The sequence below is a fragment of the Triticum aestivum genome, chromosome 7B (genome assembly GCF_018294505.1).
Source record: "Triticum aestivum cultivar Chinese Spring chromosome 7B, IWGSC CS RefSeq v2.1, whole genome shotgun sequence".
NCBI lineage: Eukaryota > Viridiplantae > Streptophyta > Magnoliopsida > Poales > Poaceae > Triticum > Triticum aestivum.
The window spans coordinates 762,014,856-762,086,944 of record NC_057813.1 but is presented as its reverse complement, the minus strand read 5'-3'; the positions used below and the strand labels follow the sequence as shown (position 1 = coordinate 762,086,944).

The following is a 72,089-nucleotide window of genomic DNA, read 5'->3' as shown; positions in this document are numbered from 1 at the left end:
GGCCCGGACGGCAATCCAGTACAAGGCTACAGAACCTTCCACAAGACGACCGTCGGCGAACCAGCAGACTACGAAACGTCCGGACTCTTCGGCGCAACGGACCTGGAGCAATCGGCTTACCTCAAGGACGATGCCTTCACCGTCCGGTGCAAATTCACCGTGCCAATGATCGTTACGGAGACCATCGTCCAGCTGCCGCGAAACGAGCCAAGCAGTCCGACTCCGACTCAAGTACCCGCCGACGTGCACGAGACTCTAGTCCACGTCTTCTCGGACGAGGTGCCCACTGATGTGGCCCTGGAGGTCGGCGATGAGACCTTCCGGGCACACAGGCGTTTCCTCGCCGCTCAGTCGCCGGTGTGCGCTGCCTTGTTCACGGGGTCTATGAGGGAGAACACCGCCCCTTCAGTTCGGATCCACGACATGGAGCCCCGGGTGTTGGAGGCCATGCTCGGCTTCATCTACAGAGGCAACCTGCTGCCACCTCATGTCGTTGACGAGAGTGACAGAATCGACATGACTCAACATCTGCTTGTGGCCGCGGACAGGTATCACCTCCAGAGGCTCAAGTCCATCTGCGAGGAGAAGCTACGCAGACATATCAACACAACCACAGTGGCCACTACGATGGAGCTGGCTCACCGGCATGGCTGTCATACGCTCAAGGACGCATGCTACGATTTCCTTGCTCCTCCTAGAGGCAATCTCAAAGCAATTCTCAAGAGCGAGGGCTTTGAGCAACTCATCATCGATTACCCGTCCGTTGTAGTGGAGCTATTAGCCAGGGTTGCTCCCTCACCCCATTGACTTCAAACTTAATTATACATAGGCGATGCCAGGGTTTAGATATAGGGGGGGCCAAGACCATGGTAAAGCCAAAAATATTTTGCTTCACAAACTACCTAATAGTTTTATATCCAAGTATCATAAACATTTTATTTTGTCTAGATACACAGAATTTTATTTTATTTTTCAGCTCGAATCGTGTCTAGCTATAGCTAATATAGGTCAATAATTCCACATACGCGCCAAGAAGTTGATATTCAAACTACTCCAAAATATGACTTGACATGCCTTGCTACAAAACATTGTCATATAGAAATTTATGATATACTGAAAACAACAATTATTGTATACATGTCTGAATGAAAAACCATCACTAGTATTATAAATTTTGGTTGTTGTTTTAGGAAAAGTTGATCTGTGTTGTCAAATTACATACCTAGAGGATAAAACCTAGACCCTCACCGTCCCCTCTGCGCTAGGTCAAAGTAGATCGGCTGGTTGTCGTTGGCAGTCACGTAATAACCATCACCGCTTACCAATGCAGCCGTGCTAAGGAAGCATTGATCGGTCCGAGCTTTCAAACGGTTTGTGGGTGCCTATGACCTAGCCTGGCAATGCATCACAAATCACACAGCCAAAATAAATAAAATATGATTTATTACACTACAAGATGTCGCTGCTTCAGCTTCATCATTCGGCACTCCTCAAGTTTGAGGTACGCGACGACGCGCTGGAAAGTGGGCTGCGGCAGCAGGGTGAGGTTGGACGCCGCGTTGCCGAAGTCCTCGTTAAGACCGGCGGTGAGGGTGCTCATCATGAGGTCGTTAGAGACCTTAGCACCGATGTCGCGAAGCTCGTCGGCGAGCATCTTGAGCCTCATGCTGTACTCGTCGATGGTGGAGTTGTCCTGGTGACAACCGAAGAACTCCTGCCGCAAGGAAACAAGGCGCTGAAGTTTGTTGTCGCTGAAGAGCGCGTTGATCTTGGCCCACAGGTTACAGGCGTTGTCGTCCTTGGCGACAACAGTGTCGAAGATGTCCATTGAAACCGTCTGGTAGAACAACCGGATGATCGTGACCTCGATGGCGGACCACTCCGGATCGCCGAGCATGTACGTGTTGTCCACGGAGCCATCAATATGCTCGGTGAGATAGTACTCGCAGAAGATGAGGTTAAAGTAGGTCTTCCGCGCGTAGTATGACATGCTGGAGTTTTCGAGACGGATAGGGACCCGGGCCTCAGTGTTGAGGTCACGGATAGCGGCAGCAGAGGGCTCGAGGCCGGCGAACGGGTTGGACGAGTGAGTCGTGGACGAACCGGGCGAAGATGGCCAGGGCGGCGGCGGTGGAGTGCGGCGTGGGAGGGTTAGCACGGCGGCGCGGGTAGGGTTAGGGTTTGGGAGGGGGAAGGCAGCGGCGCAGGGGGGTTGCGGCGGCTGCGGGAGCGTGCAGCGAAAGGGGGGCACCAGCGAGGGGCGGCGCAACGGGCGGTGGCGGCGTAAGTGGGAGGTGTGCGGCGGCGGCGATCGGTGCGGCGGGAGGCGGAAGTGAGCGGCACGGGCGGCGGCGGCGCGACGGAAGGGAAGGGAGGGCGCGGCGGCAGTGTGGTGCGGCGGTGGTGGGGGCGGCGGTGGCAAGCCCTAGGGAAGGAACGACCAATATGATATCATGTAGATGGGATAGTTTGCAATACAATTGACGTTGTATTGATGGGGTGTTGGTGCACGTATATATAATTATAGGGTAAGCCTCTACCTCAACTATACAAGACTCGAAGGTGGGCCATAACTCCAATATACATGCAACACAAAATACATCCTCAACAAGGAGAGATGGGAGAGATTTTACCAGATAATCAAACCTTACTTTCCTCGACCTATTTCAGGAATCTTTTCCTGCCTCACGAGTTGACAGTCATTCGTCAGGGTTTTTCAGTACATGGGGGTGTTTAGGTAGTGAAGGCATAGGTATATCCCTCATGTTTGGGGACAGTGGACACTTTCTTTATTGACTTGTAGCCTTTCCTCAAAACAAAAGCAAAAACATGATGTCAAGTTACTTCTTTACGGACAGCTAAAAGACCAGGTATAGCACGATTGTGTAATATGTATGGCATATAACATATCAGAAAAAGGAATTTGTAGGTAGCCCGCCGGTTCCGGCTGTGCTCACCGCACCAGGGCCCCTGCCTGGTCTACTCCGCGGCAGACCGTGACGACAGCACGGCCACACTGCACCACCTGACCACAGACATGCTCTGCCACGTCACCATCCCGGGCCCTGCCTTTCGCTCCTGCTATGTCATGGGCTCGTCCCACGGCTGGCTCATCACAGCAGACGACCGCTCCCATCTCATCCTTGTCAACCCCATAACTGGCGCTCAGGTCGCCATGCCGGCACCAGAAACCATGCACAACGTCGATCTCCGTTATGGCGAGGAAGGCCACAAACTGGACGGCTACGATCTTGTTTACATGGACACGGTGCCGCACCGAAAAAAAAGCCATATGGACTTTCACTGGAGCAAGGTCGCTTTTGCTTCTACATGATTGTAGCCATGTCGTGCGACCGTCCAGTAAAAATTGCGTCGTGGTACGTGTACACAAGCCTCAAAACCTGCTCTCCTGTGCTAGGGTTGAGGACACCAAGTGGACTTGGGTTGATACACACGAAGAATGCAAGAGCTACGTTGATGTTTGTTACAGTAACGGCGATGGTTTGTTCTATGCTCTTCGAGGTTGTGGTGATGTGCATACCATTCATCTCCATGGACCATCTCCACTGGTGAATATTGTCTACAAGCACAAGGCGGATTACCATACGGACAGTAAGTATATTGTACAAGCACCATGGGGCGATTTCTTTCAGATATGGAGATGGGATCGATATCTTGAGGATGATGAGGAGGTGGTGGAGGAGGACGATGATAACGATGTCGATGAGGGTGTGGAAGAGTTAGTGGAAAGGGAGGAGGATGAGGATCAGGAGGAGGAGGTGGCGCAGAATGCTGACGTGTTAGTGGAGGTGGACAATGCAGATGTTCTTGTGGAGGAGCCGACCATGGAGGACGATGACGAGAAAGAGCGTGTGATAGCCCGCTTTGTTGTCTACAAAATCGACTTTGTCGAACAAAAGTTCACCAAGTACACAATCTCAAAGGTCACACACTGTTCACGGGTTTCAACACTTCATTTTTAGTTCCGGCGAAGGACTTCCCCACATTAATACTCAATAGCATCTACCATACAGATGACTTGAATCATAATACTTTCTCCAAGAGATTTTCACATAGACGGGCTTTGATTGACAAGGGCCTTCGGCAGGTTTTCATCTTCTATATGGAAGATTGTAGTTTCACGAATATACTGGCTCCCCATTCTTCAAGATTGAATTGGCCCCCACCGGTTTGGAACCTGCTATTATTTTCTTGTGTTTAGATACATTTATGTACCTAAGGCAAAGACGTTCTAAAGTTTGGTGTTCCATCAATTAGGAATATTCTAAAGCTATTAATCAGACCTTGATGAAATGTACATTTCCCCTCCCCGTTCATACCTACCTGCAGTTTCATCACATAGTTGGTATTACTTAATATTGTGCAGTATGGTTATAGTTATTTAAGTTATCTCTATTATTATGAACAATATTTGTGATACATAACCTTTGATCCAGTACGTTAGGAATTAACGCTCGACAAATATTTTGTATTCTAATTTTTTAAGCCAACGCACTTCACCCATAAATGTTCAATTTTTTTTGGGTAACGATTCTAATGGGCCAACTAGCTGAGTCGCGCGCGGGATCCACCAGCTGCACTGCCGCACTTCGGCCAGAATCACTGGATAGTGGAGAGTGGGATCTTGCGGGTGTAGTGGATGGATAAGGAACCGCTCGCGCTTGTGAAGTTGATGAGAAAATGAGTGGGTGAGAGCGAGGAGCCAGGAAGAAAGGTTGCGCCATTCGCTCAGTTGGTCACGTAGAGTGAACGACTGCAGAAGATGACATGGCAGCAACATAGCTACGAGATTCGTTTTGATATGCCAAAAATCTGATGCCAGCTTTTTATCTGTTCCATATCCTTTTGATGTAAGGTACTCCTCTGGCTCAACTCCTGACAGCTAGTCTCTAAATCCTGAGATGCACTCTTGACGATTAGACAGCTAACTCATGATATAATTGTTTAATAGATTCAAAATATTCTTCTTCTCTCTGAAAAGGAATCAAGATGTGTTCTTATGAGAGCTCTCATCGCGTATTGCAGGTTTTATCTAAGTTGCAATCAAAATTATGCAGTTGTCACTAACATACTCAGGAACTTCAGAGTAAGTTGATGATTGACCAAAATTTTCAACAATGACACACATTGGTGAAGATGTTACTTTAGCTTGCAGATGATCCATCGGGCAGCCACATGAGAATGGTACTACCCAGTGGATGCAACTAAATATGTTCAGACCTGAGGCTATCAACAAAAGGTTCATCCAATATGTTCCCCAATTGGATATGTATTGAAGGTGGTTGTGTAATTGTTTGGCGTTTATGCAAAAAAGTAGGACTATTCGATTGACTTACGGTTCCAAAGCTTCAGAATGATCAAAGACTATACGGTTCCTTGATAGCTATCCTTAACCCGTGAACACTACACATAAATTACATTTGTTAGGTTGTCCTTAAGGTTGAGCAAAGACTGTCTTTGACTGCCTATTGGCAAAAAGAAAAAACCCAATCAAGAGCACACATGCACATGCACGTCCAAGTCGACCGTGTGCCAACATTGCCTCAACGGCCACGCCACCCCGCCGTTTAGCTAACAAACTAATGCGTGCATGCATACTAACTGATCAAGCCAAATCGCTTGGCTTCAACTAATTGCCTAGCCGCTCAGGCTCCAACCGCCCACGCACTTGCCGCCTCGCACAGCACCGCAGCCTCACGCCGCCTTCGGCATCTCATCATACTCGCAGTATCACACGACGGCCTGGCATCTCGCCTTCACTCAATGTCTCCGTTGAAACTTCAATGGCTCACGGCTACGCGGGATTACAACACATGTACTAGTAGTAACCTAGGAGCACGATTAATCAACAACAGTAATCAAAACACTGCTACGCGGGATGGAGGTGCTGCCCGGTAAAGTGGACTGCTCGATCGACTATGCATCAGCACTTCTGATCAGTACCCGACCTTCCGAATGCCAGCCAACGTTCAGGCATGCTTTAATTTCGCCGCAGAGCTAACAAGGAACACAGTCCTACTTATGCATCTAGCAATCATTTTCTATATCAATGGGTACAGTGCAAACAAGGAAATTAGAGTATATGTTGATGCAGTCCTCCGCTCGAGTAAGGCTTATTTTCATCTTCTCCTTACCCTACCATGTTTTCTGTGGCATCATTTCCTCGAAACAACTACTGTTTCTTCAGAAAATAATATCACGAAAAACAGAGTATCTTCAAAGTAATATACTATTGTGCCACCGGATTTATTTACCCAAAACCACCACACTTGAGGCTAGGGTAACGACTTGGTACCACATTCAAGCCAGGGCACAAGAAACCATCAAAAATGCCCCTAATACGTAACACGGAGCAGTGATTGTCTTATTTGCCCGCGAAAACAGCAAAACTGACAACTTGGTCCCAACTGTCGGGCTGACATGGCCTGCCTATGTGGATAATTCACTGAGCTGGCCCAAGGCCCCATCTGTCGGATGCATCTCTTCTTCCCCTCTTTCTTCCTCTAAAGAAGAAACGACCATAGCCTCCTGCGCCGCCGCCGGAGCCCAATTCCGGGGGGCCATCCCACCACCAGCGAGGCACCTGGCTGCCACAACCACCTACCGTCCATGCTGAGTCACCCCGGCCGGACCTCGATCTACCTCCATCAAGGCGGATGCAGTGTCGGGCCCCAGCAACTGGCGGCCGACCGGGCAGCGACCAGGGGCGGGCGGCCGACCGGCGGCGCGACCAGTGGCTGGCGGTGGAAGAAGTATCGGGTCTCGCCCTGAGTCATCTCCTAAGCGGGTCATCCTGCTCAAGCTAATGGCGGAAGATGCGCGTCGGGCACCATGGGCGCCCAGTGGAGCACGAATGGGCGGCGCCGAAGTTGTTTTACAGCGTTCGGCGGCACCGCGGGGGTGTGCAGATAGGCCTTGGCCACGCCTGTGCTAGAGCGCGATGCGGAGGACATCTCCGGCCGCGGCCGCGAGTCCACCATCGGCTTCTTGGTACCACATAAACGTCCTCTGAGCCCGAGCTCACCGTCGCTTTGCCAGCCATAGAAGACCACCATGGGCACCACGAAGAGCGTCTCATTGCCACGGCTGCATCGGCCGGCTCCCCGGTGCGCCGCCGCGCGGCCTCGCCTGGTCATGGTGCCACCGACGACAAGCCGATAGGCTGTTTGATGAAATGCCCATGATAAAATGGAGAGAGAAATAAAAAGAAAAAGTGAAAAAGGTAAACACTTAAGTCATTGACAGGTGGGGCCCTCGTCCAACTCAGCAAATTGTCCACATATGCACGCCACATCAGACCGAGAGGCGGGCCCCACCTGTCGGTTTCGTTGTTTTCACGACCAAATTCCAGCATCAGTGCTCCTGTTACGCATTAGGCATATTTCTGATGGGTTTTTATGCCCTGACTTGAATGTGGTACCAAGTTGTTACCCTGACCTCAAATATAGTGATTTTGGGTAAATAACTTGTGCCACCGTCAGTTCCTGCTTGCAATATGAATAGTCAAGACTCTACGATCCATATGTTTTGAAACACCACACTGCAAAGGCACACAATTTCCTGAAAAATCAAGATGGTAGAGGAACAGCACGGCTCATACGTGGTCACACAATGTTTATTCTGAAATTTCTGATAACAGTTATGGTCCTGAATCATAGAGTTGAGTTAAGTTAACCAGTTGCAACAGGCGTCTAACCATCTTCTTTGATTATGGAGATTATGGATTCCGTGGGTGCAATATATAGTGAAATTTGGAAAATGGTTACTATTGAAGCAGAAATTCGTACTTCTGTGGCAGCTCTTTTCTGTACGTTCTACATGCACAGTAGCAAAGAATGAGAACTGCACCACGTTTCATTTTAAATATCAAAAATAATCCTGAGAACATGTATATTTCCCAAGCACATGTATCAGCAAGAGATTCTGATGTGGGCTGTATATAGTGGAAGTAGGAAAATAACTAGTGTGCGGATAGTTCTCTTTCACAAATAAACTTATGCTTTTGATGTTGCAATTATTTTATGCACATCCCGTGTAATATCATGAGTGAAAAGCACATTCCATTCATGTTCGACGAGACGTAGCTCGCGATCCGGTCGTGTACTTTCCGCTTCCGGCCGTCCACAAACTATACGTAGCTGGAGACGAAGGTGCGCACACAAGTACTCCCTCCGTTCCTAAATATAAGTCTTTCTAGTGATTCCACTAGATGGACTACATATATATAGTAAAATGAATGAATCTATACTTAAAATGCATATATATAAATCCGTATGTGGTTTATAGTGAAATCTCTACAAAGACTTATATTTAGGAACGGAGGCCCATTGGAGACATGTGACCCCGCGTCGCCTCCCTGGTGGCTCAGGACGAGAATCCTAGCCACCGCAGTGTCCTCCCTCCCCCCCTATTCCTCATCGCGCCGTCACCGGAGAGCATCCATGGGAAGCTCAGGCCGGCCCAAGGAAGCCGCAGGGCGGGCACTTTTTTAGGTCGGTGCTGCACGGTCAACTTGCAGAGAGCGATTTGGCTTGCGCTGCTAGGCATGTTGTGCGGGTGTGGCCGGCCATTATGTGGTGCTGCGCCTGCAAGCGACACAGTGCCGCTAGGCTGCGCAGATGACGCCTAGTCAGGACTTGTGTGGCCCCGAGTGGGTGCGGGCGGCCATGCCCTTGCACCCAACACACTGGGTTGCACGCGTGGCTGGGCACTGGCTAAGAGGCGTCGCAGCTTCGCTTGGAGGCAACATCCAGCTCCGGCGGCGAGATCTAGCAGGCTCTCTGCCAAGATATCTGCTCTTTGTTGGGAAGTGGACCGCGATGACATGATGCGGGCCTTTCGGACTGGCGGTGCTACGGTCCACGGCTTGGTGGTGGTGATCTAGATCCGGCCGGCCGGCTGGGATGTCTGCAGACTTTGTTGCGGCGACCTCCTATGGCTTCACCGTGGCAGTGGTCATCGAAAAGAATTCTGGAGTGCCTTTCTCTCAAGATCTAGCTGTTGACTATGGCGGTGAGATGCAAATTATGGATCGGGATTTGAATCGAAGGGATGGTTGTGCAGCAGTGAAGGTCGTATCACATATAGCTGTTGGGATCGTGCAAAAGTGATGGTGACAACACTTGTGACTTTGACGATGGTGCTACCCGAGCACCTGGTCTCGAGCTCAGGGCAAAAGCCTAGGTCTAACTGAAGATGGTTATACCTAACAATGACAATGTTTTTTAGGTCATTATCTTGTTGAAGTCATTGTTCGAATACACTTGGATTGATTCTTTAGGGTGAAAACCTAGATTCTGACCTAGGTTTTTGAATCCAGTGATGACGAAGCTTGAATGTCACTCCCTTCCTATAGACGTCACTATTGAAGAATCTCACCATCAGTCTAGTGCCATGATATGGTTGGTGCGGATATGTTCATAGATCTAGTGGCTGATTGTGTATCTAGTCGCTTTAGGTTTTTGCCCACGGCTACGCAAAGCTTTGGTCTTATATGATTTTACTTAGTTGCCGGCGAGTTTTCGTGTGTGTGTGTTATAGGTTGGGTGCATTTTAATTATGCAGAGGCAGGATATGTGCTCATTTTGTTATGTACCAGGCAGGCACACTGACAGCAGGATGGATTGGCAGCTAGCTAGCTATGCACGTATAGCTAACGATCAGCCGCCGGGAGATTGATCGACTATAACAAGACAACACGGCGGAACACACGCAACACATAATTGATGGAAAATAGGGTCGTGCCGGTCCTATGTTTCGTATTGCTTTGATCTGGTGATTACATTAACAGGGGAAGCTATGTACATATATATAGTATCTATAGTCTACCTAATACATAGCCGACTCGGCCAGGGCTACAAATGCGTTCGGACTCTAATGGTCTAATGGTATCCGTGTTTACCGCGGCCGCACCATTGTCATGAGGAAAAAAAATAAGTTCACAAAGTGGATGAAACCAACTTATTGAGTAAACCAAGCACCACTATATCAAGGTGGTAAATACTGTACATTGGTAACCTGCCCAACTCACTTGGCTAGGTAAATAGTTACGAAAACACTTTCATACTTTGTAGGTGAGATGGCAGGTCGATCTCCAGCAACGTGGAGCACCACATATGCCTATGTATCTCCATCGTCTCAAAATCAAGAACTACGGTACCTCGACCGTGTACCCGCAACAGGACCACGTCACTGCCCTTCTTCCCGGATGCCTTAAACTCGACTGGAACATCATGACAACCACTAACGGGGAGGTTTGGGTACAATGACTGCAGCTTCTTCTCTATGTCAATCACAGTTTCCAGTGCCCAGCCACCACCACCGGCCAGGACTGTAGGGAGCTGTAGCCACACGGATATCTTGAACCCATCTATGGCGAGGAGTTTTACTAGTTTCCCGTCCAGCGATGTCGTCAAGTGGAGTTGGCTTGCATTGCAGTTGGTAGGTGGGAGCTTCACCCGTCCTGACATCCCCGTTCTCACGTCATAGGCAAGGATTTGGTTGCCCTGGTCCACTAGCCAGTGAACAATGCCACCATGGAGGATGGCAGGATCACTGTAGCGACCGACCGACCTCCATGGGGAGCTAGAATGGCTTGCACAAGTGATGGTCCTCCAACCTCCAGAGGAGGATGTGATGGTGTGTACTTTGATGCTCCACATGCTAATATAGATGATAAGCAGCATGAAAGAGTAGTCGATGCCATCAGCGGCTGTGAGCAAGACATACTCGTGGGTGTAGGAACCGCTAGTTAGGACATCATGTGATTTTGAGAGGAAGGTCGGGTGACCTGTCATGGTATTGTACACACACAGGTCAAAATAGTGCATCTGTTTGGGTCGCATTACTTCTACATGTAGACGGCAGAGGACGATGAAGCTACCGCTTGATGTCATTGGACTGTACTGACGAAAGAGGTCGCCGATGCGGCGTGACATGAAGGGTGAGAGGTGCTCATGGCAGAAGGATTCGGCTGCGGGTGTGACCGGGTGGACCAGGGTCAAGGGCCGCTCTTCAAAGATGGAGAGGTAGGTAAGAATGCGGGGGTTTACCAGTCCGAGTCTGGTGACGCAACGGAGGAACGGCTGGCTTAGGATGTCACGGCGAAGGTGTTTACATGCCGCGGCACAACGGATAAGGGTGACAAGGTCGGTGCGTGCCGTGATCTCGAGCATGAGATCAGCCGGGAGCGACAATGGTGCCAAGGTCCCTCGCGCTGGGGTCGCCGCACATATGGTATTTCGATGGTGATTCTGTGGCACCCTCGATCCTGTGTATTTTGAGTTGGAGGCCTTGGGTTGGTATAACTAGCTAGCTAGGAGCGCTTTTAATATTCAAGATAGAAACCTCGGCGTTGATATTGAGAGAGACGCAGCGAACCGACTTGATGTGGACAAGGGAATCCGCTAGCAGCTGTGATCGGACACGGGAATCCATATCAGCATGATCGTGCTGCATGACTTGAACACGCAAAGAAGGAACCAAATCCAGTTCGAGTTTTTGTTTGCCTGAGAAACGATACAAAATCGATTCCGTTTGATGCATCGTGCAGTGCATGTACGGTCGACTAAGCTGAAGCAAAGATGCATGCATTGGTAAGCAACACTACACAGCTAATAATGCATGCAAGTGCTCAGATATGCACACATAGACTTATCCCTATGAATACACACATGCACATCCTATCCTTATGAGTACATCCGAGAGACTGTTCCGGCATATCATCATGAAATTTTACGAAGTCACCGTAGACCTCGTAGTTGACGGGAGTCTCAGGTCCGCATCGCCCCCTGCCCGGGCGACTCGGGTCGCTCCCCAACCCTAGCCGCCGCCGGGGCCTAGCCCATCTTCCTCCCCGCCTCCCGCCGCCGCCGGAGGACGCCGCCGGCTTGCACCCGGAGGCCGATGGCGGTGGCGGGGGCTCTTCCTCCCTCCCGCGTCTCAGGGGTGGCGGGGCCCCAACATGCGTGGAAGTGCGGCCGATCTAGAAGCGACGGCGTTGGCTTCGACGGCGGCGGCGGTCGGCCCTGCCTCGGGTCACGGGCGGCTGCTGCGACGGATGGCCTGGATCGGGCGGCGGTGCAATGCGGTCTTCGGCGGCATGTCATCTGGCTTTAGATCGGTGGCGGCGTCGAGGGCCTGGTGGACTTCTTGGCGGCACCCATGGCAGATCTGTTCTGGCCGGTGTAGCCATTGGTGGTCGTCATCTTCTTCGTCGGCGGTGGCGGGCCAGAAGCTAGGTGCTCGGATCTCGAGATCCATCATCTAGTCCCGGCTGCAAGTTGGGGAAACATGGTTGCCAGTGAAAACCGAGCCGACGGCAGGCGATGGCTGCGTTCTACGCCGTTACCTTGATGAAGGCATCGTCGTGTAACTACTGTCAACCCACTCGTGCTGCTCCGGGGGAAACCCTAGGATCTGGTGTTCCAGATCGGACGATGGCGGCACTGCGGTGTCGTTTCTCTCTTGGGAGCATCGTTTGGGGAGCAGCGCTGGAAGTCATAGGCAGGAGGTGGAGTGGCTTCGTCTTGCACGGAGCTTCGGTGGAGATGTCAAGTCATGCCTGACCGACAGGTGCTACACTTTGTCATGCCTGGTCGGCAGGTGCTACGCACGACAGATCTTCCAAGGACTTCAAGCTGTGTCGGCTGGTGGTACTTGGCAGTATGGCGCTGAGGTGTATCAATGGCGACCGCGATGTGCTCAGCTATTTGCGTGCAGGGAGGAGGTGCCGTTGGGCGCCGTGGTGGCGTCGACGATAGCTAGACCGAGGAAGGTTAATGCATCAGTACAGTTCTGAAGATGGAGCGGCGGCAGTTGGCGGCGGCGGCCTCTGAGAGCACGCCAGACCAGTGTGTGCCCCATACCCGGCAAGTGTCTAGGTTGTGGTCTCAACTCTTAGATGTTAGGCTTGGCTGCGATGTCTGTTTGGTATTAGGCTCAGGCTATCTGCGCCCCTTCATCAACTGGATAGGTGTAGCGACAGTTTGTTGCTTTGACGGCGGCTTTAGTCTCACTGTTGTATGACTTTTTAAGGCATTGTGAGAATAATTAATAAAGTGTCCGTATGCATCGGCCAGATGCAGAGGCCGGGGGTCATCCTCCTTTTCTAAAAAAAAAGTTGACCGGAGTCTCCTCCCACTGAACGCGGACCACCGGAATTCCTGAAATAAATCCAGGATAAATGTGAGTATCAAGACTCGAATCCTAGTAGGCTGAGGATACCACTGTCCACCTAACAATTCAATCATAAGTTGGTTCGCCTGATCAAACATGTGTCCAAGTCGAGCAAGGCACTGCATCAACGTATAAATTATTGCACTATATCTGTTGCCCAAGAAAATGATTGCTAGATGCATAACTAGGACCATGTCGTCCGTGCAAGCTAGACAAGGGAATGAATGAAGAAGATAAACAACGGAGCCACGGGCAAGTTTAACGGCGTGTTGTCCTTCTGGAAAGTAAGGGTGAAAAGAGCGATCGTCAAAAATGAACCCTACTCTAAGTTTGTTAAGTAAAACACAACAATTACAGAAGAGCAGTTTGAAATATTCAAGGCGGCTTGCGCTGTCCAAACTGCCAAGGAAAAGTCGGAGTACTAGAAGGGGCTTTAGCAAAGGATCATGGGGAACCACCGCATCGCCGGCAAGAGGCACATATGGGCCAAGGAGGATGCAGAACGTGGAAGTCTGGGGATCCCAGACCCCTTGATGGAGTTCACTGTCTGCAGGAGCCCGTTACACTTGCGACCCAGTAAATAAGGTTTTCGTAACGGACATGCCCACGAGGGAGTTCATGAGACTGCTGATAATTATTGTTTTACCACCTTATTATATTTTCTGATCAATTCGACTACACGTTTAGTCACATTTATAAACGATCCACATTCCTTTTGCAGAAAGAGCAGCACAGGCTTGCGGCTGAAGGCGACATGTCGTCCGAGTTGTCGGCAAGGTCCAAGTGGGACACCCCTTTCAACCGAGTGTTGAACATAATGAAAGGACTCCCGTTCGACACACGGCTGTCGTATGGATGTGCATGCTATGGGAGGCTGCACCACGCGGAAGTACTACTACCATGAGGACGCCGAGGAGAGAAGGCAGAGATGGAAGTTAAATGAAGTGAACATCAACAAGAATGTTGTGATTGCGGCCAAGAAGAAAGCAGCTGAGACGAGAGAAGCGATACAACCTGATTTAGTCCGCGACGCAGTCAACGTAGTCAATGCAGATATTCCCCCCCCCCCCCCCCCCCCGTGCCCCCCGCGTCGCCCTCCCCGAGCGAGGCGACCGGGGCGGCTCCCCACCCCTCCCCCTCCCCGCGAGTCCCCGCCCCCCTTCCCCCTCGCCGCTGCCGCCGGCGGGCGCGGCCGGGCGTTGCCCGCGCGGCGCCCCGCAGTCCGGCGGTGGCGGCCCTCCTTCTTCACCCGTCGCTGGACCCCGGCTCGGGTGAGCGGTCCTGGCGGCGGAGCCCTTCGGCCGGCGGCGTTCCGGCGCGGATCTGGACGGCGGCGATGCGGAGGCGTTGCCCCTTGGCGGCGGTGACGGCCCATGGCCTGCGGCGGCCGGCGGCGCTCGGCTGGCCCAGATCTAGGCCCTACGGGCCCGATCTGGGTCGGGGCGGGCCTGCTGGTGGCCGCAGTGGGCTGTTCTCCGGTGGTTTCCGGCGAGCTCCTCGCGACAGGGACGGCGGCTGCTGTGCCGCGACTGCTGCAGCACGGCGGCGAAGCTTCACGGGCCCACGCAGGGCCTGGCCGGACAGGGGGTCTGGTGTGCCTCTGCTGCTATGCCCGGTCTGCTACCGCCTAAGCCGGTGGAGGTTGTTCCCTCCCTCGTGGCTGCGGTGCTGCCGGTCCTTGTCTTCGGGTGTCTCGTTTGGATCCGGCCGGCCTCGCTTCGTTGGCCGTGGTGAGACGACGGCGGTGTCCTCGTGACTGTTGGGGCATGTTGGTGGGCGGCGGGTGTGGTGGAGCCGAAGGTTGGTCCTGGGTGGTGGGCGCGAGAGGTCGGGAGAAATCCATGTCGGGTCTTGCCGGCACCAACGCGGTGACGCCTGCGGGCGCCACCATCCTTCTTGAAGGGCGTCGGGTGACCCTCTCCCCCCTCTACCCTCCGTGTACCGGGAGAAATCCTAGGACTCGTCCGGGCAGCAGCGTCATCATCGTCGCATTCCTTCTTGAAGGTGGTGCTTGGTACACGGCAACTCGGTGGCTTTGGAGCGTGGTGGTTATCTTCGGTGGGCGCAACGATCGCGATGTGCCGTAGCTTTCGTCGATCCGGCGTTGTTGGCATTTCTTCTCTTATTTTCTCTTGTTATTTCTTTTGGGCGTGCTTGTGCTGTTTGCCCCAGCGTGGATCGGATTGTTGTATCGGGTGGTTGCTATATCAATATAGCGGGGCGTAAGCCTATTTCGGTAGATGCACGCAGAATTAAATTTGGAGCATCGATTTCTGCCTTGATTCCGAATATTATCAATTGGACGAAGGTAAATCCAAATAAAGGGGCAGCGGACTATCCCCTTCCCAGCTTCGTTGGGAGCAACTCGGTGCTCATTGCACCAGCACCTGCTAACGCAACTGCACCTGCTCCCGTGCTTGCTCGAAGAAGCCCGTTCTTCGTCTCTGGCATGCTCGGCAGGGCTTCGTCTTTGGCTGAGCTCAACGCCCTCACGATAACTACCTGTCACATCGGCCCTCTTCAACATATATATAACCTTTCGTTTTGATTGCCTTTCAAATGTCTGACGTCACAGACATGTCTTCACAGGCTGACGAAACCTCGTGCACCGTACTGTACATCATCAGCGGCCAGAAGGTGGACGTGGGAATGCAACGATAGTGAAGCCAATAGAACGCTCTTTCCACAGCCATCTGATGCTCCCTAGCGTCTTCACGGTTTTCGTGGGCAGTGTCAAAGCGGGCCACGAGAATTTGGTTCCTCCGGTATCACTAGGGGGAGATGACGACGAGACACTACTGTAGCTTGGCGATTGCAAGAGTTGGGTCCTGTTGTGGCCGAAGAGTCTCTTTCGTCTAGAGACAGCCGGGAGCACACCAACGACAATGATGCTTCGGCAAGGTATGAAAATCACCCCCCACCTACCCAATTAGCGCCGCTTGTTGTGCAAGGTGATAGGGGATGACTTAAGGAAGTGGCTGCATTATTGGTTGATGACATCGCCGCCGTTGAAGAAGCAAAGGATGATGTCATGGATGAGGAGGATGACCCTCTATGGTTTCTCAATACTGGCGCCTATGACAATGGAGGATTGATGGCTCAGCAGTATGACTGAAACTTTAAGCGTGATGAGTTAATTCCTAAACGGCCTGAGGAGTAATGTCTTAATACTGATTGCAAGAAGTATCTCTTCATGCTATCCTCGCAGGACACGCCACCAGATGCCGCCTCAACCTAGCAAGAACAACGTGAGGTTCGTGCAATTCTATGCCCGACAACACTGGGAGTGGTGGCCTGTCACGGTACATTAGGCTCACTTTCGGTACACAAGAAGCACAGGAGGAGACCAAGGTAAGGACCTACTGGCACCAGAGGTGCTTCTAGCAGCCAGCCGCTTCCGCAGCCTAGGTTGCAGACAATATACCCCTCAAAGGTTCACCGCAATTCCATATCTCTGGCCATCCGACCTTACCCAAGGCAGCGCTAGAGGGCATAGACATGGATATAAGGAGACTTCATGACAATGTCCTGTCGACAGAGAACAGCCTTCGTGCCATGAAAGATCCAGGATACCCGCTCCACTCGACTAACATGCCACACGAAAGGTCGTACGTCCACACATTCCCCGCGGGTAAGTTCTTCCTTCAACATGTTTCACATTACAAAGCTGGATTTTACGTTCGTCTGCCTTTATGCCCTCCACATGAACTACATCATCTGACATGAGAAAGTATCTCTTATCTCAGTCGTAGACCCGTACTTTATGCACGAGGACTTTTTGGCAGTCTGTCCAGAGCACCGTGAATATGCGAGGAACCACATCGCCGACTTCGTGGTCGTCAATAAGGACAAAGAGACGATTCTCCTGCCTTATTATTATCCCATGTAAGTCATTTGCGGATATCCTCTGTGGCACATGTATACATCCTTTCATGAATTTAAATCATTACTTTGCGCACATTGATGGTAATTTGAGGTGTACTTATTTTGCGCAGGGAGGTGCGCATTGTCGTCATCATTCTTTACCCCCAATACTCCCACGCTCTTTATTTGAACTCGTCGAAGAACATGAAAAAAGGAAAGACACATAAAGAGTATTCTCGACAGTGCTATCATAACCTACGCCCAATGGGGTGAAGATATCAAGCTCAAGAAGACAATGAACCGTGCACCTAGTTTCGGCCATAAGACCGACTTCTGCTACATCCAGCAACCGAATGATAGTCTCATTGACGGATTCAACCACATCCACCAAATGCTGGAGTACAGAAGGGATCGGCAACAACTTCACATGTCACCTACTTCCGGCGATGCCCATATTGTGCAATGGGCCAAGAAACTAGGAAACATACCGGATCATCGACTCCGAGCTAAGTTCTATCACATCAAGCATGAACTTTCCCAAATCATCATGAAGAAGGTCGTCGAAAAAACAGGGATGTTCTACGAAGAAGAGCCAATGTCGTGGGCTGACGTCTGAACACGCGTAGCCGCTCAACGTATGGACATGAAGCCATTCACGCAGCTCGGTGACATCTTCCCTGATTTGGATGGATGCCTCGACATGTTGGAGTGATTGACGATGACAATGTGTCTGTTTAGTTAGTATCTACTTTCTCTATGACGAAACTTTAAATTATGCACGACGAAGCTTTGAACATGGCGTAGATCACTCTAGTAAATTATCTTCAGTATGATGATTTTTGTTAGTTATGTTTATGATATGTTGCTTGTATTTGTTAATTCTGTCTCTTTGTGTTGCTAACTATATATTATGTTGCATATTATCGACGAATTCATCATGTAACGATGCAGGTATATAGTTCATTGATGGCGAGGAAGTACTACGCCGTGTACACAGGGAAGGTTACAGGAGTGCACGACGAGTGGCCAGAGTGTCGGGCCCAGGTGTATCGATTCCCGGGCGGCAACCAGAGAGGTTTCGATAGCAGAGCCGAAGCGGAAGATAGTTACTTGAGGTTCATGCTAGTACGAGAGAGGGATCAAAACCGGCGCCTCAAGAACTACTACATAATCACGGTCTTGCTCATAGTGATCCCTCCTCTCTTCTATATTATAGTTTAGATATAGATGACGAAATATGTGTATGTGATCGCTTTTTCAGACATGTCACATAAGTTGTATCGCTCTATCAAGATGATGATGAGACATCATTTGTGTTGGATGATGTGATGATATGATAAGACTATTATGTGTATGATATAATGAGACTATTATGTGTATGATATCATGAGAATACACTATGTTTATGATATGATCAGACTACCGTGTAAAACATGTACAAATACAGCGGAAACACGTACCAGAAAAAAATACAGATGTGTTTAGCAGTATCATTAGTTAGACAAAAGAATCAGCGCGGGTATAAAAGTAACGCTACTACTAGATAGCAGTAGCGCGGGGCCAACCCACACTACTAGGTACGGATAGCAGTATGACTGTTTCAACCAACACTACTGCTACAAGTAAGCTGTAGCTGCGTAGGAGTAGCAAGGACACCCGCTACTACTAGGTGTTTACCCCACGCTACTACTAGGCTTTTCCGTAGTAGTGTAGGTGCTGAACTGCAGTAAATCGCGCCATGCAAGGTTCCATGGTGCTGAATTTTTTTTTTCCGAACAGCGTGATAATCCACGGCCTGTGCATCATGTTATGCACACAGCCATTTTTATTAAACAAAGTAGCAACAAACTGAGTGGAGAAATAAGATTATGATAAACTGAGATTTTCAGCTATACAATTTCTCTTTGATATATAGAATTTTTTTCGAAAGGAAAAACAATAATTTTCTTCAACTTTTTAAAGTCTGGTGAACCCAACGAGACAACAAAAGCAGTCATAGCTCAGTCATGGGTATGTTCCGGCCCCCTGATGCTGCTCCGGTGAAGATTAGTGCTAACAAGAGAGCAACCAAAGCAAGTCCACCTGCTCTTTCAACGGGAGTCGATGATGAACCAAAGAAATGCACCCACCAGCGTTGAGAAGTTTCAACAACATGAGACTGGCGACCTGAGTCGTTGGTCCCAACATCCAGCAATTCCTGCTCTTGTGTTTCAGCCCATTCTTCTGCGTCAGAATGCTCTGCTTTGGCTTGACTTTGCAGCACTTGAGCTCGCATTGCCAGCACCCGGGCGTGTTGCTTCTCCCGGCGGCGTTGCTCTGCTTCAGCTTTTCTGCGCTCCACTTCAGCTCGCTTTGCTAGCACGCGGGCATGTTTCTTCTCCTGTCGGCGTTGTGCTCGGGGCTTTACAATCGTGGGTTGCAACTCTTGCTGCTCCTCCACTTCATCTAGTTCCTCTGTTTCGCTGTCCTCTGCTTTGTCTTGAATGCGCTCCGCTTCAGATCCTTGCTGCTCTTGCATTTCAACCAGTTCCTGTGTTTCGCTGTCCTCTGCTCTGTCTTGATTGCGCTCCGCTTCAGCTCCCTTCGTCGCCGTACTTTCGGGTCCCAACGCTTCCTCATCGGTGATTTCCATGTTAGTTATTGTGTTCTTTTGCCTAATCACAATCCTGCCACAAAGGTCATAAGTTGGGTGCCATATGCAATTGGAATAGCAACGTAAAAAACTATGACATGCCATTAAAAAAATTTGGACCTGGCAGTCCAGAACAAATTACATACATATGCTTGTATGAACAAAAAAAAAGCATGATAAACTAGCATATGTGTCAAAGCTATATCATTCTTTAACAGCGGAAATGAAATAAAAATAGCAAAAACAAGTACCTTCGTAAAGCCATCAAATATCCAAGAGAGACAATAGGTCCACCACCACCTAAGTTAATTGTTCTCTTTAGCCTGATGGATATTGAGCAATCAGTTACATATTTATCATGAGTTACAGCAAAATTTCGCCATATGAGAGCAAAAAGTTGACATATACAACACAAGGACCTACGTGTTATATACTTGGCACTACACTGCATGATAGCATTACTTGAGGTTTACGTGCAATAACATATACTCCCTCCGTTCCTAAATATTTGTCCTTTTACACATTTCAAATGGAGTACCACATACGGACGTATGTAGACATATTTTAGAGTGTAGATTCACTCATTTTGCTCCGTATGTAGTCAATTGTTGAAATCTCTACAAAGAAGTTCGGAAGGGCATTCATAGTGTCATCATAAAAATATGATGATTACCTGAAATCTGTAGAGCTCCACACGTAAATGAGGCTGGTCATAGTGGGAGTAACATAAGTAGTAACATAGATGCCACATAAGCAAAAATGGTGATGTGGCAAGTAGTTAATGAGGAGAGAGGCAAATAGAGTAACATAATATGTTACCATCACATAGCGGTTTCCAATGCATAATGAGTCTACAAAGTAATAAATGAAGGCAACTATGTTACCACACCTATGACACTACCCACTATGAAGGTAGTAACATAGACTAGTAACATATGTATGTTAGTAGTCTAAGTTATTCCCCACTATGACCAGCCTGATGCCATGTGATGTCCCTGTAATTAATAGCGGGAGGTTTGGATGGGCAAGGACAGAAAGAACTGGAGCCCTAACTTCGATCGTACAAATGCCCTCCCTTTTCTGCAAGTCCCAGATCTGATTTCAAAGAAACACAGCGAATATTCTTTAGTATTGTTTCTTTTTCAAAAAGGTGGATCTTCCCGACCTCTACAACTACCATTTTTAGAACAAGCCTACTATATAAATTAGCTAGTGGGCGGTTTGATCATAATGGTACATGTACATACCATGATAGTGCCATCCTCAGAGCAACTGACAAAATAGTGTTGACCTCGATGTGGGATAAAATCAACGCAGTTCACAGTACCGGAATGCCCACAGAAAGAATATTTAGGGTAGCTAGAACCAAGCAGCCAAACCTGGATATCACCAAGCATATACAAGGAGGACTGAAGGTCTAGCAGTAAAAGTTATCTTCATAACTTTAAAGTTTAACTAGGAAAAAAAGGAGAAGTCTGGCCAGACAAACCTGTACTTTGCCACTCTTACACCCAGTCGCAAAACATTCGGCATCTCCAGGGTTAAATGCGGTCGCCTCTGGTACATCAGACCAACCAGTCCAAAATCTTTGTTTGGGCTTCCAGCCCTGCTCCCAGTCTAAAACCACTGCCTGTGATAACAACACATACGGTAGGATTGGATGAACGGCTAGTATTGGACTGGAGGACACATAATGCGGAGGTATGACTCTCCTAATCTTTTCGATTTTCGATACACACGCACAATCATACACATGGAGGTGATTATCACGTGTCACAGCTACAATGCATTCCCTTGCAATAAATTTCATGGAGCAAACTGCAATGGGAGTGATCAATTTAATTAGTACTCTATGGTACTCTATATTTATATGACATATATAAGCTTAATTACTACTCATAGATACGAGTCAGAAAGAATACCTTCATCGGCTGAGACTTTAAACGAGTTCAGTGGGTGCTACATGTCGTACAAAATAACTTTGTCAGCTCAACAGAAAAGGCCAAGGTGTAAATTTACCAGCATATAAACATACTAATCATTTTTTTGTTATGATCACCCTTAACATTTAGGTGCGGTACATATATTCGAAGAATAATGTAACTATATAAGAGAATGAATTAGCTTGCCTTCATCTCATGGTTCCATACGTGAGCAGATCCACTATAATGGCCAGTTAAAATCCTGTGTGACAACAAGAAATTTATTGTCTGTTATAATGAAATCCACATTGATTTAAACAAAGAAACAGGGATAGAATGAAATATGTCACCCACCATTGTTCTGTTGGATGTGTATCCAGGGAACATATACTGTCAGGATTATACTTCACTGATATATGCTGACCAAACAAAACGCCAGTCAACACGAGAAACAATAGCTGAAATTAAGTTGGAGGACACATGTATGCAAGTCGACTACATTTGGCAGGTCGTTGTTGTCCAATTTCCCGCAGGAAAGCAAATGCATTGAATTCAATACATAGAGAAACAGAAGTGTTGATCGAGTTTGGTTGTGTGTAATAAAATTTTGTGAAAAATGACTTAAATAGGGTGCCGTGAGAGGCCCGTGTTAACAATTCCACTAACAGGCCACCCTCCAGTTGTCACCAGAACACCTACCAGGTAACAGCACTGAAGGTTGATCATGGTCGTTGTCTGTGATCGCACAGCAATAGTCGATGTAGGGGCCACAATCCAAACAGCCCACACCACTATTGATGCAAAGTCATATGTCCTTTTTTCAATTAAAACATCAATTTCATTATTGTCAAGAATATCCCATATTATGGAATCATAGACAGGGACTGATCATAGACATCAACGTTACTTGAAACTGAAAAGAACTTACTAAAGCACCCCTTGCGATACAATAAATTGATTAGCCCATTTTCAAATTTTTTTCATTCGACAAATGCTTCTTAGCAACAATATAACACCTAAATTGTGAAGAAAAGTAAATGCCTAGATTTTTCAAAATAAATTTATAACCCTAACATCTAAAATGCTTCAGTAAATTGGTTGTAGTCATAAAGAGAAGAAGGTAAATCATACATGCAGCGGTTGGAAATGCCTAAAGCAGAAGGTAACGACGCGTTTGGTTCCGCAAAAAAGGCGCGGCTTCCGATTACACCGACTTCCAAAACCGTAGCTGGCGTTTGTTTCGCGCACGACGTTTTCCGTAGCAGCGCCTCCTGATACATCGCTTCAGAAAAGCTAAACCGCCCGATCGGAGGGGATTAGAAAAACGGGACTCGGCCGCACCAACGAAACAATGGACGTATTGCGTAAAATTAATCGGAAGCGGCGCTTCCTGATACAGCAAAGCGAATGCGTTACCGGGGCCGAACCAAACGCATCGTAAATGTTTAACACCGGCGCGCTGGCCGAATCTTTGGCCGGTCCCGCGCGTGTCGTGGGATTAGAAGAAAAATTCAGCGCCTCTGTTCGCTCCTGTAGCATGGGCCAACACACCGCTTTTTGATCCATCCATCTTATATCTTTCACAGGCCCACGCACCGCCTTTTGCTCCATCCATATTATCTCTTTCACAGGAGGTGCTCTCAGCCACTCCTTTTCCCCAGCACAGGGCATCACTTTTCCTCTCGCATCCTCTCTTCCATCTCCTTATTCAGCTCACCACCGGAGTGCTGCGAGACCACCACCGGTGCCGGCAACGGCGACCACCGATATGCGAGCAGAAGCTGGCCTAGCGGAGTTGCAACCGCGGCGATGGGAAGCTACAACCCCTGGTTGACGGAGCTACAACCGACTGCTATTGGAGCTGCAGCCGTTAACGGCGGAGCTGCAACCGTCGTCTGGCCAAGCTGCATCCAGCGGGGCAAAGCTGCACCCCGCGGGTTCGCCGGTGCTGGAACCGTTAGCCGTCGTTTGCTTCCGAGGTGTTTTTGGCTGGAACCGGCATATTATTTTGCTGGAACTAGCTTGTTTTTTTTGCCACAATCGACCTTGGAGCTCTTTCTTGATAAATATTTTTTTTGCTGGAACCGGCTCATATTTTTGCTGGAAGCTGGTAATTTTTTTGCTACAACCACTGGAGCTTTCTTCCTACCAAATTTATTTTGCTGGAACTGGAGTTTTTTTTGCTGGAACCTAGTAATATTTTGCTTCAACCGACCACTCGAGGATTTTGCTTGTTTTTCATAATTTTCTTGTTGGACACCAAGATGCAAGCCAATGGTCGCGGCAAGCTAGCGACGGTGACGTCGGGGCCTGCTGCAACCATGGGGAACCGCGAGCTGGAACCAGCCGGGGGGATTCGGGCTGCAATCCATCGTTGACCGCGCATTGGGGGGGCCCACTGGCGTCAATGATGCAATCCGGACGGCCACATGTAGGGACCGCGCCAGAGCTCGTCGGCCACAGCCCCGATGGCGGCAAGTCAGGGGAAGGGGAGGGGGCGATGCTCTTTGTGCGGGAGCATGGGGAACGGGGGAAGAAGATGACTGTAGGGGGCGTCCTTTTTATTTTTGAGGGTGGGGGAGGGGGCGTCAGATCTGTCGGCTGTTAGTGGATGAATTGGACGGGTGCGCTGCGACCGGCCAAAATTAGGGCCGGCGTGCCGGCGCCTATCACTAGCCGAAGCAGAAGGCCGAGAGAGCAACAACGCACGCCTAGTGCATGTGATGTGGGGTGCAGAGGAGGAGGCAAGGTGCCCTCTAGTCTTCGAGACAAAGATGAAAGGTCACGATTAAGTGAGTGGCAATTAGCGAGCTAATGATGTGTCATGCAATTAGCGAGCTAATGATGTGCCACTCCCGAGCCTTATTCGTGGCAATTAGGGCCTTTCTTTTTTTAAGAATGTGATGTTGGCTCGCCAAATTATGCGTATAAACAGACGTTAAAATGAAGACCCCCACCCCCCGGCACCCAGGTCTGGGCCCAAGGCAGTTAACACTCGTGCTGTGTTCCAAAGCTTGGCCTGCTTCACAGCTAGAGCTTTGGGTGGGAATGGGATCACCATGCCCGTTAATCCACCACGGCCTAGGGTGGTCATCCCACGTTAACCTACGATTTACTAATATTAATGGGTCTCGGATCTCGGTGCACCACTCTTACCACCTCTCCCCGGGTGTGGACCCGGGAGGTGTGTCACCATCCCTGTACTCGTCCTACGATGACCGGGCTAGTCATCCTGCATCTATCTGCATTCGATGCACCTCTCCTGGGTCGTAGATCCCAAGTGTATTACCTCCAACACCGTTGCCTCCTACATCTGGTTGTGGATTTGCCGCGGGTTGTGGTACCCACTCGTCAACTACCGCTTAGGGTGTTCAACCCCTCCCTCCCATCGACGCATCGCCATCCCCACCCCTCCTGGTTTTCCCACTATAGCTCAGCCATTGCGGGAAGTTCCACCATCCACTCTCTCTTTGTGATGTTGTACCGGATCCAGGGAGGCGGGGAGCACCCTCTATTGTCTATGTTATTAGTGTAGTAGTGCTATACTACTACGGTAGTGTGGTAGTTCTACTATCACACACACACACACACACACACACACACACACACACACACACACACACACACACACACACACACACACACACACACACACACACACACACACACACACATCCATCAACGTAATGTTGAACTCTCCGACTCTCTCCTGGGAGCATTACTTAAGATAATTTTTTGTGTCCAATTGAATTAACTCACCTCAGAACGGATCTCTTCGTACATCGGATAGACGGCTTCCAAGGTCACCTCATGCACCATATTCTTGAATTGTTCAGCCTCGATGAAAAAATTATCAGACTCCAATCTGTCTTTGAATACCGTGTAATTGTCTCGCAAGAAATAACTCTGGATGGCTAGATCAAAGTCTCTCGCTCTCTCCAACTTCATCTCCTCTTTCGTTGTCACCATTAAAGTTTGAGTGGATCTCTGCGGAACAATGCCATACAATGGCAGTTTGGTAAAGCACCACGGGGACTTGCCGCTCCTGTCTACAAGTCTAAATGCCACTTCTTCATCAGTATTGTTTGTTAGGTGCAATAAGCATGGATAGGGCTCATTAGGATGATAGGGGAAGCAGAGTTCCTGCGGGCTGACATCAAGTAGCTTGCTCATGGACCCTGTGATCTGCTAAATAGAAGCATTGGCCATCTAGGTAAGAATTCACAGGTCTTAAAAATAGGAGCTAATTAAGAATGCGCAGAACTCGTAGGAACTAATTAATATTTTGTGAAGGACAGAGTAACACCCCTGTCAAAAATATAAATAACAAACATGCTCAAAGGGAATTTGTCCCTGTATTCAACCTGCACAAGCTGACAGGGCGTCGTGAGCCTATCTATATGCCACACCTGCTCCACATCGAGGGAGCCAGGGATTTATTTCTGGAAAGTCACCAGATATTGCCCGCAGATATGCTAGCGACAACGATCTGAAGGACGGACCATCGACTTGGAGAAGAAAGCAAAGATTAAGTCTGGACAAGGAGACCCAACCCCAAGTCACCGCTAAAAGAGGCTTCGCATGATTTGATTGACGAGACCACCAATACAATGGAGAAACGAGCTAGAAACATCATTATTGACAAATCTCCCCCGCACAACCACACAGATCGGATCTAGGAAAACCAATCCTCACTTGTCAGCTGCAATTCTATAACCACCGCCAATGATATTGGGATGGGACTGAAGGAACTTATTTCACTTTGTTGTCACCTCTACCACCAGAAAAAACGACATGAGGATAGCAACACCTAACATACTAGACCAAGACACTCAGCGGGTGTGAAGTTACGTAGTCTCCCATACTGCGGGGCGCCAAAACCGGCCACAGGAGACGAGGAAGACAAACAGAACCAATCGCTGAGGATGAAAACTGTGTAGGGGCTAGAGTTGTACAGTGCCAAGATTGTCATGGCTTTAATAGCTGCCTATCAATTCAATATGAATTCCATAATTACTTTGAGAGATCGATTTAGAGCCTAATTGGTTTGGTGCCAATAAATGCCAATTGTTGGCAAGTCTAAAAATTTGGTGCTCAATTGTTTGTCTACCAATTGGTTCTTGCCCACCTCTCAAAAAGTTGCCAATTTTTGGCAACTTTTGGTTTTGCCAAATATTGGCAATGGCAAACTTTGGCAGTGAACCAATTAGCCTCTTACATTGTGGAAGGAACCTATTATGACTGAAACTAGACAAGTGAACTTGGTAAGCAGCTTCACAAATAATAAACTCAAAGTCTTTATTTAATGAACTCACCTTAGACTCTGTGTCTCCAGCATGTTGTCCCATATTCGCACTTAACTGCTTCTCATTGTAATTTGTTGATTGCTGCTGCCAACTGTCATTAGCAATTTCCATAATTGCTACTGTGTTATAATTTCCAATCACGACCCTAACATACATACTTGTGTAACATTATTAGTCTGCATTAAAATTATGAAGTATGGCAATATGCGCTCTTATGCATATAAGGAAAAAGGATGAAAATATACCTTCCCATCACACATGCGAGATGGTGGACACCTCCGAAACAGTCAATAATTCTTTGGAGCGTTGGGGGGCATGTATATATCCTATGGGAATTTGTTCTATCAGAAAGTAGAATGGAAATCCATGTATGGTCGAGTATATTTAGTGCAGACATCAATAGTCGACTAACTAATGCCATGTCAAAAACAAATGGTTCACTAATGCATGTGCTTCTGTAGGACACCATCTACAGTAACTAAATTTAATATTACCTCCAGTTTTTGGTGCTCCAAAAATAAAGAACACCATCTTCTGTACCTGTAATTAGAGTCTCAAGACTGGGTTGGTACAGGACAGCTGTAACTGGAGCTACGAATGCTGTTAGTGTATATGCACATATCTTCTTCTGCAAATACCATATCTGATTTGGGCAGAAGAGATTAAAGCATGCGTTACGAGCATTGCCATATATACACGTACGTACTGTTTTAGCATGTTTTTCCATAAGAGTGGCATACCTTGGCAGTATGATCATGTGATCCCGTAATCAAAAACTCCTTACTGTGGCATGTGAAGAAATCCAAGCAGTTCACTTTGTGCAAATGCCCAGATAGCGCATAGTTAGAGCTTGGACAATCAAGACTCCAAACCTTCACAACCATCTGTGTGGGAGGTCATCACCAAAGAAAATAAAGAAAATATGTTGAAATATAGGGTGGGCCTTAGGCCCATCCAACAATTTCATAAAATCTCTAAGGGCCCATGTGGGTGTCATGAGTAGGTGGTGGAAACTTTAGTACCACCTCGCTAGTGGTGAATGTTCTAGGCCTCTTCAAAAGGGTTTCTCTTCCACACAGTATTGGCGCTAGAGAAGAGGAGACGTTCCCGCACGCTCCTCTTCCGCGGCCTGCTTCGCACGTGCGCTCATGCTTCGTGATGGAGCCGAGGTCAGACATATGTCATGTGTGAGCTTAGTTTTTGTCTCAACAATGGATAATTAGTTAGCCATTAACTGCAAGAAGGGAGCATCTCCTACGCGACTGCTCACTACTGCTAGTCTTTGTCCACTACGTCGTATAAGTCCTTGTCTCCTTCGTCATCATCAACATGTCCAGTGATGCTGAGAAACTCACTGTCGAGAAGAAGGCCACTGAGGCCGCCGTCATCGCGGCTTCAACCTAGCTAACTTGAGGGAATAGCTCGTTTGTCCCGCTCCTATTTATTTTTGTGATGGTGGTACTAGTTATTTGCGTAGATATCTCTCTTATTTGTCTACTACGTGCTTACATGATCAAATATCAGTACATGTCTAATTCTGTCAATGCCATGTCTATGATTTACTTCTAGATTATATTAATCAATAAATTAATATTTTACTCAACAATCCAAAAACGTAATATTTGTAGGAAATTTTTGATTCATGGCTTTGTTGTTGCACGAAAATCAGCCCCGTTTATGAGGACATGTTTTAAGCGTTGGCTGACAAAAACTACCTTGGGGCTCACAGCGATGAACGTGTTCTAGGTCACTAGTGGTACTCCTGAATAACAATTGCACCTCAACAGTAGAAGCCGTTCAGGAAAGCCATCGTCGTCTTTGTTGGAGTTGTTCTGAGTGTGACCGGTGATAAGCTAGTTGACGCTCATTTATATATGCGGGTCACCAAGTACTTGTGGGATGCGCTTAATTATATTTAGTGAACCGATGCTGAAAGCGGGATGTATGCCATGGAACAGTTGCATGATTACAAAAATGTTGAGGACCTAGTGGACCGACTCATGAGATACAATGCATTATTAACGAGCGCGAGCTTCTTAAGTCTGAGTTACATGGCAAGTTCGTCGTGGGTTAAATAATTGGTAAATTGCCTCCTTGGAAGAGCTTTGCTACCACTCTCAAACATCAGAAATGTGAAATCTAAGCAGAGGATAACATCGTTCTTCTGAATATTGATCGAAATTCGAGAGCGAAGGACTCACGCGATAGAAGGTCCAAGGGAATTTCTGTCCCCAATATGGCACATAAGAACTTCCACAAAGTTCAAGGGAAAGAATAGGGTAGAAGAATACCGACTTCAAGACGAAGGGTAAGAAGACCTTCAAGATGTACAAGAAGAATCATGGCTGCATCAAGTGCAATTCAGAAACATTGGGCCAAGAAATGTCCGAACAAGTACAAAAGCCAGGATGGGGCAACAATGATAATGGGGCATTTGGTTACGGTTATCCATTTCCTATGTTGTCAGTTTGTCAGTCTGCCGATTATGGGTTCATACAGATGCAAATATTCATGTGTGTGATGATATTTCCTTATTTTCTTCATACCAGTGTACGTGAAATGGGTCTATACAGATGGTGAATGGCACACGTGCTTCTACTCATGGTATTGTCATGGTTGATTTGAAATTTACTTCAGGAAGAATCGTGCAACTGAAGAACGTGCAGCATTTCCCCGCCATCAAGAAGAATCTCGTTAGTGGTTCCTTTCTCTATAAAGAAGGGTTGAGGTTGGTCTTCGAGTCTAATAGAGTAGTTATTTCGAAATATGGACTTTTTGTTGAAAAAGATTATGAACGCGGTAGTTTGTTCCACCTTTTCATCGCAATTTTTTAATAAAGTTATGAACCATATTCATTGGAGTGTTAATGAATATGAAGTTTGACATGCACGTATTTTTGTCACATTAATTTAGGTTGTACGATGTGGCTTGATAAGTTGAATTTACTTTAAAGTTTCACTTTAACCAAAGGTAATAATAGGCATTCATGTGTGCAAGCAAGCAACCTTGTAAGCCTAACAAGGTTGCGGAGAAGAGATACTTGGCACAATTAGAACTCATACATGCTGATCTTTAATTATGAAATCAATGTAGTGCTGACTAAGGGTGGAAAGAAATACTTAATACTATACTCGATACTATTCATCGCCCAGGATGCAGAATAAGTTATTCTTCATCCGAGATAATCTTACGATCGCTTCATAAATAAATTATGTTTTGAATACAAGTAGTTACATTCATATTGATTCACTACTAAAAATTTGGTATAAGAAAACAAAAGAAATAGGTTATAAGACCAGAAATATCGCATTTTATGTATGTTTTTACGTTCGTAATTTTACGTAACATAAAATATTTTTTATGGCGAGTATGTATTTTCATATGTTTAAAATCTATTAAGCCGAAGTTGAGAATCAAATTTTTTTAAAAATGAGCCGGGTCAGATTGTGGTGAAGAGTACTTACCCAAGGAATTTGATTCTTCTATACTGAACATGGTATTATTCATGAGAGGCGCCTCCCTATTCAGTCCAGCCAAACGGGGCCATCAAACAGAAAATGAGATCCCTATGATCAATGGGAGGAAATGAAGGACATTCTCTTACTTACCTACTTGGGGTTATTTGGCGGAACTCAATGTGTCGATGCTCAAAAAGTGTAAGTTTGGACCAAGGACCATAGAACGCATTAATTTTGGCTATGCTAAGAATAATGTTGGCCATAGATTTATACTGGTGAAATATTAGGTACCTGATGGAAGGCCAGTGCAACAATGGAGTCTAAAGATGTCACATTCTATGATGATATTTTTCCTGTAAGAGATATGCAAAGCATTTCTAGACGGAATCTGAGGAGACTCCTGAACCTATCATTCCTATGAAATATTATGAACGAACACATGATGAAAATTATGTGTAGGGTGACGAGGAAGCTCTTGGTAGGGGCGAGAGACAGAGGACTACAAAAGGTTTTGGAGATGATTACCTTGTGTACCTACTGGATGTTACTCCCACTTCTATTTCATAAGTTTATGCTTCTCCAGATGGTGACTACTGGAACGATGCGGTCGGTAGCGAGATGGATTCCATCTTTGCTAAGTTGGCATGGGAAATCACTGAGCGTCCCTATGGTTGCAACCATTGGGATGTAATTGGGTGTTGAGAGAGAAGCTTAGGCTTGGTGGTATAATTGAAAAGTAAAAGGTTAGTATTGTGTCCAATATTATACCTAGAAAGAAGAAGTAGCTTTCTTCTATACTTGCCCAACAGGCCAGACTGACAACCATTCAAGTGTTACCCTCGTTTGCTGCCTCGCATGTTCTTCTCGTCCATAAGATGAACGCTAAGATGGCTTTCCTAAATAGAGATCTAGACAAGGAATCTACATGCAACATCTAGATGGCTTTGTAACAGATAGTCACGAAGGGAAATGGCCTGAAACAAGCATGTAAGCAATGGGATGAGAAGTCTGATAAAACATTGACATATGTTGGCTTTGTTGTTAAAGAAGATGACAAATGTGTATACTATCGCTTCGGTGGGAGTGAAGGAGTTATACTATATTTGCATGTTGTTGGCATACTGATATTTGGAAGTAACCTCAAAGTTATTGAGCAGGCTAATACTTTTCTATCTCAGAACTTTGAGATGAAGGACATTGGTGTGGCTGATGTTATCTTGAACATCAAGCTATTGAGAGATAATGAGGGTGCGATTACACTTCTGCAATTCCACTAAGTTAAGAAGATTTTGAGTTGTTTTGTACATTTGTATTACAAAATTTCTCCAACGCCATATGATTCCTGGTGTGTGAATTCAAAAGTTTGAAGGCACGACTAAAGATAAATTGAGATAATCTCAAATTATTGGTTCACTCGTGTATCTAGTTTGGGCTACAAGGCCTGATATCATGTTTGTTGTGTGCAAATTTTGTCGGTTTTCCGCCAATCTGGGAGATGTACATTTGGCATGATGTTGAAAGAGTTATGTGCTATCTAAAACATACTATGATCTATGGACTTCACTATACCTGATACTTGTCGGTACTTGAATGGTATAGTGATGCATATTGGATCTCCGATGCTGATGATATGAAGGCCCCAAGTGGATATATGTTCACACTTGGAGGTGGCGCAGTTTCATGGAAGTCTTGCAACCAGACTATCTTAGCGAAGTCGATAATGGAAGGACAACTCATAACATTTAACACATCCTGTGTCAAAGCATAATGACTTCGAGAGCTTTTGGTGCACTTGCCAGTGGTTGAAAAGCCTGCTCCGGCTATTCTTACGAACTATGACAATGTGACAGTTGTTCTCAAGGCAAAGAGTTCAAAGAAAAGCATAAAATCCACAAAACAAACAAGAAGGAGATTAAAACCTATCATATACGATGCCTTCCCACCCACCCAGGTTCAAGACATGGTACTTGCAATTTGGGTTTGTTGCACCAAATATACTGTAGGGGGTTCCCCTTACAGTCTTTCTATCAAAAAAAATCTATCATATACGCAAGAGACTCTAGAGTGATAGTGTTGGATGATATCCAGTCGGCTAAGAATCTGACAGATTCCTTCACTAAAGGAGTATAATGTGTCCTGATTGAAAATGCAAAGAAGGAGATGGGTATGAGGCACACATAAGATTCCATGGTGGTTACCCAACCTATATGACCAGAGATCATGTGAAGCATGATCTCGGAAAATAAGCTACTAGTAACTAAGGAGCATAATGTAATAACCCACTCCATTGAAGATGCAATACTCTCTGAAACTGTTGGCATGTTGACTTTTGTCTTAATATGTGTTGAGGCTTTATAAAAAAGATGTTGTAATACTGAGCAATCTTTGGAAGAACACACCTATATGAGCTCGACTCCTGGTCACAATCTATGATATAGGGTGATCTCGAGTAAGCTAATGAATAGGCCAGGAGGGTTACTAATATGCTCCACCCAAGGGATCAGCCTGCGAATCCCTAGTACCGGTGAGACATTTAGTGAAACTTCTTTAAGACAAACTAACAATTCAAGGCATAATCCATTTCTTAGTTTTCAAGAAGTGTAGGTACTTCCCCCAGGTGGATGTTCAACCTTAACTGGTCTCCAGTGAAAATATTAATATATCAAAACAGTGTTTGAAACAGAGAACACTATGGGCCTTCGAGATATCATAAGGGATAGTTCAAATATTTGGTGTGCTTCAGGCACATCTAACAATTTCATAAAATCCCTAAGGTCCCATGTGGGTGTCATGACTAGGTGGTGTGAGGGTTGGTACCACCCCGCTAGTGGTAGGCGTTTGGGACCTCTTTAAAAGTCGTTCTATTCCACATTTATCGGAGCTTGAGAAGGGGTTGTTCTCTCACGCTCCCACTATGCTACACGCCTCACCTCGCCATGCCTCACCCACGAGTGCGTCGTGCTTCCTGATTGAACTGAGCTCAGATCTATGTCATGCATGCACTTAGTTTTTGCCGGTCAAGAACGTTGGTCATTAATTATGTGTCATTAACGAGCGAGCCAAGAATATGAGACGTTAGGTCGTGGGAACTTGCCGACACCAATGTATTTCTACCCGACATCTCGCTACCCGACCCAGCCTATATACTGGAAGTGCCGGCAACCATAGCCACGGCATTAGATCAGATCGCATCTGCCACCTCCCGCACACTGCCCACCATCGTTCCTCTTGCTCCTGCTACATGCTATTAGATCTCGTCCACCGTGTGCACGACTATATGAGAGAGTGGACCTCCGGAACCCCGCCCTTTGCAATCCTGCACCGGGAGAAGGGTTATTGGTTTTCGGGGAGCATCTCCTACTTAACTGCTTGCCGCGGTTTGTCTTTGTCCACTACTTCATCTACATCCTCGTCGCCTTCGTCGTCATTAACATATCCACCGAAGCGGAGAAACTCACTCCCGTGAAGAAGGTGCCGCCGTGGCCAACTAATAGGTATAACTCGTTTATCCTGCTCCTATTTATTTTTGTGTTGGTCGTACTAGCTATTTGCAAAGATATATCTGCTATATGTCTAGTATGTAATTACGTGATCAAATATCAGTATGTGTTGAATATTGTCAACGTCATGTTTATGATTTATTTCTGTATTAAGTTAATAAATAATACTAATTTACTCAACAAAATAAAGGTACAGTAGAAACATTTGGTTAGCCCAGTCCATGTCATTGAGAGTACTTTGCGGCGACTCGTGACAATCAACGATCCAACAGCGACGATGCAAGACACTCCTACCGATGGAATCACAACGAAGTCTCATTACGTCGATATATGCACCGCACGTCTGCACCATACAGGAAGCCGGCCTCGGATACACACGTGCGTAAAAAGCCAACACACCTGTCTTCATCAGACTAAAATTAATAGAGAGAGAGAGAGAGAGTCCCATACCTCCACAGTGTTGTCTGAACTTGCTGAAGCAGTAGCGAAGGTGTGATTTGTGTTAAATGCCACATGACATACTCTGTCCCCGTATATAAAATTCGCAACATTAAATGCCTGCACACACTCCCAACCCTTGTCCCAGTCCCAAAGTTTCATGTGTGTACCCGCTGTCAGCAAATACGGCCGGGTTGGGTGAACAGCCATTGTCGTGAGAAACCCTTCAGATCTAGTAACTCTGAAACTTGTGATCTTTTCCATTTTTTCATAGATATACACATGGACGTGACCATTTCCTGTGCCGGTAACAGCCCATTGTTTCCGTTGAATAAATATAACGCTTCTAAGATCTGCAGCGAGGGAAGTGGTCACATTGCGTGATATAAGAATTAAATGAAGTTGATAAGAAATCATGCCTTGTTTCGATGAGAGTTCAAATGAATCCACTTTTCTCTGCCATAATATAATAGAGAAATTAGTATGTTAGTAAACGGTGACCAAAGAATGCCAAAACAGACCAATTGTCTTTATCTAAAAATAACAGTATACACTTGCCTGTGTCTGATAGTCCCAAATACTAACAAGTCCTGAATCTTCCCCAACTATTATCCTGCCACAAAATATTTATCTGATTGATTAACCACGAAACATATATGTACAATATCCTGCCCACCCATAAAAAAACAATCATGTATGTTCAGTAAAAACAATCATGTATGTTCAGTAAAAATATCCTGCCCACCCACCCATATTTATCTGAATCTTCCCCAACTATGTATGTTCCTGATCTAAATAACAGTGGCGACTTGTTGCTTCCTTTCCATGTTAATATCAATCAAAAAAATCGCTGTACATCTTCGAAGAAATATGGAAGGAGAAAGTTGTAGGCATAAAGGATGTAGGTGCACCCGGGTTGAACCACACCTTTTCAAAATAAAGGTGGATGTGCCATATGAATATTCAACAATGAACAAACAAAGTAAGAAATATAACTTCATCTTGACTTTTGTTTTGCTAATATATATAATGGACTGCACTCACCATTGCTTGTCCGGGTTTGTATCCAAGGAATACCGGCTGACAACCCGTACCTTGCATATAATCTGATTCAACAAGGGTATGGTTAACAATTGGTCGGGGTCCACCTTGAAGTTTTACTGCTCACACATAGTAAACCTGACAGAGAAGAAACAATTCATACCTTTATTGTGGGTGTGGTTGGCTAAATATATGTAAGTGCAGTCCAGAACCGGCCACCACCACAAAATACAAGTGAAACAACACAAGAGGTGAATTAATATTTACACAGGAGTATCAACCTTACAATTTCTCCCAGCAAAGTTGTAAATCAGCGATATTTCTTTCGGGACGGAGGAAGTATTAAATAAGTAGAAAAGGAATGGATAATATTAGTCGTGCTAAAAGGAGACTGATGTTCATCTTTGATCGTTTTTCAAACCTAATCACTTGATGGGAAGATTGAAGTAATGTTCCCATAAGATGTTATTTCCAACAGTTATTTGTATTATTATGATGACATATCATTAACAATGTGACAATGAACTGCTTTAACTAGCAATATTTATGGGTGAATAACTCACACATAACTGCTCTAACTAACATTTTAATGGGAAAACAACTCATATAGAAATTAATTGTGGAAACAAACTTTGCATTGTTTTTATTAGTTGTAGTGTTCTGTATTTTTCAACATATAAGGAAGAACTATTAATATATCAATGTTAACAAAAGATTTCATCATAACGTACATACTAATTAACAATACTGACGTGGAAATGTGGAGGTCGCGGAGCTAGTTCATAGTGTCTATGTTGATAAAGTAATATCTTACCATAGACGACAGTGTCGTGATGTGTCGAGGCATAGTATAAAGTGCTTTGAATTCCACCATCGTCTGCACTGCATTCCTCTTCACACTAAAACAATGTCCTAAACGGTTTCGTTCGATAGAATCAAAATCCCCTGGTGTAAATGTAGCACTATGGAGGATCAGATCTGTGATCCATTTTCGTGGAAACTCTTCTTTTGCTTGTGTCGGTACGATGAGGGTGCAATGGGTGTGAGGCGGCACAACACCATACAATGGCAGCCTTAGGAAGGAGGGTCCCCCACTTTTCTCCCTAAGCGTAAACGTGATGTGTTTGTTGGTGTTATTTGTTAGCTGAAGCGGGCACATGATAACCTTGTTTGCCTCAAAGGGGAAGCGAAGTGCTGGCGGGTGAAGGATAAGAAGATTGTTGGACCCACCCTCTGGGATTACATGTGTACTGCTTTCTGCTGATAAAAGCCTATCAATTATATTCTTCATACTTTCTGGTCTGTAGGCTGGTATTAAGTTAGTGCACTCAATCCCAATCTCAGCACATACTTGTATTTGACCCCACCATGATATATCTGACTTATGGCTCCAAATTTCACGTACCTGGGGCGATTCCAATAATGAGTACATTACGAAGGGAACAATCTTTTTCAATTGAAACTCAACTTTAATGCGTAAGATCGTTATTTTAAATTTTTACTTGGAAAGCACACATATAGAATTTTTCTTACATGTTCAATACTTCGAGACCCCTTCATTCCAGTCAAAAGCTCCATAATTATAACACCAAGACTGTACAAGTCAAACTTGCGTGTGACTTGTAATACCTCTCCTTCACTCTCATGCGATTCTGGTGCCCAATATCCCCTAAAAGACACATATAGCCTCATAAAATAGTAATATGCAGAGTGAATGTGATATAAAATTACATTATGGCCAAAAAAGTTAAAGATTTAGCTCTCAATATGCTTTAGTTGGCTTACAAAGTTCCTCGCACATTATTAGTCATGAATCTTGTTTGATTTTCCTCAATACACCTTGACTGTCCGAAATCGGTAATTTTCGGCATCATATGTTCATCCAACAATATATTTCCCGGTTTTAAATCCAAGTGCAGAATATTTTGATTGTGAAGATAATTTAACCCCTCACAGATCCCTTTTATTACTCGGTAAAGCTCTATCCATTCAAGTTCTCTGGATGAATCTACAAAAGGGAGATGAGAAATGGGATTTAGTTTAGTACATATATTAGACACTTGACTTTCTTAAGTTGTGGACGCAAGATGAGAAGATAATTTCAGTTATATGCCTAAGTTGGTTGAACCAACCAAGCAATACCCAATGAAGAAAATTAAGATGTAAACATGGTCTTACTCTTGATATAAACATCAAGACTTCCTTTTGGCAGATACTCAAAGCAGAGCAATCTTTGTTGCACATCTGCCATGACTAATGTTCCATTGTAATTTGCCATATTTCCTTGTGTGTCAGAACAATATCCCAGAAATCGTACGATATTCTTGTGCTTCGCCTTCACGAGACATTTAACCTCTTCTTGAAATTCTTTCTCGTGCATGTGCGTTTTGAGCAACTTCTTTACAGCGACATATCCATTCTCAAGTGTTGCCTGCAGCCGGCCAGGAGATGCATGGATAAACATGAGTATTCATTTCTGACAAAATTTTATGAATGGGAGGTTGAGAAGGGGCAGCTGTGAGGGTGTTGTACCTTATAAACAGTCGCAAAGCCGCCTCTGCCAATTTCCATGTCATCGGAGAAACCGTGTGTGATTTCTATCAAAAGTGACAAAGGCAGGGCCATGGGCTCTAGGGTCGGATCCACTAGCATATACTCCAGGTCACGTTGTGTAATAATAGCTTGTCCAACCATTGCGTACCCTGATTATATAGGATGTCAGCAGCACTAGCAGGAAACAAGAGTTTGCGGACAAATCATCTGTACGTATGGGAGAAGTAGTTAAAGCGAGCTGGCATCATATCGAGCCATATATGCAAATAGAGAGTGGTTTTTCAGCTCCCGAGTGCATAGGCACCCTCTATGAACAGTAAAATCAAAACAAATAGAAACAAAACCTTGCATCATGAAAGATGATCAAACTTTTTAGGTGCTTGCAAGTTTTCATGCCAAAAAACCATTCGAGGAGCTCTACACACGGAAAAGAGTTCAGTGCTTGAAGTTTTGAGCACTTTTAGCACTGAAATATGAAACTCGTCCGTACACCTTTCTCTACATGACATTTTGGCATGAAACTTGCAAGAAACTAAAAAGTTTGACCATCTTTGTTGTTGCAAACTTTCATTTTTCTTTGATTTTTTGTCAATTTTTTTGAATTTACTGTTGATAGCGGTGCCTAGGCACGCCCTGGAGCTATTACACCTTTCTCATGCAAATAGGAATATCCAAATATAAACTTCCTTAACTTAGAGTGCTTTAATTAGATTGGAGAGCACTCAATAAGATGCAATGAACAGAGCAAGCACACCTCTTGGATAAACCTGTAGTTATTTTTAGTTTCATAGTTCACCTTGCCTTCCAAGTTCCAATCCACCAAGCATAATGAGTTGGAAGTTTTCTTGACCCGTAAAACATAAAGCTTCGAGGAGAGACTAGAGTATCCTAAACTACTCTCCTAATTAAGCAGACGTTCAAATTAAGAAGGTAAGGTAATTACCTGGAGATATATCAAGCCCTGCTGCTGCACAAGGCTTGTCTTCAACAGGTGCACACACACACACACACACACACACACACACACACACACACACACACACAGAGGGAGAGAGAGAGAGAGAGAGAGAGAGAGAGAGAGAGGTTGTATTGGTGATGCCAGATCTTGTGAAGAGAGAGAGAGAGGTTGTATTGGTGATGCCAGATCTTGTGAAGAGAGAGAGAGAGGTTGTATTGGTGATGCCAGATCTTGTGAAGGTATACTGGGGGGAGACCGAAGGTATAAAAGTTGCTCCAGCATTAGGTTGACTTGACTGACTCTACACCTGCCTTAAAAGTCATATGTTGGCTTTAAAAGAAAGTTCAATTATTGTTGAGAAGAGACAAAATTTGAAAGACTATCATTGCACAAAATGTGTCCGTCATAAGACATTGTTTAAGCTAGCCCAAGCTAGACATTATTGTTTGTACTACGCCAAGATAACTTAGTGTACACTAGCGATCATGACCCGTGATCGACCCTTTGTCGTATTTAGATACTTAACCTGCCATTGGTATATTTCAAAGTCTACATATAATGTGATTCTCATCACCATCACTGATGTATATGCTGACAAGGAAGACTCGCATGTTCAGATACGATCAAGTCATTGAGTTAGGTACTAGGTAGCTATTTCAACAATAAGAAAAAAGAGTAGATGTGATTATAGTCTATAATGCGTGTCCAATCTCAACCATTGTAAATTAATTCGTACAAGTCCCAATTTGCTGCTCCATGTGATTGAAATTAATTTAGTTATGTTTGTTACGCTACAGTCTGGTGCCAAGGACAAGACTAGCAAATCGAACCCCACCTGCTCTCCTACAAAAACAATGACGAAGATGGACGAGCCACTAATTGAACGGCCATTGTGGTCCAAACCATCGTGTTGTCTTTGGTTGGTAAAAAATATCAAGAATTATTGGAATCCATCTGCTCTACTCCGGTGGTTTATGCTTAATAGTATTGTGAATGAGACATAATTTAAAACAAAAAAAAGTCAAAAAAATTTGCAACTTTGAAACAACCAACATGATCAATCTATTGATGATCTTGCACAGTTTTAGCTAAAAATAACATTCGAGGATCCCTCACCTAAAAAAACAAAACCATTGTTCAAAGTTTATGTACATTTTTTAGCAGTAATTTTGTTTTTTTTTTGCTGGGGGCTCCATGAAGGTTTTTGTTGCTAAACTTTGCAAGAACATCAAATCTTTGATCCATGAATGTTTCATATACTTTTTTATTTTTTTTTTCAATTTTTTATGTGTTTACTGTTCATGAGTGTGCCTAGGCACCCGGGAGCTGTTACACTTTTCTCAATGTGAATTGGAAAAGCTCCACTGAATCACTATTACGGCATGCATCCAGCGAACGCTGTTCCCAAAATCAATTTCAGTTCAGTTATTGCCGACCTTATTGCCGGATAGGAGACACGACAAGGTGGGTTACAGTGCGCTTGAGGCAACCTGCACGGCATGAGCTTTGCTTACTTGGCATTTCCAAAATAACGTTGCAGACGGGGCGTGACCGGTAAGTACGATACAATTTTTTGGGAAGATTTCTTTCGGGCCTTTTTGTATCGAGAAGCATTACACATTGGATAGCCGGGTTTTTTCGCGTGCTCCTTTCAATAAATGATGCAATTGTTGGTGCATGTATTGTATCTAACGTGCGGCAGATCAAGAGGACACACGATCTTCTTGGCCTTATCCATACTAGTAGGACATAGATTCCCTGTGGGAAGAACATTCGTTAGGTATTTGAGAAACTCATCGAGGCTAGTGTCAGTCCATTTGCTTTTAGCCTTCGTCTTTAGAAGTTCGAGCCTGAAACTCAAGCGAGTCACCTCGGGATCGCAACCATCATACAATGAAGTGTTCGAGTCTACCACCAGTTGCTCTAGCTTGGCCTCCTCTCTAGAAGCAGCTTTGTCAGTACTCGTCTCCTTGCGAAGCAGGTCTCGAACATGAGGGTCCCGCACGATTGAACTTAGTAGTGACAAAGTGTGCGGCATGTAGTCCACGTTTTTCTGCCGCCATGTCCGGCCTCTTCTCCACCGCCATATCCGGCCTCTTCCCCGACACCATGCCCGGCCCCTTCTCCGCCGCCATTATCGTCATCTTTTCGTCTTGCCCCGTGCTGTCATTGGCTTCTCCGTCGGCGTCCTCCTCATCATCATTATCATCTTCAATTATCCACCGAGTATAGCCATCCATGAAATCAAACGACCATCCTTATAGGGGTCGAGCCAAACTCCTCCTTTGCATCTTCAACACGGACATATAATCTTTGTCCGGTTATTTTCATTCATGTCCTGCACCGTGGACCGCAACCACCTTTCCATCATTGTTCCACTGACAATCTTGAACGCATGCACGGTAATAATAAATAAGTTGACTATAAAAATGCATGCATGCATCAAAGTCATACAAAAATTCGGCATGACCTTTCCTAAAAATAGGACATATAGAGTTTGCCCGAAATTCGCAGAAACGGAAATAAATCGACATGGCATATCTAGTTAGGGAGGTACATAGGTCACTTCATTAAATGGGTAGATCTACCTACACTACTAGGGAAAAGCCTATACATAGAACTTTAGCAGTAGCGCGTGTTAAAAAAGGGCGCTGCTGCTAGATAGCAGTAGCGCGCGCGAGAAAACCGCGCTGCAGACACACAAATAGCAGTAGCACGTCCAGGCGTAAAAGCGCTACTACAAAAATTCCCACCGCTAAGCCGATCGGCTACACATAGTAGTAGCGCTATTTTATAAACAGCGCTACCGCTAACTTTATTGTAGCAGCGCGTTTATTTGTAAGGCGCTACTGCTAACGAAAATAAAATAAATTGAAAAACAAGTAGAAAAGTAAATGAAAATGAAAGAAATATAAAAAGGAGAAAGGAAAAAAATAAAATGTAAAGAAAAATAAATGAAAAAAGGAAAAAAGGAGAAAGGAATAGGAGTAGCGAGTTTCAGGAAATGCACTGCAGCTAACTTAGCTATAGCGCGTTTTCGGAAACTCGCTACCGTTAAGTTTTCACTTAAACAGCGGTCCCCCCCCCCAGCCACCACTTCTTCCCCAAATCCCTCGCCCTAGCCGCCGTCTCCCTAATTCGCCGTCGCCCCACTTCGCCGCCGTCTCCCCCCGAGGCCGCCGTCATCCTCACCGCCGCCGCTCGAGGCCGCCCTCAGCCTCACCGCCGCCGCCCGAGGCCACCCTCGACCTCACCGTCGCTGCCCGAGGCCACCCTCGACCTCACCGTCTCCGCCCTCCACCTCACCACCGCCCGAGCCTGCCCAGGACAGCCGTTGCCCGTGCCCGAGCCCGCCCTCTCCGCCCCTGCCTCTGTCGCCGAGCACCTCCCCGCCACCGTCTCTCCCCTCTTTGTAAGTCCCCCACCCCTCCCCCCCACTCCTCTCTCTCTCTGCATTTTAGAGCAAAAAATAGTAGAGCAAAAGTTTCTTTGTAGCAAAATTTAGTTTAGAGCAAAGGGTGTTAAGTAGTAGATGTTAGAGCAAAAATTAGTTTAGAGAACAAAATTTGGTTTACAACAAAAGTTAGTTAGGGCAGTATGGTTTAATTAGGGTAGATGCTGCTTGTATAGTATATAGTGATACTAGTAGATGTTAATTAGGTTAGGGCAGTAGTGGTACTAGTAGATGTTAATTAGATGTTTTTCAGTTAGGGCAGTAGAGTTTTGCTAGGTTAATTAGGTTAGTAGTGCTGCTGCTAATAGTAGTGGTACAGTAGGTTAATTAGGTGAAGTTAAATGAATAACCTAAATGAATGAAAGTAGTAGTTAACTGAATTTTTTCCTTTCATCATTATAGAGCACTAAAGTTAACCGAATTTTGTTCTATTAGTAGTTAAATGAATTTTCTTGTACACTTTGTTTTTGAATTAGCTTGTGAAATTTGGACATGTGGTTGCTCGTGTATATTTGGACATGTGTTGCGGTGTCCAAGAGGGATATTTGAACACTATTTCCAGGGAATGAAGATGAGTGGCCTATATTTTGCCGAAATGTTGATTCATTTCCGTTCCGGCAAATTTCAGGATCTCGATTTGTCCACTTTTTAGCAAAGGTCATGCCGAAATTTTCCATGAATTTCAGCATGACTTGTGCTACAAACTAGGACATATCGAGTGCGCTGGATTTGCCTCACCCGGAAGGAGTCAACGTTCCTGCAAAACAATAGGCCTTTTTTATGACATTATTCATTTTATTAGGTTTAGAATTAATTGAGTAGATTTAATCGTAGGAAACATGGCTAGCAACGATGAAGGACATGGTGCTGGTGATTGCGACGACGTCTACTAGGCGGCAGACGAATTTTTGAGACTTGCCGACAATCAACCGATGTTTTTGCTGGGCTCACCGGTGGCATCGGGGACTGAGACCGACATGCAGACCGGTGCTGAGACTGAGACCGGTGCTGCCTCGGGGAGCGGAGCCGATGTAGAACTGAAAGCAAAGAGGCAACGGCTTCCTAACAAACTCAGGACTACTAGACTGGTGGTCACGGAGGTAGACGACGGCATTTTTGAGCCAAAGGCGCCCGAGGAAGCACGCAGGTGCTACGACAATCAAATAGGCTGCATCGTACGGACAACCGCCACCATCAACGATGAGAAACTACGGAAGATAGATAATATGAGGCCCTCCCTCCTAAAGAAGTTTCACCAGATATTCTTGTTCCCGGTCCGGAATGAAAAGGATTATAAAGATCCAGATAAGGACCCGGCAATGAAGAAGATAAACAAACACGCCATGACCAAGTTTAGCAACGCGTTGGCCGCCTGGAAAACAAGAGTGAAAGTAAGGATCATCGACAAGAAGGAACCCTACTCCGAGATTGTAAAGGATAATCCGACAATCACGGAAGAGCAGTTTCAAATATTCAAGGTGACTTGCGAGGCCGAAGCTGCCCAAAAAAAGTCTAAGTACATGAAAGGGCTTCAAGAGAGGAACATTGGGAGCCACCACCTCGGAAGCCGTGGTTACGGCGGGAAGAGGTCCAAATAGGCCAAGGAGGACGCGGAAGCCGCGAGTCTGGGCATCCCAGACCCCTTGGCGGAGTTCACCGTCCCGCAGGAGCATGATGTCCTCAGGGCCCGGCACCATTGGGAACCGGTGAAGAAGGTTTACGAGATAAATGCGGTCACGACGGAGTTCATTAGACTGCTGGTAATTTTAGTTTCTAATCAATTCGACTACACATGTTAGTCATATTTGTAAACGATCCTTGTGCCTTTTGCAGAGAGAGCAGCACAAGATTGCGGCTGAAAGCGACTCGCCGTCTGAGCCATTGGCGAGGCCCAAGTGGGACACTCCGTTCAACCGGGTGTTGAACATATTGAAACGACTCCCGGTGGATACTCGACCGTCGTATGGACGCGTGCACGGTGTCAGAGATGGCGCCACATGGAAGAAGTACTACCGTGAGACCAGGAGGAGAGAAAGGAAAGACGGAGGTTAACTGAAGAAAACATCGACAAGAAGGTTGAGATTGCGGTTGAGAAGAAAACATCGACAAGAAATCATCTCAGACAGTCGCAACAGCGGTAGCTGCCGCAAAACTGGTGGTTGTAGATATGTCTACTTCCTTGGTTCCGGCCATTTTCAATTGGACCAGGCAAAATCCAGAAAAAAATGTAGCGGACTTTCCCCTTGCTGACTTCTTGGGGAACGTTGCACCAGCACCTACTCCCGCACCTCCTCCCGCACCGGCTCCCGTACCTGCTCCCGCACCAGCTCCCGAACCGGCTCCCGCACCTGCTCCGGCACCGGACGTGCTCGGTGGTGCTTCGTCTTTGGCTGAGCTCGATGCCTCACAGTATCTGTCACACTGGCACCCCTTCAATAAATGTATAATCTCCCGTTTTCGTTGCCTTTCGGATGTCTCACGTCGCATACTTTTATTTGCAGGCCGACGAAACCCCGTGCACCATATTGTACACCATTGGCAACCAGAAGGTGGACATGGGGAAGGCGACGATAATGGAGTCGAAGGAACAATTGTTCCACAGCCGGCCGATGCCCCCGCACGTCTTCAAGGTTTCCGTGGCCAGTGTCAAACCGGGCCATGAGAATTTGCTTCCTCTGGTACTAGTGGGGGATGACGACGAGACCCCGCGGCGGCTTGGTGATTGTTGCAATGGGTCGGTCCTCTTGTGGCCAAAGAGTCTACTTCGTCTGGAGGCAGCCGGGAGCACACTCACAACCACGCAGCAGCAAGGTATGAACATCAACACCCCACCTACCCAATTAGCCTCGGGTGTCGGGTTGGGTGATAGAGGATGCGGTAAGGAAGATGCTCCATTAGTCGTTGATGACGTCGCCATGGATGAGGATGAGGATGACGATGGCACTCAACAGTATGTCTATACTGGGGCCTACTCATTGTTTGAGCGTCTTGAGTCGGTGACTGAATTGTTGTCTCCGGAGGCTGAACGTATTATGGAGGACCTTCCGGTAGTAAAGAAGTTTAGGAAGAGAGCAAGGAAAGGCAAAAAAGTTGATTCTATGATCCAGCCGCCTCAACAGCCTCGACTTCAGGACCGTATAGATATCCCCGATGCGGATAAATGGCATATCCCCGGTCAACCAATCCTACCTACAAGAGCGCTAGGGGCCAGATACGGCGATCTAAGGAGACTTCATGACGATGTGTTGCGGATAGAGAAAGTACTCATCGCCTCGAAATCTCCAGGATACCCACTTTACGTGGTTAAAGTTCCGCGGCAATTGTCATACGTCGACTGCTTCCCCGCGGATAAGTTCTTCCTTCAGTTTGATTACATATTCGACATGTTTCACGTGAAGAAGCTAGATTTTATGTTTGTCCGCCTTTATGCCTTGCACATGAACTACATCATCGGGCTTGAGCAGATACCTTATATCTGTGTCGCTGATCCGTACTACCTGCACGAGGCCTTCTTGGGAGTCTGCACAAAGCACCGTGAATACGCGAGGGAATACATCGCCAGTTTCATGCTCGCCAATAAGGACAAGGAGACGATTCTCGTGCCTTATCATCCCGTGTAAGTCATCCGCACGGATATCCTTCCTTCGATTTCAATCATTCATCTGCACGGTGGAGGCTAATTAATTTGAGGTGTACTTATTTTGCGCAGTAGTGGGCGTGCCGTCCTCATCATCCTCTACCCCCGATACTCCCACGCTCTTTACTTGGACTCGTCGAAGAACATTCACAAAAAGGATTAGTCCCACATCAAGGATGTTCTCAACAGTGCTATGTTTTACTACCAATCACTGGGTGGAGAGGTCAGGGATAAGAAGAAAAGGGGCGGCAGGGTCGCCTTCAGCCATAAGACCGACTTCTGCTGCATCCAGCAACCAAGTGATTCTCTTAATGATGGATTCTATGTCCTACACCACATGCTGGAGTACAGACGGGATAACCAGAACCTTCGCATATCACCTAGATCCGGCGATGCCCATATTCTGCAATGGGCAAAGAACTTAGGAGATATCGAGGATCATCGACTCCGAGCTGAGTTCTATCACATCCAGCGTGAACTTGCCCAAATCATCATGAAGGAGGTCGTCGAAAAAACAGGGATATTCTACGAAGAAGGACAAATGTCGTGGGAATACGTCCGAACATGGGTAGCCTCTCAGCATCTCGACATGAAGCCTTTCACTAAGCTCGGGGACTATCTCCCTGACCTCGATGGATGGCATGACATGTTGGCGTGATTGTCGATATATGACAATGTGTCCGTTTAGTCCATACTTTCTGTATGAAAAAACTTTGAGTTATGCGCGGTGAAACTTTATTTGTGATGTAATTAAACCGTCCTCCTCCTCGACTAGCGAAGATCACTCTAGTTAGGGTATATTGGGTACGATGAACTTTGTTATTTATGCTTATGATATGTTGTTTCTATTTTTGCCAAGTCTGTCTCTTTCTATTGCTCAACTATATATGTTGCATATCATCGACTCATGTGACGATGCAGGTGCATAGATCATCAATGGCGAAGAAGTGCTATGCCAGGAGTATATATACGACGAGTGGCCGGAGTGTCAGGCCCAGGTGTACCGGTTTCCGGTTTCCGAGCGACAAGCAGTAGTTAGTTTAGGTTCACGCTAATGCGAGAGAGGGATACGAACTCATGTACTGCATAGTTCCGCTCTCACTCAAAGTGATAGCTCTTCTCGCGTATATCATTGTTTAGATGGATGACGATATATTTGCAAGCAATTGAGACTTGTATCACTATTTTCGAGATGATGACGAGAGACCACTTTGTGTTGGATGATGATTATGATGATGACATGATTTGATAGGACTAGTTGTATGTATATGCTATGATTACATTTGTATGTGTATGATATGCTAAAGATTATTGTATAAAGCCTGTTCAAGTACAAAACAGATATGCAGAAAAAAAACTAATAAAACTAGTAGTAGCGTGGGGAGAAAATTTAGCAGTAGCACCTCCTTACCAGTAGCGCTTCCCTGTAAAAAGCGCTGCAGATAATATCAGCAGCGCTCTTCCCTGAAGCGCGCTACAGCTATCCATGTATAGCAGTAGCGTGGGACGACAGGCGCTACTGCTATACAATAGTTGTAGCGCCTTATCAGTAGCGCATCGTCCCGCGCTACTGATAGGCCTAAAACCCGCACTGCTGCTAGGCTTTTCCCTAGTAGTGCTAGTTAGTTGGGGAAGGAGATGACTCTAACTAGTGGAGGGGGAGGTAAAAGAGAAAGAAGTTGCATTAATGGAGGTAGTGTAGTTAGTTAGGAGCAATAAAGAGAGAGAAAGAGAGATAGAAGAAAGAGAGTAATGGGGGAAGAAGTAATGAGGATGAAGCAAAGTGAGGGAGAGAGAAGGTGGGAGCTAGGGGAAAGTGAAAGGAAGAGAGGATGGGGGAGGGGAGGGGGAGGGAAAGGGGATGAAAAAGGTGGCTGCGCTTTAGCAGTAGCGTAGGGGAGGAAAAGGCGTTGCTGCTAAAATAGTAGCAGCAACGCGCTACTAAAACAGGCGGTACTGCTAAGAGGGCCCCAACATGTGGCCAAGTCCAAACTTAGCAGTAGCGCATAGACATAAAAACGCACTACTACTACCCTGTTAGCAGTAGCGCCGTTTCTAGAGGGGTACTACTACTATACCTACGTTGTTAGGAGGGGTCTGACAATTTAAGTAGTAGCATGTTTTACTCCTGCCGCGATACTGCTAGGTGGATAGTAGTAGCGCTATATGAATACACGTGCTACTGATAATAAGCAGTAGCGCCTCCTTTTGGCCTGCGCTACTGATAAGCTTTTGTGTATAATCTTTTCCCTAGTAGTGTTGTGCATGACAATGGGTTCCTGCTCGTCCTTCTTCACCTTGAACACCCACTTGAGACCGATGGCTCGGTGCCTAGTGGGCAGTGTGGTGAGTGTATCCAAGTGGCGTTGTCATTGATCGACGCCAGCTCGTCCAGCATCGCGTGGCGCCAGTAATCCTATTGCTCGGCCTCTGCGAATGTGGTCGGCTCCTCGGCGGCCTTCAGATGCAGGACCTCGTCGCCACCAACATCCACCTACTCGGGTTGCTACGGTGCTGTCGTAGGCTCGCAAAGAAGATCCCCCATGCGTCCGAACCTGTATGGAGCGCTAACGATGTCATTGGCGTCAAACAGCTCCGACCTCGACATTGGCGGGGTTTCGAACTGCCTCCCGGGACCCACCTTGCTTGACGTCGTGGTGTCTGGAGACACCGTACCCAGGGACGGTGTTCTTGGGGCTACGGTTCCTGGATCCACATGTCCCGGGCTTCCTGTGGTTGTAGAGTACATTGGGTACTCCACGGTGAAGGAGCTGGTTGCCAGGGCCTCCCCCGACGCCTCCCAAGTCCATCGCACGTCTTCGTCGAACATGACGTCTCGCGAGACATGCACATGCTTTGAGATGGGGCCGTACACCTTGTATGCCTTAGAGCACGTCTCCTAGCCCACGAACGCCATTGGGGTGCTCCTGTCATCGAGCTTCTGCAGCTGTGGACTTGTCGTCTTGACATGCCCAATGCAGCCAAAGGTGCGGAGGAAGCATACGTCGGGCTTCATCCCGTACCGCGCCTCGTAAGGTGTCTTTCCGTTGACGCTCCTTGTGAAGAAGCGGTTGAGGATGAAGACAACCGTGAGAACGGCCTCCCCCCAATACATGCTAGGCACCTGCTTTGCCTTGAGCATGCAGCATGCCAACCCGAGCACCGTCTGGTACCTCCGCTCAACGACGTTGTTCTGCTGCGGCGAGTAAGGGGTTGTGAGGTGACGCTACACCCCTTTCTCGACGTAGTGCTTGTAGAATGTGGCCTACGTGAACTAGCCGCCATGGTCCATGCGCCGCACACGCAGCTTGTGGCCTGACTCGACCTCTGCTGCCGCTTGCTACTACACGATGGCTCGCTCTGCCTCGTCCTTGAAGGTGAGAAGAAGCACCCACATGAACCTGTTGTAGTCATCGACGAGCAGCAGGATGTAGCGATGCCCTCCTGGCGTTGCTGGTGTGATTGGGCCGCACAGGTCCCCGTGAAGCAGCTCCAGTGAAGTTTGTCGTCGAGGAGGGGCTGAGGAAGACTACCGCCGCATGGTGTTTGTGGCCACGGAACCAGAATCCATGAGCTCCATTGAATCGGGATCGAATCGTAGCGTACGAGCGTGTTGTTTGCCTCACTATGACGTCTCTTTTTCTTTCACGCATCTAGCGAGTGGTCGTTGGCTCATTAGATATTCAAAGTGACTGGTCATATATGGAAATATTATTCCCAAATACTTCAAAGTGCACGCGCACCATCCGGGTGAAATGAGCGGCCAAACAGGAGCCACTCGATCATCCCAGATCGTGCGGCCCTCGCCGTCAGGTGGTACCTGGTCGGGAGGCCATCGAACGCGCACGTGGCTGGGCCCGCCCGCAAGCGCCGCTATCCTAGTCCAGTCGGTTCACGTCACGCAGGACACACCCGTGGCACGGGCCCCACTTTTCATGGAGAGAGTTGACAGCACGGAGGGTGAGCCACGCCTCTATCTCCTTCCCTCATCCATTTTCCTCTCATCTCGTTCCATTTCTTCCCCAAATCCGCGAAAAGAGGCAACCGCTGCCGTGACTGCAGCCGAAGATGGGGCGCGCGGAAGATGAAGGGCGGGAGCACGGCAGGGATCTTCTTCTCATCGCCATCGCAGGTATGGCCGTCCGCCAATTTTTGCCTCACATCTCTTGCTTCCCCATTTCCCCCTTCCGAGTTCTAGGGTTTCCGGTGGATGTCCGACGAGTATGAGGAAGATTTCACGAGAAGGCGCCGCCCATGACTACTTGATCACATCCAGTGGATTTTTCGAGTTCCTGTTTGGTCAGAGGGAATCGAGGCTGCGTGTTCTAGGGGAGGATACGGGTTTCATGGCGAGTCACCTCCGTCTCACGCAGATTCATCGAGGGATTCTGGCGTGGTGTGCCTAGCCTGGCATTTTCGTGATTATTTTTGCTGCGATTTGAATTGGAATAGAAGGAAATAAGTGCATAAGAGTATTGAGAGGATAGTTTCCATGCTTTTGCTCAACCCTCAAAATGCATTTGTGTGTGGTTTCTCTGTTTTCTCTTAAGTTGCATGCATATAATTAACCAGTTGGCTAGTTTGTTGTAATAGTTGCACATGCACACAAATATAGTTGGATCGCACATATACGTATCTTAGTTGGCTAGCCAATTTATGAAGTTGCACAGTGAGGGTCAACCGGTTGCACGATCGATGATATTTAGATGGATATACTATGTAAACCATGTTGAAACAGTGTGTGTGGTTTTTTGGTTGCACACTCATGTGTGCCCTGTTGCCCAGGGTATGTGTCAAGAGTTTGCAAATCTAAGCAATTCATATCCTGGTTGGCTTTGCCACACTCATGCAGTTGCACAGGGAGGGCTATCTAGTTGCACGGTTGACGGCTAGTTTAGTTTTGGCTCCAGTTAATCATCTCCAGGCAATATGTATGCTGAATTTTTTGGTTGCACACTAATGTGTGTCCAGTTGGCCATACAGTGCATCAAGTTGCACACATTTTTGTTTGGTAGGTGTGCTTTGAGAAATCAGCATGAGTTGCTTACCTCATGGCACTCTTTTTGATATCAATTGTTTTTGCTCATTTTTTTCTTTTATACATTTGGTTGTTGCAACTAATTTGTTCGTTCACTTTTTTTTCATAGACCAAAAATGGTTGTAGAAGGAGATGCTACAAGGAGTCATGTTTGGTTTTTCATCGTTTTTCAGTTATCCTTGTAGCAGTTTTGTTTTGCAATTATAATAACTATTTGTTGGGTTTTCCGCCATGTTTTGTGTTTTGTTTGTTCTAGGCAGGGGTCTACGAACCGTTCTTCTCGGTGGAACTCCAAACAGCCCGCCGAGCGGCAGTCGCGCCGTGCTGATATCGATGGGGAGGCGGAGGATTATGAGGTAAGTATCGAGCAAGCAGTGTGAGTGCATTTCCCTTTTTTGCATACACACACAAGTAATTTTTTCCATGCATCCTTTAGGTTGCTGTTCGATTCCGCATTGTGAAATGGTGGAAATGGAAGGCCACCGCGCAGGTGGGAGTTGTATATGGAGGTGGCACATCGTCTGCAGCAGGTGTTGAGGTAACATGAAATGGTATTAGGCATTTTTATTTTCTTTTTTTCTACCCAAAGAAACCTGGGATATAATTTTTTTTACCCAGTTGCACAAGAACCAACTAGGTGTTGGCATCATGAACTTTATAGTTGCACAAGAATCAATTAAGAGTTGGTATCCTTAACTTTTCAAATATTTGCACAACAATATCATACGAGTTGGCATCCTCAACTTTCATAGTTGCACCAGAACCATTTGGGAGTTGGCAGTCTCAATTTTTTAAATAGTCCCACAACAATATCATATGAATTGGCATCCTCAACTTTCATAGTTGCACCAGAACCAATTGAGAGTTGGTGTTCTCATGTTTTTAAATAGTCCCACAACAATATCACATGAGTTGGCATCCTCAACTATTTTAGTTGCATAAGAACAAATCAAGAATTGACATCCCCAACTTTTTTTAATAGTTGCACAACAATGCCACCTGAGTTGGCATCTTCAACTTTTTTTGAGGGAGGCATCTTCAACTTCTTTACTTGCACAAGAACCATTCAATAGTTGGCATCCTCATATCTTCACATGCATCTGTTTTGCTAGGTTTGCAGATGCACTTGAATGTAGTTGTATCACATTTTTGGAAAATTATAATCTTTAAGAATTCACTATTTTTTCATTTCTTGTGTTCAGACATGCTAAATTCATCATGTTAGTTCAAAATTCATTACATAGTTGCACAAACATGCAATATGAACTGCATGCAGGAGTACTTGTAGTTGCACAAAATAGATGATGTAGTTGCACAACAGCCAACATAATTTTTTGGGAATTTTTCATACATAATTTTAGCCAAAACCAAAATGAATCTGAAATTATATGAGTTGGCATCTTCAACTTGTATATGAGTTGAAGATGCCAACTACTGCAATTCAAGCCCCACAAGTAGATGGATATGGGGGTGTTGTCAGATGCACTTGTGTTGGTTAAGTTGCGCAGATAGCCCCAGATCTGGTTCATTTTCTATAAGGCTTCATTTTTGCATCATGTTCAGGTTTTACAGGTTATGGGGGTGGGGGAGCTGCCGTAGCTTTGTGCACACAATTCTCAGCTACAAAGTCACATATATTATTGTGTGCAAAGATCAAAGGAAAAAACGCCTGCAAACCGTATTCAGTAGTTTCCTAGTTTGTACTAAATAGTTGCCCAGTTTGTACTAAATAGTTGCACACATACAAAACAGGGATTGGTTCAGTGTTTTTCTCACAAATTGTGTTTTAATCATGTCCAGGTTTATTTTGGTCAAGGAGCTGATGTAGATTCTGCACATAATTTGATGCTACACTTCTTATACGGTGCTATTGGAAGTACAAAGAAGATTTAGATGACAAGACTGTGTATTCTCATTGTTACTACTGCTTGTGCTTTTTTAGTCTGGTTTGTTTGTTGCACACATTGCAGCAAAAGTTAGCTTTGATGTTAGTTCAGTTGCACAAATATCTGCTTTTTTTTGCACAGACACTACATCCTGTTAATTTTGATATCTAAACCTACCGCCTTGTGTTTAGTTGCACACATCTAGGCAAAAGTTGGCTTGGATTCATGTTTAATTGTACAAATATATGTTTTTTTCACAGGAACTACATCATGTCTATTTTTGCATCTGCAACTACTCCCTTTTGTTTATTTGCACACATCCAGGCAATAGTTGGCCTGGATCCATGTCTAGTTGCACAGGAAAGTGTTTTATTATACAGAGATCGGATTCAATTCTACTTTGTTGCTTCATGTTCCTTCTTCCTCCAACTATGGAGAAGATTTGTGTCAGATCCAGAGGGAAAGTGAAGAGGCCAAAGGAAAGTTACATAATGGTGCTGCCTGGTATGGCTCTGAACTCCCTCTTCTTAGAACTGAAGATTTTTCACCTAGTTGTGCTCTGCCATGTCAGCTCTGTAGGGTTTGGATCCAGGCCTGGGATCCCCTTCTTTCTTGGAGAAGAAGAAGGGCGACCCAAGGGGGGAGGAAGTGTGGGTGAGGGGTGCGTGGGAGGTGTGGGGAGGTAGTGGTTGGGAGCGTGATAGCGATGGGGGAGATTTTCTGTTGGTTGGGAGTGTGGAACACGGGTCGGAAGGAACTTCCCTTCTTGGGATCAAGGGGGGACAGAAAGTTACCTTTTGGGGCTGGCCGCTTCATCGCGCTAGCGGGCAGCCGGCCGCCCGCTAGACGCCTCCAATATTATTTTAAAACACGGTACAGATATAGACGCACATATATACACGTAGATACTCATCCTTATAAACACACACGTAGACCCTACCTTTACGAGTATCTTCGAAAAAAGGAGCTGACATATTATCTTGATATCGGCTGCCGACACCTCGAGCAGCAGGACATGGTGGGAGGGAGGAGGGTGGCGGGGCGAACCACAGAGACACATGCCACGGAAGTGGAATCCATCAGCTTCGCTGAATCAGGATCAAACGTAGCGTAAGAATTAGGAGACAGCACTTTCATTGTTTGTAGGTGATATGATAAGTCAATCTCCAACAACCTTGAGCCTCCCATATGTACATGCATCTCATTCGTCTTCAAATCAAGAATTAGGAGCACACTATCGTGATATTTCCATTGTACCCGCAGCAGCATCACGTCGCCGATCCTCTTCCCAAAGCGGTCAAATTCGACAACTACATCAGTGCCAGCGCCAAGAGCAATGTTTGGGCACACGTGCCATATTTTCTCCTCAATGTCAATCACATTTTGCAGCGACCAATCACCACTACCGGCATCTGTTTGTACTGTGGGGAGTTGTAGCCACACAGATATTTTGTACCCCTCTATGGTGAGCAATTTCAATAGGTTCCCGTCCGACGATGTTGCCAAGTGGACCTGTCTTGCTCTGTGGTTGGTGGGCGGGAGATTAATTGGTCTCGGCATCCCCGTACTCATGTCGTAGGAGACGATTTGGTCACCGAGGTGCGTTAGCCAGTGGAGGATGCTACTGTGAAGGACGGCTGGGTCGCTGTTCAGTTTGACAGACTACCATGGAAACCGATGGTGTCTCACCTGAGTAGGGACGGGCTCCCACGTACTAGAGGAGGTTGTGGCCACATGTACTCTGATGCTCCATCGGGAGCAATACGCAAAGAGCAGCATGAAGGAGTCATTGATGCCATCCACTGAAGTGAGTAGGACATACTTATGAGACCTACTCATCCTACTATGGAAACCTGGAGGTTTTGCGAGGAAGGTGCGTTGGCCGGTCATGGGATTGTACACACACAGCTCAAGATTGTGCTCGGACTCAGGTCGCGTTACGATGTGTAGGTAGTTGGAGTTGCCTCGCACTGTGAGGGGCCTACGGATGAAGAGGAAAAGGCCATGGCAAGACGTCATCGGATTATACTCGCGAAGGATATCAGCGGCGTCGCGTGACATGAAGGGCAGAAGGCGGTCGTCGCAGAAGGACGCGGCAGCAGGTGTAAGCGGGTCCGCGAGAGTGAGGGGTACTTTGTTATAGGTGCAGAGATTGACGATGATGCAGGGAGCAACTTGTTGGCTGATGCGGCGGATGAATGGCATGCTTAGGATGTTGCGGCGGAGATGCTTGCAGACGGCGGCGCAGTGGACCAGTTTAAAAAATGCAGTGCGAGCCACAATCTCGAGCAGGACATCAGCGGGTAGCGTGGCGATCTCCACGGCAGCTGGTGCGCGTCGGTGGCGTTTCCCGGGCACCCTGGCGCCCCGGCACGATCGAGCTAGCCATGACAAGGAGCACAGATGGAAAGGCGCCATTGCGACCCGCCGGCCCTATGTATACAGAATAGAAGCAATTGTAAATAAAGAAGGAAAGAAAGGCGGCTTGGGGAGTTAGAGTTGGGCTGGGAAACGACACGTGATTGATGCAAAGCAAAGATGGATCCTAAGCGTACGTACCCAATGCATCTTCTTGGAGGCAGCTGACCCTAACCGTATATACACGTAGCCAACGCAACTTGTCCTAAGGACGTACGAATTGATTTGCGCCATCGGCAAAACATGATCGATATACAGAGATCGATATACATGCACCACGATCCAAACATCTGCGACGGTCACAGACGACCGGCAGCCCCACCAAATTAACATACACCCCAGACCTCATCAGCTAACCTCAACCTCTTCTACGTGCAATCTTCCATACGTGCAAACGAAGGTATCCAGAAAACCGAGACCGCTCGGAACCCCTGGCTCCTCAACGATTTGGGCTTTTTGGCCGTCCGATCTCTTTGTTTGATGCGATTCTGGCCGTCCGATCGTGCCGCTGGAAGATCTCGTTCGTCCGATCCAATCCCGCCCCCCTGTAGCCCTCCTGTAGCACGCCTGAAACCCGCCAGCGCGCGTTATTTTGGTGCCCCGCCGGGGGTATTTTGATCATTTTGCGTTTATGTGTATATAAGTGGGCCGCTCCTGTGGGGAGACCTAGCCGCCTGCTCCCTCACTCGCGCCCAGCTCCTCCCGCCTCACCTCTTTCTCTCCCTCCAAACCCTAACCCGCGCCCGCCTCCCTGCTCCACCGCTAGCCCGGGCACCATCCACGACCTCACGCTGCCTCACCTCTCTCTCTCTCCCTCCAAACGCTGACCCCTCGCCTCGGCCCCGCCGCCCATCGGAGGGAAGGAGGAATTGCAAGGCAAAGGCGGCAGCGTAGGGGACGCGGCGTGGCGCAGGTGGGTCGGCGCGGCCGCGGCTTTTCTTCTTATCTCCCGGGAGTGGGCCGCGGCCATGGAGAGTGGCCAGAGGAGCAAGGATGGCCAACCCCTGCCTCCTCTTCAGCACGTGTTGGGGATTGCGGGCGACGATTGAATCTGCAGGTACGAGTCTCTTTTTTGCCGTTCTTGCTCGTTGGCCGCTGCTCATCAATGAAACTGATTCGTTTTTCTGCAGATTGGTTCGCTCAAGGATGACGAGGAGATGGCCGGCTCCAGGGAGCAGCAGAAGGAGGAGGGGCACGCAGCGCCGTCCGGGCTGATGTGGAGGGGGCTGCGAGCTCGACGTGAGAGCAGCGGCAGGGACGAGCTCAGCAGGCTCTTCTACTGCGCCTGCTAGACCTCGAGGTCCATCTGCCCCCCCCCCCCCCCCTCCCTCCCAAGCAATTTGGTTTGGTGTTCATGGTGTTCCGCCCAACAAATCACCAAAAGAAATTGTATACATATGCAGCACATTTTTAGTAGCGACAGATTATTCCTAGGATCATGTAAAAAAGATTTATTGCTAGGGTCAGCGGTGGGTTCGGCGGCCGCGATCGGTGCTGCCATCCTGTCCAGTGAGCTCCTTTTGCCAGCGCCATGAGAGCGACTGCGCCGGTGCCTCTCGTGGACAGCGCGTGCATCAGCAACCTTCTAAAGTCCTTCACAAATCGCATCGCATCGCCGGCCCGAGCGACGGCCATCCGGCTGTTCCCCTTTGCGGTGTGCTACGCCGTGTCCGCTGAAGCTGCAATATCTTCGGACGCCCGTGTTGTTGAGCGGAGGTTCCTCATCCAGTAGCAGCATCGGCGACTCTTATCCATATACCAAACAGAGTAGTATCTATGCATATTTTCCTCTTTACCCTGCGTTTCTACGAATAGGTGCATATCCCCCCGTTGCCTTACCATCTCCTCTATTTGATTCCAGTCAAAAATTGATTCATGGTCGCTCACACATGATAGTGCTAGATGGAATTCCCTATGGATCGCCAATGCAGATTACTATATGATCCACTGTAATTTTAGTGGTCGTTGGTTTCCATACAAAATTGGTTTATTGCACGCAAGATTTCAGACTTAAGCACAGGTCAATGAATCATGTACAGCCTCATGTGGCTGCTTCTACTTCGGGTAATTTGCCCAAGCAAGGTTAATCTATAAAGCTATGCTTCTCCTAAAAAAAAGAATTGGATTGTCAGGATTACACCAAACAGTTACTACAGTTACTCTTGATTAATAGAGATAATGACTTTACTAAGACAAATGTACGTGTTCACATTTATTAAAAACAATCTTAAACAACGATGTTCATATTAAGTAGAAATCTGGTGCTCGTATCTATCGTACTACATCCTAAATGATTGGATATCCGCTAATCAACGACTTCAAGTCCTTGATACACCAGACTTCTGAATGTTTTTTTTCAGCGATTCTTTATCAACACAACTACTCCTTGTCCTAGGCGTTGAATCATTGTGCTCCTGGGTACCTTACTTTTCCAATTCATCCTCATGCTGAATGTTTACTGGTTTGTTATCAACACCAGTGCCTCTGCGAGTTATGACACGAAATGGCCGTAGAGTTAGCTCATGCATTAGTTAGTTACTTCACTAGCTGTGCATGGTGGGCGTGGCGTGAGCTTAGGATTAGTTGGTAGTGGAGATATCTTGTAATGGCTATCTGCTATTGACTTTCTTAACCATCATCCTTTGCCTTCATGTTTGTTAGGGACTTGTCTACTATGATACCATATACATACTTATGGAAGGCACTCAACAGCATATTCTAGAAAAAATAGAGGTCTATTATCCAGGTATATTTATCTACTATTGTACTTGAGACCTGACATTCAAAAGGAAAATTTCAATATTAATAGCTGATAAAGAAACGCTCCACAGTTAGTCGATACACATGTACTAATCTGGAGTTAGTATACATGCTTGAGATATGGTCCTATTGTTAGTTTGGTTTGCTATTGAGTACATTTGGTTATAATTAGAATTGCAAAATTTCGTTATAGGATCTAAGGGACATTTAGAAGTTTGGCAAAAGACGTCATCTACTCATGAATAATCTCATCATCTGAAAATGGATTCAGAGTTAGGCCACTTACACATCATGGTAAACCTCCTGGTTCCCATTTTGTGTGTATTTTTAAAGGGGTGCTAAAATCCTGGATCGTCATTGGATAGTGGATTAGCATCAGTGCTTAACTAAGTCCCTAGAAATTTGGATAAGCAGTTTTTCTATGAAGTGTATATGGTTCTAGACTTTCTTTTTGTGGTAAAGGTAGAATCTTGGATGATCATTGGACAGTGGATTAGCGTTAGTGCTTAAATAAGTCCCTAGAAATCTGGATGAACATTTTTTCTTTAAATGTATATGGTTCTACTGGTAATCATTAATCTGTAACCTTGTGCTTGCTTGTGACCAGTAAGGTTGTGACGGGTTGTCATCCCATGGGTTTTCTGTAGCACCGTCACTGCCGTCCTTAACATACAGAAGAAGTTCGTCCCAAGCTTCAAGACTCTAGGATCAATTCCATAGAAGGTAATTTCCTTTGATATTGGTATTATTGACATTTAGTTTTTCCGGCTTTTGGTTGCTATTATACTTTGTTTATTCATGCTTTTGTTTGTATTTAAATTTGCCTAAAGATATGTTCAAGTTCATACCTGCAGTTCAATAGCTATTGCCTGAAATCTGCTTTCTACCAGTGCTTTTTAAGTATATATGCCTATAAAGTGTCCTCTATTGCTTTCTTAAATTCTGGAGTCTGCTATGTAATGATGGCATCGGCAGATTTTGTTGCAGGCAGTACTGAAAAGTAAATTCTGGAATCTATTTTGTTGCAACAGGGGGACGCGGATGAGCTCGCCATTTCCAGGCTCGGCCTCCCTCGTCCTCTCCAGGCGGCTGGGACTGTCCTCGAGGTCGGCCATGGAGGTCCTTTTTGTGCTGGAGCAGGAGCCGTGCAGCTTCTTGGTTTCTTCCCAGCGGTGTCTTGCCTGAGCTAGCCTCCCTAGATGCCATCTCGCACACAAATCCTGTATGTTTCAGTTTTGTGTTTCAGTACTTGGGCTACATGCTAACTGCTTCAGATTTGGTGGTCTAATGTGTCAGATGTTCCACGGTCGAAGCAGGGTGGGTCAGCAGGTGGGCTGCAGCCGCCGGAATAATCCAATTATGGTAATCTAGGCCTTAACCCTTGTATTTACAAACATCTCAAGCTGGTATGCTGCATCCCTTGCGGTATTGATGGTAAGAAGCACCTATACCAGCAGTATAACACTCAAATATTTGTTGAGAGGATATAGGGGCTTGAAACTGTGCCCATAAATTCAAAAAGAAATGTGTAGACAAGTATTTCTGTAAGGAATACATCTCCATGATGTGTGATATATAGAGTCAAGAACTGAAGCGCAAACCATTGGGGGATTAGGGGGGGGGGGAGGGGGCAGTAGGCAGTAAATTGCCGGATTTTTTGTCTAATATTTCTACTCTGCAACCTGTTGTTATGTCTTCAAATGTATTGCTTAAGAAGAAACAACTTAGCAATAATATGCAAAAACATTAGGATTTTGACATATTAGGATGTGATAACTGATTCTTCCTTTTGTGTGGAAGAATTTAAAAATATATGGCTTAGAAAAATCTCCACTATGTATTACATCAAGGACTGCTATACTATGTATAGAATTCTATTAGTTATGTCCCCGTGGGGTTTTGCCTTTGAGTTTGATGCAGTTAGCAGATTTTATGTCTTTTGATCCACGTAACTTGAACCAACTGATGTTTCCTTAACTGTTTTTACGTCAACTGTGACGAATCCATTGTTCGGTGATGTCCAGGACGAGGCATGGCCAACACAGCCGTCGTCGTCGCCTGCCTGCCTTCGTCAAGCTGAGGTGCAGGCGATCTACTGCCAATCCAAGACCAAGAAGATGGCCTTCCTCAAGCTGCAACGGGACCCAGCAGCAGTGGCGGCGGGAGGGGAATGGCGGCCAGGGGGCAGCAGCCTGCTGGAAATGGAGGACCGGTGCCAAGGGCCTGCCGCGCGGGATCGTCGAGACCAGCTCTGACATGTTCCTCCCCCCGCTCTAGGACTCCACCGCCAAGCACGCCGACACCAAGGTTCCTCCTCCTCTCCTCTCTGCCCCATCTAACTGTCATTGTTACTCTTTTACTCTCTTTACAATTGCTGTCATAAATAAAATTGGTTGGCTCTCTTAGATGAAAACTTAACCACACTCAATGGATGGATGAATGGATGAAACTGCCCCTTACTATGTGAGCGCTCATTTCTCACGGATGCCAATTTGAGCTTTTGCGACCCCATTAGTGAAGCTGTGCAATGCTCTGAATCCTGTGCTTATAAGCAGGGGCTGCAAGTGTTAATAATGTACTACACTTCAGTTCTGTGAGTTCAGTTAAGTTGCCTGCTCTGTCTCCACAAAATTCTTAGTAGTTTTTGCTTCAGTGGAGGCATACCAGCGTCCTCACAGCGTAATTCATGTAGTCTCTAGAATATGATATACGTTGCATCATTGGAAATCAGAGTCCTTTACCTGAGGTTATCTTGGAAATCAATGCTCATCACATTTTTATGTATGTTTGCTACAGTTAAAGTTTTCTAATATTATTACGCAGAAACAATCTGTTCCTTGCACCTGCAAGCTGGATTTTACGAAAGAATATATATAGAGATGGGAAAAGGCTGAGGAGCGAGCCGTGTACAGACCCGTCCTTCTTCTTACTCTAGCAGCATAAAGTTGAGAAGTTATGGTTCTCGGCTATATTGCCCACCATCTTCATTTTTCTGCCCCTCTTCCACCAACAATTCCCTATGATAATGTATTTCCAGTCTCATATTTGTACAGGGTTTCTTAATGCTGGTTCAGCTCAATTGCTTGATTCAAGCAGATCATGGAGGCTGGTTCTCATATTTTTGTTTGCGGAATGCTACGATTGAGAATTTGCAATGGCTGCTGGTTTAATTGGTTCACGACACCGAGACGTTAACTATGTTCTCCATCGAGATGTTATCTGAACTTCAAAATAAATCAGTTGGTTGTTTGTCTTAAATTATTTCAAACCTGAGAATTTGGGGTTGTTTAGAGTTAGATATTTTGTAAAAGGTTGTTGTTCGGCTATACTACTGACGAGTCACAAATGGTCGATAGATATTTTGATGGATCTTTATTTAGTTAACTGCTACAAAACTGATCGATATCATATATGTTATCCTACATTCTTTTTATTCTACTACTGACTCATGTGTACTGTGTTGGTAGTTGGCTCCTTTCTTTTCTCTTCTTTCGCCATCGTACCCATCTTGCTGATCTGATGTGTACCTATCAATTTGATGCAGCGTTGCTGTCTTATTTTCATGACGGCGTGGTGTCTCTGACGCGTGATGGATTCACTCACACGGAGGAAGCTTTTCTCCGCTACTCCGGCGACAAGCGCACAAGCTTTTGGGTCCATGGCGCCACCAGTAAATAAGGTATGTCCTGTTCCATTGATTGATCAGTTCATCTTGCTTTTAAAATTCTTACACTATGATTTGCTCAAATTCTATCAAGAAAACGGTGGAAATTAAATTTATTTATTTGAAATGCATGCCATTTCTCCCTGATCATTAGTTCATGTAACTTGATGATGTAAACCTGCTGCCGTTTAATCTTTTTCCATAAACCAGTCATTTGGGAGTTTATTGCAAGCTATACCATCTTGATGCGTAATTGCAGATTGTGTTCTTGCTATAATTTGTTACGACTTGTATGTTTTATAATATTCCATGTAAATCAGAATATCCTTGATGTGCATTCCTTGAGTTTTTTTAATGTTAGGGGCCAAAATATATATCCTTAATTAGTTCTTCCTCTGTACAGTGTAGGTGATACTAACCTTTTTATGAATATATATATTCATTTTAGACTCTAGCTTAGGTCTGCGCATTATATAAGGAGTTGAATTTGCCGGTTTAAAATATTTGTGCTATCAATCCTTTCTGTCCTTCTGATGATTGTCTACATGAGGGACCTGCTATGTGTAAAATAGGCGTCTACATACAACAAACTGGCCCGTAGAGAACCTATTTTGAAGTCTCTGGACCTGAACCCTTGCTGCTCCCTCTCTCTCTCTCTCTGAATTTTCTGTAAGTTGAGATGTGTAAAACTTTGTAATGTTCAGATTCTAAGACTGATTGCAACCTGCTATATGTTTAGTTGGTTCGCCGTGTGCTTCCGCATTGCATTGGTGCCGCTCGAACCCTGCTCGTGTCTGGATGCGTGCGCGTCTGGGTCGTCGTGGGTACCCAGCTAGGTCATCATGTCTCCTTTTATGCCGCATAGGAATTTCCATAATGTTATGGCAGGTTACTGCCCCTATAACAGCTTGCATCTGGAAACCCTGGCTGATTGTTCAGTAGGTGCAAATCTTCCGGCGTGGTTTAGCTTGCTTTATGTAGCGTAGAGGGTTTCAGATTGCTTTCTATGATGTGATGGTGATTGCTTTCTATTGACTGATTGGAGAAAAATGATTCCATCCATCAGCTAAGAGAAAAAGGGTTCAATTCATCATCTGAGGTAAATCATTTCCTAAAAGTTCTCCATATTAGAATTCTTGTACTCTTAACATGGCGAAATAAGTTCTGACTCCGCTGTTATTCTTAAACTGGCATCCTAACTTTTGACCATGTACATGTGCATCTTCCTTTTATGATGATATAAAGATGTTTTTAATTTTCTCATATCATAGGTATAATAAATCAGAGTATTTACATGATTACAGGACCCCCGTATATTCTTAATTATTAATGCAGTTGTGTATATTCTTTATCTATTGTAGATGAATTCAAGAAGCTATTATCACCGTTTGCGATCTCATAATTTTTCATGATCAGTCAATAGCTAATCGTATTTATTTCTTCATTTCTTCTTTTGGGGTCGGCGGGCAAGCTAATTAGGCTATTTTCCCTTTTATTTATTTAATGCAGAGAAATTACCAGCCGTACGAGTATATTAAGATGTGTTGAAAATGTGCAAGTTTGGTTCTACTGTACCTTCTGGTTTAGATTACCAATGTGGTTGCTTAATGTTTATACTATAACAGATCTTACTAGGTACATGCTAACAACAATCCTCTTGGTTTAAATTTGACATTTTCCATAAGTTGATTATGATTTTTATGCATGTAAGTGTAAGTTAACCACACTTGGTAGGATGGCTTTATATTTCTTCTTAGGTGGGGAATGCAGCGATCGGGGGGTCATCTCCCTCCTAAATAATTGTTTCTGATAAACAACACTTGATCAGGTTGTTTGATGCGTTTGTGCTCGTCGGCGGGACGGTGCAAGGCGCAAGTCCGACGCGGTTCCTCGCCGGTTGGACGGCGTTCAGGCGCAACCCCGGCGCGCACTGAGTATTGCCTCGGCTACAACCTCCCTCGGTGAACTCCATCTTCCTCTTGGTCCTCTGCTTTGGCTACTGTATCTAGAAACATGAGACAGATCGAAACCTGAGCTTTCTCAGCGATTAGAGCATTCTAACCGTCCGATCGTTTCCTTAATGATGTTTTGGCCATTGGATCTCGGGCTCGGTCGCTGTGGGCCGTCGGATATTTACCCGATTGTCTCCAACCGTCGGATATTTTTCCCTGTGAGCGGTGTCCCGCCCGGCCGTGCCACCGCGCGTTATTTTGGTGCCCCCAGGGTATTCTCGTCATTTCGCTTTGTTTGTGGCGGTGGCGTCCGTGCTAGAGCGATGATGATTAATTGTGGTTGAAATAAGTGTGCCTTTGAGCAATCGAGGCACCTGTGGGTATCAAGTTGGATCCTCCCTGTTGTCTCTAGAATCCTTTTTGATCCTGTGATACCTATTGATCTGTCCTTGGATGGTCATTCTTGTTGATTGATAACCAGGGCAGCTCCATTGTATAAACAGATTGATCCGGTGATAAGAGATGATGGGGATAGGTTATATGATCGAGGAAAGGCGAATCTGAGCCCACTATGCAATGAACATCAAACCCTTTTTATTTGTATTTAAAGGTGTTGCTTACTTATGCTCCAGTGTTTATAGCCGTCTTATGTAAAGATTTATTCTCTCTTATAACTTTATTGCATATAAGTTGTTCTTGATCTTTTATTGTTTGTTGTTGGTCCTTGATTTAGGCTGGTTAGGATTTCTTCTCTGTCTTATGTAAAGATTTCTTCTCTCTCATACCAATGTTTTGTCCATGTAGTAACAAATATATATTTCAAGCATGACATGAATAAACCTAAATGGTCTTTGAGATGAGAATGAGATGCATGGTTGTACAATATTGGGTACTAAGTTAGAGATCGGCTGTCCCTATGAATGCAAACTATTGTTAGCTATAAATATGTTTGCCTCCTACAGTATTTGGCCTAATTAGTTATTGGGTTGATTTTGGTAGTTCTACTTTTTTGCTGCCAACAATATGCAAGTTAATGTTCAGGGTGTGCTTTGGCCTTGGGATTCTTTATTATTTTTATTCTAGATGTGGTGGTCTTATTAGTCAGATCAACATTTCTTTTATCGGGTTTTACATGGCTAATATGCATATCCGGTAGAACAGAGTCTGCTCATGTATTCTTATGCTATTTTCACGTGTGTTTATCTGTCTTGTGTTCAGCTGGTTTCCCTTCAGTCAGTTCATTGCATGAAACAAGCACTATAGCTGACATGTAACTGGAGTGCCTGACATGTAACTTGAGTATTCAGTGCGTATAGTTTGTGCCTTTGTGTATGCACATTTTTCTTTCTTTCTTAGAAAGCTGCTATTTTCATTTATTTGGAGAACACCTCTGAATTTTCATTGCACATGAAACGAGTCGCTGTCACTACCCAGCAAATGAGTACTCAATGTGTGTATTTTGAGGTATACATCTTCAAAAGAAATTTGACTATTTATTATATGGGGAACTATAGTTAGTAGCGTGTAACTGGACTCCTATTTGGAGCAGTGGCATCATAGATACTGGTCTCTGATTTATGATTTGATCCACAGCCCCTCCAGTACCGTGGTTTTTTTTTTGCATGAGGTTTCTGGATAATTTGCAGTCCGGTCGGTGCCGTGGCGGAGGGTTGTCTTGTGGTTTGACCGGAGAGGGAGCACATCGGAGAAGCGATCTCGTCCCCATTGGTCAGGTACCCTTCGTCTCGCTCTCGTTCGACCTCTCCAAGAAAGTTATATAGGTAGAGTAAGCTAATTGTGTTTTCCGGGTGCTGTATAGGATACTACGGTTAAAGATTGTTCTCATTTATATTGATGTTGCTGATTATCAAATCAATGGCTGTTATCTAGAGTGCTTCTCCTTCAAATTTGATGTACTATGTCTTCCAGCTTATACTATATATGATTTCATTCCATGGTTTTAACTAATTATGGATATGTATCTAATTATGTTATTTTGGCATCAACGAATTACTCACCTAGCATTTATTCTGCTATATGGAAACAATCGGTGCCTATTTCTTTTTTATCTAAACTCAGACATAATTCTGCTATATGTAAACAATCATTGGTTCTTTCTTTTCTATCTAAACTGAGAAATAACTCTAATCAGTTGTTTTTTATTTACTGTTTAAGTATGATTCTTACCTAAAACTTGTGCCAAAACTGTTTTTTCTTTCATATGTGCCATAGATTATCCAACCCCCTCTGCTTCTGTACAATTTTGTCGACTTATCTGGCATTTTCTCGGCCGTGTGGAACCAGCACATCTACCTGCGAATCTCCAGGCTATGGTACCAGCGGGGTGGCTTCAATGAGGGCCCTGTCAAGAGTATACATATGGTCATGGCCGACGAAAAGGTGAGTGGTTATTTTGTTTTCTGTTTTCCTTTTAACAAAGCATACACTGTTTACACGAGGGGTGGCTGGATCTTCTATACATTGTTGTCTCCTTAGGAGATCCAAGACCTTCTCTTGGTTGTGTATAATCTAAATAGGCTAAATTGTAGCTTTTTAATGCTGATGACTGTATCTTTTGACATTGCTCTCTAGGGTTATATGCTTCTTGCTGGTTGTTTAACATATTCTGCATGTGTGCTCTTCTATAGGGAAATCATGCCAACAAGACAGTGCATAATGAGGTCATAGACATGTTTGTGGACACTTTGAATGAGAGAAATTTATACAAGCGTGCCAGGATCTATGTGAGACAGTGGAAGGCGCGTATACGTTATGGTTCACTAGATCAACAATTGTCCATCACCTTCAGGGTGTTCCATTTGGTCATGTCTGTTAACATGCTTAGTTGATTCTTGTTTATTATGTTTCTGCTTCAATAACTTTCTCATATTATATCACTTTTGTTATTAACCATCACATCGAATGGCTGTGCTTTTGATTTCGAGGTTCCTGTCGAGTGACTTTTTTTTAATCTAATGAATGAGCTGAGATCGATTATGCCTTATAGTTTCATGCTGGTATTGAGTGGTATTATGTCTCACTTCTATCACGTTTGAATGTTTCTCTTTCGCTGTATTGTTACCATATATGAATACATATGATATACATGTACTGCTACTGGCTAAGCATTCCCTACTTGACCAAAAACGTTTGGACCGGCGCCCTCGCGCCAAGGCGCGATCCCGATCTAGTAGGTATGGATGGAACACGGTCCTTTATCGCTTGATTTATATAGGAGTTTCATTGTACAACCTGATCATGCATGTCCCAAATCACAATCAGGCTAACGACCTTATCAGTATTTTTTTTCTCAAAGGAGGAAGACCCATGGCCTCTGCATCGCATGATGCACACAACAAAAAGGGCCTTATCAGTTTTTTTCCTCAAAGGAGGAAGACCCCTGGCCTCTTCATCGCATAATGCACACAGCCATAAGGACCTCATCAGTTGCCCAACCCTGGATACCTTATTACTCTTTTTGAGTAAAAGTCTGAATCGCTATGTCATCAAATCAGACACACCACCTGTACATGTTAGATGATGATGTGCACAGATGAGTATCCGAAACATATTACTAGAGTTTTCATATGAAAAATAGAAGTATCATCCAAACGTGGCTAAACCCCAAGACCGAATCCACCGGATGGATAACCAGTGCGTGCACTTCGTGCGCACACCCACGATCGCATGCACGGCATGCTCGGCCCGAGTGCCGTTGTAGCTAACTCACCTTCCCCCCTGTATCTCTCTCCTCGTGTAACTGCATATAAACCCCCTCGAGGGACTGAATACAGTGTGTGGTGATTGCTCCATTACTCAACTTGGTATCAGATTCTTCGATCCCCTGCTTCCGCCATGAATCGTCTTCTTCGCCGCACCCGCTCGGCTGACCTCGACACCCTCCCAGCAACCCCTTCGCCCCCATCCCTGCGGTCCGCCCTCCTTCCGCGGCCGACCGGGGCAAGCAGCCCCTCGACGAGCCCGTGCTGCCTCCTCCTCCACCGGCCCGCGCGCCGGCTGCCGCCTCTGGCGCTGCCTCGGCGCGCGCTCCGGCGATCGCCCTACGTACGGCCGGCAGCGAGCTCGTCGTCCCGCGCCTCAACATCGGCTCCTCCAGCGCCCCCAACCCCGACGCCGGTCCCTCCGTCACCAGCGTTGTCCCTAACTCCATTGCGCATCACTTCCACCGGAAGCTCGAGCTTGAGACGGGTAACTATTCTAAGTGGCGCCAACTATTCTACTTCATCTTATGTCGCCACAACGTGCAGCATCACCCCGACGTCGCCGCGGCGCCGCTTCGCCAAAGTGCCGTGTGGCGCAACGAAGACATCACTATCGTACTCTGGATGTACGAGGTGATCGCTGAAGAACTCCAGGACGTCGTGATGTCCGCTGAGAGCACCGCGCGTGCCGTATGGGTCCAGCTTCACCTGTTGTTCCGCGACAATCAACCGGGCCGCGCCATCATCCTCGAGGCGGAATTCTGCAACATGGTGCAAGGCGACCTATCTGTCGCCGAGTACAGCAGACGGCTCAAGGCTCCCGGCTCCTTCTGGAGGAGCTCTCCGCCAACGAGCGGGCTCGCATGGACGGGCAGGGCGTGGGCTCGCCGACTGCGCTCACCATTGGTCGCGCCTCCGACGCCAGCGGCGACCGTGCCGGCGCCCCCGCCAGCGACAAGGGCAAGGGCCCCGCCCCCTCTCCGCCCGGTGACAGGCCGGCGCGCGGACGGGGACGCGGCCGCGGGCTCGGTCGTGGATCTCCCGGCTCCTCCTCTTCAGGCACCTCCAACACGGGCGGGCGTGGCACTCCCGCACCTGCCGCGAACGCGCGTCCATGGCTGGGCTACTTCGCTCCTTGGGACACACCGTTCCCACCCCAGCCGCACCAGCTCCGCGCCCCGTGGTCCACGCCCAACGCTGCCGGCGTCCTCGGGCCCCGTCCGCCTCTGCCGCCCCACGCGTACCCGGTCGCAGCGCCTCCGGCCACTGGCGGCCTCTCCAGGGAGCAGTACCATCAACTCAACGCGGCGCTCCACAACCTGTCCATGCAGCAGCAGCAGCACGCCGGCGCCGCGCCGGACTGGATCCTCGACACGGGGGCTTCCTCCCAAGTAGCTGGTAAGACGTCCACCCTCACCTCTTGTTCTTCCCCATTGCTGCATCACTCCCAGGGCATTACCGTTGGGGATGGGTCTCGCCTTCCCATCACTGCCGTTGGCCGCGCCCAACTCTCCTCTTTCACCCTCAACGATGTCCTCATCACACCCTCCATCATTCACAACCTCATTTCTGTTCGCCGTTTTACTATTGACAATTTTTACACCATTGAGTTTGATCCCTATGGTTTCACTGTGAAGGACCTAGCGATGGGGCGCGTCATGATGAGGTCCAATAGCCATGGAGATTTGTACCCATTCTTCGGCAACTCCGGCGTCCAGCATGCACTTTCCGCCGTCACCGACTTGTGGCATCTCCGTCTAGGCCACCCCAGCAATAACTCCATTTCCGTTTTAGCTAAAGATTTCCTACCTTCGTGTAATAATGGCGTGCCCAAATCTAGCATTTGTTCTTCATGCCAATTAGGCAAGCAGCCACGGCTGCCTTTTTCTTCTTCAACGTCTATTACTACAGCGCCTTTTCAATTAATACATTGTGACTTATGGACCTCTCCTGTGTGTAGTTTTTCCGGGTTCCAATACTATCTCATGATACTTGACGATTTTCCCACTACTCTTGGACATTTCCCCTACGCAACAAATCCGACACCGCTGACGTAGTCACTCGCTTCTTCACTTACGTCCAAACACAGTTCCACGTCACTATTCAATGTATGCAATGCGACAACGGCGGAGAGTTCCTCACCACCTCTTTACGGTCCCTTTTCTCCACCCACGGCTCCTCTTTCCGTCTCTCCTGCCCCCACACCTCACCGCAGAACGGCAAAGCGGAGCGCCTCATTAGGACGACGAACGACATCCTTCGGGTGTTACTCATCCAAGCCCATCTACCACCCGCATTCTGGGTTGAGGCACTTCACGTTGCCACCCATGTCCTCAACCGCCGTCCTTCGTCTGCCATCCAGCACCAAACACCTCACTTCCGTCTACTTGGGCGTCACCCCACCTACGACCATCTTCGCGTGTTCGGATGCTTGTGCTTCCCCAACACATACGCCACCAGCCCGCACAAACTTGCCCCACGTGCCGTCCGCTGCCTTTTCCTTGGATATGCCCTCGAACATAAGGGCTACCGCTGCCTCGACCTTGCGTCGCGGCGCGTCATAATATCCCGGCACGTCACGTTCAATGAAACGGAATTCCCCTATCTGCCTCCCACACCTCCCACACCTCCTCCCCTGGCCGCAGACAATCCCGGGCCCGAGATCCTCCCCGCGCGCCGCGCCCTACCTACCTCGTCCGTATCCGCCCCGGGATCCGCCCGCCTCGGATCTGCTGATGGCTCCCCGCGCCCAGCTGACCGGTCCCCCGCCCCCACAGTTCGCTCCCCACCACCCAGCCAACGTGCTGGGCCCGATGCGCCCGCACCAACCAGCGCGCGTCCGCCCACGGGCCCCTCCAGTACACCCCCATGCAGCCCTGCATGCATGTCCCCGCATGCAGCCCCGCATCCGTCCTCCTCTCACGCCAACCCGCCATCCCCTGGCCGTGCTGCTACACCCCCATGCACGCCCCCGCGCACGTCGTCCCCGCATGCCAACCTGCCGCCACCTGCACCTGCGTTACCACCGCGTGCCATTCCGGTTGCTCCGCCCACAAACGCCCATCCCATGCGCACCAGGGCCAAAACGGGCTTCTCCCAACCAAAGCAGCATGTATCCCTCCACACCACTGCCTCCGCCATTAGTCCCATTCCATCCTCCTATCGCGTTGCCCTCAAAGACCCCAACTGGTACAACACCATGCTCAAGGAGTACGATGCACTAATGCGGAATACGTGGTGTTTGGTGTCTCGTCCTGCAGGTGCTAACGTGGTGACAGGGAAATGGATCTTCCAGCACAAGTTCAACCCCGACGGCACGCTCGCTCGCTACAAGGCACGATGGGTGCTTCGTGGCTTTACACAGCAGGCAGGCATCGACTATGGGGAGACCTTCAGCCCCGTCGTCAAGCCGGCCACTGTCCAGACCATCCTGAGCATCGCCGCCGGGCAGGCCTGGCCGATCCATCAGTTGGACGTGAAGAATGCTTTTCTCCACGGCCATCTCTCCGAGACCGTCTACAGCCAGCAACCATCCGGCTTCGTCGACTCGACACAGCCGTCTCGCGTGTGTCGCCTCAACCGCTCATTATACGGCCTCAAGCAGGCCCCGCGTGCCTGGTTCTCGCGCTTCACCAACTACCTCCGCGCCCTTGGCTTCACTGCATCGCGCTCGGACTCATCGTTGTTCATCGTTCAACATGGGCGCCACCTCGCCTACCTGCTGCTATACGTGGACGACATCATCCTCACCGCCAGCTCCGACACTCTTCTTCAGCGCATCATCGGGTCGCTGTCCGCTGAGTTCTCCATGACGGACCTCGACATGCTCCACCACTTCCTCGGCATCAACGTCACGACCACCGCGGCTGGGCTCTTTCTCTCGCAAGAGCAGTACGCTCTGGAGATTCTCGACCGCGCCGGCATGCTCAACTGCAAGCCCATCGCCACGCTGGTCGACACGCTCGCCAAGTTGTCGGGCAACTCTGGCCCGCTCTTCCACGACCCGACGCTCTACCGCAGCCTTGCGGGCACGCTCCAGTACATCACCCTGACACGGCCGGACTTGTCCTACGCCGTTCAGCAGTGCTGTCTCTTCATGCACGCGCCGCGCGAGGCTCACTTCCAGCTGGTCAAGCGCATTTTGCGCTATCTACGTGGGACTACTCACCTCGGCCTTCAGCTCCACCGCTCCGCCGCGTCCGAGCTCGTCGCTTACTCGGACACCGATTGGGTGGGCTGCCCCGACACACGCAAGTCCACCTCCGGATATTGCGTCTTCCTCGGGCCCAACCTGCTCACTTGGTCCTCCAAGCGGCAGAACACAGTCTCCCGCTCGAGCGCCGAGGCCGAGTACCGTCGCCAACGCTGTCGCCGAGTCCGCTTGGCTACGTCAACTCCTCGGCGAGCTCCACCAACCTCCCGCACGTGCCACCGTTGTATATTGCGACAATGTCAGTGCCATGTACATGTGCAGCAACCCGGTGCAGCATCAACGCACGAAGCACGTGGAGATTGATCTCCATTTTGTTCGGGAATGTGTGGCGCTCGGCGAGGTGCGCGTCCAGCACGTCCCTACCAGCTCTCAGTTTGCGGACATCTTCACGAAGGGTCTCCCGACCTCGGTCTTCGGCGAGTTCCGCTCCAGCCTCAACGTACGAGAACCCCACGTTTTGGCTGGGGGGGGGGGGG

General features: G+C 46.8%; 1 protein-coding gene and 1 pseudogene across 1 annotated transcript; both read right to left on the bottom strand.

Moving 5' to 3' along the window:
- Positions 1-19,054: 19,054 nt before the first annotated feature.
- LOC123158840 (vicilin-like seed storage protein At2g18540) lies at positions 19,055-21,642 on the bottom strand. Its single transcript, XM_044576669.1, has 4 exons — positions 21,183-21,642; positions 20,941-21,072; positions 19,945-20,016; positions 19,055-19,727 (listed from the first exon to the last, which is right to left on the bottom strand). The coding sequence occupies exons 2-4, from the start codon at positions 20,952-20,954 to the stop codon at positions 19,055-19,057; spliced, it is 759 nt and encodes a 252-aa protein (XP_044432604.1). The 5' UTR covers positions 20,955-21,072; positions 21,183-21,642.
- Positions 21,643-25,365: 3,723 nt separating this feature from the next.
- Positions 25,366-37,983, bottom strand: LOC123158839 (uncharacterized; annotated as a pseudogene).
- Positions 37,984-72,089: the final 34,106 nt, after the last annotated feature.

Coding starts and splice junctions, on each gene's coding strand:
- LOC123158840 (XM_044576669.1), bottom strand. Junction 19,728..19,944: donor TATTTGATGGCTTTACGAAG/GTACTTGTTTTT, acceptor CCTTTGTGGCAG/GATTGTGATTAGGCAAAAGA.